Here is a 72,089-nt window from a genome sequence, read left to right as displayed (position 1 = left end):
AAAAATGGAGTAGCCTTCATAGTCAATAAAAGAGTAGGAAAAGCAATACTGGGATACAATCCTCAAAATGACAGAATGATCTCAGTTCGAATCCAAGGCAAACCATTCAATATCACAGTAGTCCAAATCTATGCCCCAACCACCGGTGCTGAAGAGGATGAAATTGACCGGTTCTATGAAGCCCTACAGCACCTTATAGAACTAACACCAGAAAATGATGTCCTTATCATCATGGGGGATTGGAATGCTAAAGTAGGAAGCCAAAAGATAACCAGAGTAAAAGGCAAGTTTGGCCTTGGAGTACAAAATGAAGCAGGGCACAGGCTGATAGAATTTTGTCAAGAGAATACGATGGTCATAGCAAACACTCTTTTCCAACAACCCAAGAGACGGCTCTACACATGGACATCACCAGACGGTCAACACAGAAATCAGATTGACTATATGCTCTGCAGCCAAAGATGGAGAAGCTCTATACATTCAGTAAAAACAAGACCAGGAGCTGACTGTGGCTCAGACAATGAGCTTCTCATTGCAAAGAGGTGACAAATAGATTTAAGGAATTAAATAGACAGAGTGCCTGAAGAACTATGGACAGAGGTTCGCAACATTGTACAACAGGTAGCAACCAAAACCATCCCAAAGAAAAAGAAATGCAAGAAAGCAAAATGGCTGTCTGAGGAAGCTTTGCAAATAGCTGAGGGAAGGAGGGAAGCGAAAGGCAAGGGAGAAAAAGAAAGATATGCCCAATTGAATGGAGAATTCCAGAGAATAGCTAGAAGAGATAAGAATGCCTTCTTAAATAAACAGTGCAAAGAAATAGAAGAAAACAATAGAATAGGGAGGACCAGAGATCTTTTCAAGAAAATTGGAGAGATGAAAGGAACGTGTCATGCAAAAATGGGTGTCATAAAAGACCAAAATGGCAGGGACCTAACAGAGGCAGAAGAGATTAAGAAGAGGTGGCAAAATTACATAGAACTATAGAAGAATGAGCTTAACGTCCCTGATAATCACAATGAGGTGGTCACTGACCTCTAGCCAGACATCCTAGAATGTGAAGTGGGCCTTAGAAAAGCTGAGCAACAACAAAGCTAGTGGAGGTGACAGTATTCCAGTTGAGCTATTCAAAATCTTAAAAGACGATGCAGTAAAAGTGCTACACTCAATTTGCCAGCAAATTTGGAAAACTCAACAGTGGACACAGGATTGGAAAAGATCAGTTTACATTCCAATTCCAAAGAAAGGCAGTGCCAAAGAATGTTCAAACTATTGCACCATTGCACTCATTTCACATGCTAGTAAAGTCATGCTTAAAATCCTACAAGCTAGACTCCAGCAGTATGTGAATCGAGAACTACCAGAAGTACAGGCAGGATTTCAAAGAGGCAGAGGAACTAGAGATTAAATTGCCAACATACGCTGGATCATGGAGAAAGCTAGAGAGTTCCAGAAAAACATCTACTTCTGCTTCATTGACTATGCTAAAGCCTTTGATTGTGTGGATCATAACAAACTGTGGCAAGTTCTTAAAGAGATGGGAGTACCAGAACATCTTATTTGTCTCTTGAGAAACCTATATGTGGGCCAAGAAGCAACAGTGAGAACTGGACACGGAACCACTGATTGGTTCAAAATTGGGAAAGGAGTCCGGCAAGGCTGTATACTGTCTCCCTGCCTATTTAACTTATATGCAGAACACATCATGAGAAAGGCAGGGCTAGATGAATCAAAAGTTGGAATTAAGATTGCCGGAAGAAATATCAACAACGTAAGATATGCAGATGACACCACTCTAATGGCAGAAAGTGAAGAAGAACTAAAGAGCCTCTTGTTGCGGGTGAAGAAGGAGAGTGCAAAACGTGGGTTGAAACTTAACATTAAGAAAACCAAGATCATGGCATCCGGCCCTCTCAATTCCTGGCAAATAGATGGGGAAGAAATGGAGGTAGTGACAGATTTTATTTTCCTGGGCTCCAAGATCACTGCAGATGGGGACTGTAGCCAAGAAATTAAAAGACGCTTGCTCCTCGGGAGGAAAGCCATGGCAAATCTAGACAGCACACTAAAAAGCAGAGACATCACCCTGTCAACAAAAGTGCGTATAGTCAAGGCTATGGTCTTCCCAGTTGCAATGTATGGCAGTGAAAGTTGGACCATAAAAAAGGCTGAGCGCCAAAGAATTGAGGCCTTTGAACTATGGTGCTGGAGAAGACTCCTGCGAGTCCCTTGGACTGCAAGGCGATCAAACCGGTCAGTCCTAGAGGAGATCAACCCTGACCGCTCTTTAGAAGGCCAGATCCTGAAGCTAAAACTCAAATACTTTGGCCACCTAATGAGAAGAAAGGACTCACTGGAGAAGAGCCTAATGCTGGGAAAGGTTGAGGGCAAGAGAAGAAGGGGACGACAGAAAATGAGGTGGCTGGATGGAGTCACTGAAGCAGTAGGTGTGAGCTTAAATGGATTCCAGAAGATGGTAGGGGACAGGAAGGCCTGGAGGAACATTGTCCATAGGGTCGCGATGGGTCGGACACGACTTCGCAGCTAACAACAACAACAATAATAAATAAACCTTCTTTGAATATCTGTTCAGCAGGGATAAAAATAGTAAAAATCACTTTAACTTTGTTTAAATGCTTAGGCACAGATTCTATTTCCTTAATAGCTTGTACATTGAACTGCTATCTCTTCAAGCAAAATATGAAAGTCATTTTAGCTAAAGTAGATGGGTGCTTTTTGGTATATTGTTTTTCTTGTGTTATTAACAAGAAATTACTTTGAGTCATAGTATAAAAGAAGCAAGGCCAAACTCATTTGTTTATTTCAGGATAGTGCTAAACTCAGACACTACAGCTACTGGGTCACAGTAATTAGTTACATTATAATTCACGATGGTTTTCAGGAAGCCACACGATATTTTAATATGCCTACATTATTTTCCTGTGGCTTTCTTGTGTCTTATCTGATTTACTATAGCTTTCCATGCTGTGTGTATATGGGCCAATTAAACAGTCATTAATCTGTCTGGAAACTGAATCAGGGTGCAGAAGTGTGTTCACTGTTCCAGTTTGTTCTCCAAGTTCCACAAGTGTTTAGATGGATATTTTTAGAAACAAAGGGCCTAACTGGGTCACCATGCACCTGCATTTTCTGTTTAAATGAAGTTGTTGGCAGCACTTTGCAGTATTGTTTAACATGGATGCAGTCATTTTCCTGTTTGTAAATGCAGTCAGATCTGCAAACAAGTATGGCCTGAAAACATGTTTCAACTGTGGTTTCACATTTTAAGTTATGTGACTTGCTTATTTGCTTTGTTTGCCGTTGAATATTAATAAATTTTCAAGAGACAGTTTAGCTTGTCAATCAAATCCTTGTCTTTCTCATCTCTATAAAAGGCAACGTAGTGTCAGCAGTCTGAGACTCAGTGTGGGTTTCATGGAGACATTTGCATCTGATTCTGACAATACTTCCACATTTTCCTCACAAACATAATTCCCCCAAATTTGTTTACAACAGACCATAATGCTGTAGCATTAATTAACACTTTGCCACCAGCACATAGTCAGAACAGTTCCCTAATTAGCACAGCTGAGAAAATAATGGGCAACATTTTGCAAACATTTGGCTTTGAAAATAAATTTAGATTCAGCTGCATCTGTGACACTTGTATGTTAGCTTTTTGAAGGCATAAGACAGACTTAGCAGTCCTGAGAGAAGAAGGAACATTGGAAATGTTTCTTGGTCTAAAAACAAGTTTTCTAGATATTCTGTTTGAACTGCTCTAAATGCAAGCAGTAGGTGCTAGATCAGGGACTGATGTAGTCTCTGGACTTCTAAACTGCAAAGCCACTTTGTTTGGAGCAGAACTTCTAAACCTCATGACTGCTCTTTGGAATAAGATGCTCCTGTAGCAAGTAGTGATTGTTAGAACATATTCTGCCTTAATTGTGATTTATTTCTCTCAAGGAAATCTGGGCTGTGTATTTCACTTGGGGAGCCAGGAATTTTTTTGGTAGGGAATCTTTAAGAGACTGGAATATCAACTTTTCATTTTAGAGCAGTTTCAGAAAAAATACCAAAATATTGTAATAAAATGAAATAAAATAAAATAAAGCTATTTTGCATCTAGCTTTAAGTAACCAGTTCAAATTACCAAGAGTTACTTCTGGCAGAATGGTGCCCATAGAAAGTACACTGCATGCCTCTGTATTTCTAATTAAAATTAGGACTATAGTTAATGTACTTTTTGTTTCTTGCTGTTTGTGAATCTCATCTCTCTGGAGGAAATTAAACATAGCAAATAATATATTAAAAGTGGACATTTATTTCATTTCCATTAGATTTGCGTTATTTGTATGAATAAAGGTAAAGGTTCCCCCACACATGCGTGCTAGTCGTTTCCAACTCTAGGGGCCGGTGCTCATCTCCGTTTCAAAGCCGAAGAGCCAGCGCTTGTCCAAGGACGTCTCCGTGGTCATGTGGCCGGCATGACTGGACGGCAAAGGCGCACGGAACGCTGTTACCTTCCCACCGTAGTGGTCCCTATTTTTCTACTTGCATTTTTACGTGCTTTCGAACTGCTAGGTTGGCAGAAGCTGGGACGAGTAACAGGCACTCACTCTGTTACGCGGCATTTGGGATTCGATCCGCCAAACTGCCGACCTTCTGATCGACAAGCTCAGCGTCCTAACCCACTGAGCCACCGCGTCCCTACTGCTTTCTTATGAATATGCATATATGATGTACACTTTGGAAACTGTATATGATATAGACCTTCAAGAATATATTGAATGCCGAAAGATCTTTATGGGCTGTACAGTACATACTATATGAATGCATGTGATTCATAAGCCTTCGTGTTTGTTGTAAAAAAGGACCTTTAATGAGAGAAAGGACATAGGTCTGTACTGGATTTTATGTTATGGATTCATTGCATCATTTACTCCCTCACTAAAAAATATTTTTTAGAATGTTTACTGATTTAAGATCAGTCTTTTTCATCTCAAAAGTCAGCAAACATTGCATATATGTGTGACTCAAACTGGTCTAACCTATTTGCTTTCAATGAGCTTTTAGATATGGCTTTGAATTTATGCCAGTATTATAGTCTTGACTCTGTTAGAGTAATTGGTGGAGATCTGTGAAATGTCATGCTTATTGGTCAGTGATTTGTATATAACAGCTTGAGTTTTCCAGACAAACTGTTCTGGGGACTCTATGTTCTGATACACCGATACCTCCTTTAACCATCCTTGACTATATCTGTAATAAACAATAAACATAAAACTGTCTTCTACTATGGTATTCTCCCCCCCTCCCCCCTCCAGTGGATTAGGATGCTCCAGAATTATGAGGAAACTCCTTTCTTATAAAAATAGAACAAAGCCTTTCTTGACAGCCCCCCTTAACTCCATTGCTAAAACACACACTTTTGCAGCAAGATCTGAGTAAATGGGTGTTTTATAAAGAATGCTTTAGAATTTCATTTCAAAGTGAATCTCTCAAATTAATCCACAAATATACTGTAGTTTTGGTTGGATTTCACCTTTTTTGAATTTTGTTATAAAACAAAATACACATTAGAACATGCATTTTATATAAAATACAATTCATAATCATGATTTGTGAAGGAAGAAAATCTGCAACTGTGTACTTTGTGATAAAATACAGTCCAACTTTTGATTGATATACATGTGAATATTTATGTAAATTCTTATTAAAATGTAAATATGTGATTATAAATACATGCAAAGTTTTCACAGTTATCCATCTATCCCATTTATAAAGCTAGACATTTTCTGACTGTCACTGAGTTGTCTTCCATTTCAAGCAGAGGCAAGACATAAAACCCAACAAACCCAGTTAAGTCTGTGAAAATTAGTCTCCTGGTCTAGTTCATTTTCAGGGATAACTCATTTATTAAATCAGCTTAATAATATTGAATATTGACATATTTGGCTTCAATAATATGTATCATGAAAAGGCCTTGGAGATATATTTTTCCCTAATTCCATGTTCTCAAAGAGTTGAGCACATGGAACATGCTGATTTATCAGTTGGAAAACTTACAATTGTCTCTACTGTTCCTTTTTCTTTCATGAAATATTAAGTTGAGCAAGGAAGCAATGTGTCTATATCTACAGAAACATGCTTGAGATAATATACAATCCATTTTTTAGTTTAGCTGATATGTTACTTAGCCAGGGTATATTATTATAAGGACCCTCTAGCTCTGGGAACAAAGTGTGTTGTAACTTTTAGATTAAGTATTCTAATGTAAATTTCATTATTGAGATTACTTCTGCAACCCTCCTTCCAAAAATATTGAGTGATGTCCCCAACCAACAAAAAGATGTCCACCCTATGTTCTATATATAAATATTTTTGTGAAGTCACAATGAGGAATTACACATGTAATAGGAGCGACTATTGAAAATACAAAATTCAAGCAGGAAATTAGAATTGGGAAGGAAAAGATCATTGACTATTTAGCACCACTAATATTGAATAAAGAAATATTGAATAAAGAAACTATGCAGACAGTGTGAGATCTCTGTCTGAACTTAGGTCTCTGCCCTCCTTTTTTCTCTCTTAATTTCTCTGTGGATCTTCTTTGCTTGCTGCTTTATAATATTTTGTCTTTCCACCCACATGTCCCTATGGAGTATGGTGATACATGAATAAATAAAACAAATATGCTTGCTATTGCAACATCACAACATGAACAGGCTGCACCTTATCAGTATTGCAGCATGAACTTTTCCACTTCACAGGAAAAGTCACTTTTCCTAAGGACAGAGAGAGTTCCTAAATGGTTTTGCCCCTTTCCATGATAGTGCCCTAGAAACATGACTTGAACCAGTGTTTATTTTATGCATCAACAATATAGGGAGGTGGTGAATGAGAGAGTCTACATACAGATTAATTATGGATTTGATTGTAAAATTTCTGCCTGTTTTCATGAAAAGAGGGAAGGCCTTTGTCCAGCTCATTTTCTTAAGGGATCTTTTCTCTCTACAAGATAATTTCCCATCTCCTTGTACCATAACATAGTTTACAGCAGGACTATCTGTCAGGGCCTGATGACATGATCTTGCTTGGTAGCAGAAGTCTTACAAGCAAGCACAAGCAACCCATAAACAATTCAAATCAGAGGCAGCCAACCTGAAGCTTATAAAAGGAAGTTGGAAATCCTACTCTGTGGTCTATCTTAATGTGTATTGTTTATTAAAGATAAAAGTGGTTGATGCTGGAAAGCATTGTAGAGGCAGCCCTCAGAATCTGGTAATAATAAATGTACAAAAGGCTGAGTTTTGAATAGAAAATCTGCTGCAGTCTGTGAGATGGATGCTGTGAATGAATAAAGCAACGACCCCATGGAATGGAATGTGTGGGCATCCAAAATGGGGAAATAGTTGCTCACTTTCTTAGTTTGAAGGAGAATGATTGTTCCCACCACTTAATATTGTTTAAGTTCTGAAAATTAGTTTAAGTTCAACCTGTTTCTCTTTGTCCTAAGGAACAACTGCCTTCAAACTAGATCAGCCATTTATGTATCACCTATGAAAAGGATAACATAGGTTTACAATAATGCCATGAATGTATATGAATAGGGGCACATAGGAGGAGTGGGTCTGCTGAAACTACTGCCAGGCAACTTTATCACCCATTTTCTCTTTCTTAAAGCTTTTCCCCCCCATAAATTGGGTTTTAATTATATACCCCTTCAAATTAAATAAGTGTCAAGGAAGCTTTGGTCTACTGGCCTGAAATAGCTAATGGTAATTCCCAATGCAAGCTGCCAGCTTCATCACCCTGTTCCCAGGATGCCACCTCCTGGTCTCAGATCCTGTACCAGATTGTCTCAGGGTCAGCACCACATTATTTTCACTAAGCTATATGGGCAGTGATTAGGGCTTGTCAGATGGTGATCCCTGAATACATTTTTTGCACAAAGAAAATTTGACCTCCCTTACAGGGAGAGAATGCAGAATTCAAAATTGACTGGGATCCCCACTCTCCTGTACAACCAAGGACTTGGTAGGGAAAGTACCATCTTTCCCCCATCTCTGCAAGCTCAGGATGGGGTAGCAAGAGATGGAAAGAACAAAAAATGTACCATTTAGGCTTGGCTTTTTAAACAGACTGTGCTTTACTTATACAAGCACCTGCTTCTCAAATTTTTTTGGGGGGGGGGAGGAAAATGACAGAAAAAATAGTGTGCAAAGTTTAAAAATACTCTAAAAATACAAAACCAAATGCAAAAATATTAATGCATTGTGGAAAATAGCAGTAGCACTTACACTTATATACCACCCCACAGTGCTTTACAACAGAGGTCCCCAACCCCCGGGCCATATGTCCCTTTGGAACTGGACCATAGACGCAGCAGGTGAGCATACATGTGTATGTGCAGCTCCACTTGGACAAGCTTAATTTGTGCTCACCTGCCACTCATGCTGAACCATCCCCTTCCCCCCACCCCCACCCGCCACCTATCTGCAAACTGCAAATGTTTGGGACCGCTGCTTTACAGCACTCTCTTGGTAGTTTACAATTTCAGCATATTGCCCCCAACAATCTGGATCCTCATTTTACTGACCTTGAGAGACGGAAGTCAACATTTAAAATATAACAAAATTCTGGCCACTTATCATCAATCAGCTGGAAACACAAACTGCCCAGCCTTTTCTAAAGGACAGTAGGGTCAGGGACAAACAAAACTTGATGAAACAGTATTCCAGAAGACAGGAGAGGTGACAGACAAGGCACACCTCTGGGATCCTCCGAAATGGCACTGTTTAGTCATTGGGATTCAGAGCATGCCCCAACCTGTGTCCAGGCAGAGGCAATTGGAGAAAAGTTACCCCATAAATAATCAGAACTTGAGCCACAAACTGTTTTAAAGATGATAGCCAGCACCTTGAACTAGAAGCCAAGTGCAGCTTGTAAATCAGATATACTATGTGGGTATACCAAGATGTACCCATAACTGCTCATGCAATTTCTTTTGGGGACCAGTTTCAATTTCTTCAGGGGCATCCATATGCAGAGTGCAGTATTAGTATTTCAAATAAAAGGTTACTAGGACATCAGTGACTGTGAGCAGGGACTATATCTCCATTACAGCTATCCATAGGTGATGGGTAGGGAGGATTTTCCAGGGAATGAAATTAATTTTTGTATCCCTTTGTGGAGATCTATAAAAAAGTTGGCAACGTTTATTTAAATGTATGCATTTATACTCTTCCTTTCTAATGAAGAAAATAGTCACAAAGAAGTATCTTCCACTTACAAATTTAGTTTTCTTCTTTCTGTAATCTGTCTAATCAGCAAAACCATGAATTATATGTTCACTTTTTTGTGCAAAAATCCTTAAATATCAGCAATAAACATAGATATTGTCTTTTCTTTGATTAAACAAAGTCAATTTAGCCATCTCAAGTAGTTCCATCATCTCCAACAACCATTCTTCCATTATGGATAATGCTGAATCTTTCCTTTTTTGTGCATATATTGTTTCTCCAATTTCCTATTGAACTAGAAAATCTCAAAAGAAAAAAATGTCTCAATTATATATTAATATTTAAAATCCTCTGAATCAGTCTGTGTATTTGAATCCAGCATTTTCTAGGTTTTTTTGCATGATCAATTGTCCACATTTTAACATAAATTTGAAGTGCCCTTATACATTCCAGACTGTTTCTTTGGTGACATATATCAATGGTACATGATTTTATAAAAATTCGCTGTAAGATCATAACATAGTGTAATTTTCAATCCTTTCAATCACATATTTCTCCATTGTTCAATCTGTATAACCAAAATTGTTATCTCAATTCATACATTCTTTAACTTGTTCTTCTTCTGTTTTAAATTTCAATAAAAGTTTATACATTTTAGCAATTACACATTCATAATCTGTACACAATTCTGTTTCAGTCTTACAATATTCAAAACCATACATTATTTTGTCTTCTTTAAGTCTTTCTAGTAATTGTAAACTATATTGACAACTATATCTTCCTGCCACCAATTCATAAATAGTGAAGGTGTTTTGGGGTATAACCTGGGTTTTTATCTATTTCATATTCTCAAAATAGCAAGTGTAACATAGTGATTTTTCAAATCCACTTTAAACTTAACCTTAACCACAAATACTCATGCCATCCAAATCTCAGGTCATGTTCTGATAACTCCAGGAGCTTCTATTTATCAGCAGCACCCATCCTTTCCTACAAACTAAGATACAAAATATGATTTCAAATCAGGTAAGCCTAGTCCTCCTCTTTCTTTTGTATCTTTTAACACCATATATTTAACTCATGTTTTTCCTTTGACATACAAATTTGGATATATCCTTCTGCCACTGTTTAAATGGTGCAGTTGTCAAAACAGGTATTATTAGAACAAAAACATCACTCCAGACAAAACACTCATTTTTATCACTGAAATTTTCCCCAGCAATGACAGTTGTAGTTTGTCCTTTCTTAACGTGTCTTTTTAAACTTCATTCCATGTCTTGATATAGTTCTTTTGAAATAACATACAGTTCATGTTTGTTATAGTGACACCAAAGATATTTTATCTCAGTCTTAAAACCTGTATTATTCATCAATTCTGTTTTATCTATCTATTCCTATAAAATATGATCTATATTTTTCTTAACATCTTCGCCTGCTTTTTATTAATCCTGAAGCCTGTTACTGCACCAAGTTCTTTTGATTTGCCCATTAATATTTTAATTCCCTTTAAAGAATCTTCCAGGACCAATACCAAATCATCTGCAAAAGCCCTTACCTTATATGTTTCTTTTTAAATCTTTACTCCCAAATTTTTCTTATCTTATCTTGTATCTTGCAAAATTATTTTCAGTCTATCAGCTGCAATTGTTGTGAACTTGTAGTCATTATTCAATAATATCAGCCTACAGTTTATTGTTAAATCTTGTCCCTCTTTAGGTATTAAATGTAAATCTATTGCTTCTTGTAGGCAATTTATATCTTGCTTTAGTTTTTTCAAATAATGGTTTTTTGTTGCCTTTTAAGAAGCATTTACTCCATTTATATTCCACATTAAGCATGTGTAATCTATAATCAAGCCAAAATTTTAGAAAAAATCAGTACCTGCAGCACCTAGTTCAGTAGCATCTCTTCCAGTTTCCTGCTGTAGCTGTTGGAATTTTTGTGCACTCTCCTCTGATTGTTCCACTTGAATTTCCTCCAATTTCTCTTTGATTTATTCTAGAAATTCCCTCTTCTTCTGGACAGAATTCAAACAAAACCTCTATTGTTTAAAAGTAAAAATCACACTTGTCCCATCAAAATAGGAACTTTTCTGTTGTAATCTGTCAATTAAAAAGGAATACCCTTTTCTCTTATGCAAAATTCTAATATGAATTTTTAAAGGAACAATTACATCTGTTATTATTAATCTTCAGTCTTGTATTAAGTGGTATTGTAAAATTTGATCCCTTATTTTCTTCCTGATAAAATGCACCCAAACACCCCTTGGAATATTTTTTATTCTTGAAAATCTTGTATTATTCTACATACATTATCAATTTCTGCCTCTGTATCCTCCTCCTCCCACTAAAAAAATACTAAAAAGTTAATCTTTTATAGAACCACATTATATAGTTCTTTTTCTAACTCCTTATCTATGTCTGCCGTATCCTCCAAAATTTCCATTTTGACATCAGTCTGTTTTACATTTTCTAACATTTGTTTTATAGTGTTTCCATTGTTTTAACTTCTTCTTCCATCTCCTTTTTCATCTTTACAAATCTTTCATTCACTGTTTTTTTTAAAAAACATGTCAAGTGATTCAGCTAACTTATTGGCCAGGTGATCAAACATTTTCTGAAGCAAATCTGTATAATTCCTCTCTCTGCAGTTTGCTCTAGTGATCCTCCCTTTGCCTCCATTTTTGAAGCTTTCTGGTAGTTGCCATTATGATATTACAATCCAAAACTGTAAGGGTCTCAAACAAGAGAAAAGGAAAAGGCAAGCTTCCTTTTCTGGGGATTACTTTTAACCCCTATATATGATTTCCATAGATGAGCATTCTATTTTGAGTTATTGAAGGCTCAGATTGATTATGTTCTCTAGCTTCTGATATTACGAACTATAGTGTATAAATCATGATTCAATAAGCTATTAATTTATTGAATTAATATGTTGAGAGAGTTTACATATTACACACCTGTTTGTAATATGTTTACAAACCAAAGTGGCTAGAAATAAACTGCTACTTAAGCAAGGAAATAAACCACAGACTTTTTAACAAAGGAATTTAATATATCACAGAGGAAAAAGTGCTGAGTTCATTAGTTTGTTGTTACTGGCATTAACGGAATATTCCACCAGCCAGCAAACAGGTGTGTTTTTCCTAATTCCTTTAATTCTCTGCAGTGGGATAGGGCTGAAAAAGGGAGAACTAGCTGCCTCCCCACTCTCCTCCCCCCATTCCTCTCCATCTTTTTCACTTCTGAATCAGAATGGCAATTGGAATTTTCACTCATAGAAACCTAATTAGAATCGCTAGTGCAGAACTTTTCAACTTTTTCACCCATTGTACCACTTTTAGGATATGGCAATATCTAAGTACCACCAGTCACCTAGCGAGGTGTCAAAAACTTGATGACCAAAAAAAAAAAGGAAAAAAGTGATAAAGTACAGGTAATCCTCAACTTACAACAGTTCACTTAGTGACTGTTCGAAGTTACAATGGCACTGAAAAAGTGACTTATGACTATTTTTCACACTTATGATTGTTGCAGCATCCCCAGGGTCTTGTGATTTACATTCAGATGCTTGGCAACTGATTCATATTTATGATGGTCACAGTGTCCCAGGGTCATGTGATCCCCTTGTGCGACCTTCTGACAAGCGAAGTCCATGGGGGAAGCCAGATTCATTTAACAACTGTGTTACTAATTTAACAACTGCAGTGATTTACTTAACAAATATGGCAAGAAAAGTCATAAAATGGGACAAAACTCGTTTATCAAATTTCTCACTTAGCAACATAAATTTTGGGCTAAATTGTGGTTGTAAGTTGAGGACTATCTGTACACCCACTCACCACACTTTTAATGGGAAACTTGTGCCTGTTTTCTGACATTAATCTTTGCACTGTCCTATCCCCTTCTCTCCTGGTTGACTCAAAGAAGCTGATAGGTGATTGCAGGGGCTTTGGAGGGGGGTGCGGCTTCTGCACTTGAATTGGGGGCAGGGGTGCATATCGGGGTGCTAGATGGCTATCCCCCAAAGATTCCCTAACTTTAAAATAGCTCTTGGGTGGCAACAGTTACCCAGCATGAGGGGCTCAGGAGAAAGAGATGCCAGCAATGCTAACTCCCAAAAGTGAGGGGCTCAGAGGCAGCTACAAGCAGGGGAGGCAGGGAAGGAGGGGGAGGGGCAACAAAAGGAAATCAAACCTGATTGACAGGGAGCATAGTAACCCTGCCCCTATTCCACGGAAGGCAGATCCCCATCATCCCTGGCCCAGCAGGGGTCTTCCTGCTCCACCGTTGCAGACAAAGGGAGGCTCCAACGAAAAGGAGAAGGAAGAGGGTTAAAGTAAGCTTAGCAACCGGAATGGGGATCCCCTCCCAAAAACGTGCTTCGTGGGGATTCCCCCCCAAAAAACAAATGTGCTTCATGGGTAACCTCCCAGCACGACAGAATGACCAAAACCTGCTGCAACCACCCAGCAGATGGGGGGGGGAAATAAAAACCAAACAGCCCCCCACTGCCAATTCTCAACAGAAATGCTCACAACAACAAAAACCTTGGACAGGGGGAAGAGCGCAGGCAGGTGGGCGTCTTGCTCGGCTGGTGGCTTGGGGGGAGGGAAAGGGGGCAGCTTCAACCCCCCCCCAAGCAAATGCTGTCATCTCATGAAAGCAGGATGAAAACTCCAAAAAACAACTAGGAAAAAAGGTTAAAACAGAAGACTGTCTCTTCTGAACAAGAAAAAAAAGATCACATCCACATCCAGCTCTTGGGGGTGGAGTGGGGGATTTTTATTTTTTGCCTTGTTTTGCTCTTTTAAAAAGATCGCCCACTCAACACCAGAAGCCGCTCGCCATCACCATTCGCCTGCTGCGCCCCCACAGACCCAAATCCCTTCTTTCCCTTCCTTTGAAACAAACAACACCTCCCCCCCCCCCCCAGAATCCTTCTTTTCCTCCCTTGTGAATTACAATGAAAGAAAGCCAAGTTTTTTTCTTTTGTGGTCTTTACATATTTAAAGTGCTAGAAGGAAGTGGGGAAGCAAACCATCATGAGACACTCTTCTGTTTTAACCTTTTTCCCTTGTCATTTTTTAGAGTTTTCATCCTGCTTTTGTGAGAGGGTAGTGTTTTTTTGGGGGGTGAAGCTGCCCCCTTCCCCCCCATCCACAGCCGAGCAAGACACCTGCCTGCCTGCCCGACTGCCATCTTCCTCCTGTCCGAGGTTTTCATTGTTGTGAACATTTCTGTTGCGGATTGGCAACGTGTGTGTGTGTGTGTGTGTGTGTGTGTGTGTTTGATTTTTATTTCCCCCCCCACCATCTGCTGGGGGGATGCAGCAGGTTTGGTCACTTCTGTCGTGCTGGGAGGTTACCCATGAAGTGCATTTATTTTTTTGGGGGGAATCCCCACTCTGGTTTCTAAGCTTGCTTAAATCCTCTTCCTCCACCTCCTCCTCACTGGGCCCCCCCTCTTTGTCTGCAACAGTGCAGCAGGAAGACCCCTGCCAGGCTGGGGGTGATGGGGATCTGCCCTCTGCAGAGTAGGGGCAGGGTTCCAGCTGATCAGTGCTTCTTGTGGGCTCAGCAGAAGCGCCAGGATCAGTGCCAAGCTCCAGTTGGAGCCTGGTGCTGATCTTGGGGCTTCTGCTGAGCCCGGACAGCCCTGAAGAAGCACTGATCAGCTGGAAAGTGGCGCTGATCCTGGCGCTTCCACTGAGCCCTGAAGAAGCACCAATCAGCTGGAAAGCGGCACTGATCCTGGCGCTTCTGCTGAGCCCTGACAGCCCTGAAGAAGCGCTGATCAGCTGGAGCCTGGCACTGATCCTGGCGCTTCTGCCGAGCCCTGACAGCCCTACAGCTCCAGCCATCTCTCGCGCAGGCTTGTGTGGTGCTGCCACCATTCAGCTCATTCCCCTCCCCCACTACTTCTGTAGCATGGTTGCGTACCACCTGCCAGGTGCCAATGTACCATCGGTGGTACATGTACCACCAGTTGAAAAGCCCTGCTCTAGTGTACAGAATATAATGATTTTAAAATGATCTGGATCTTCGACAGAGAAGCATTCTAGAAACCAAAAAATATTAGTATCAATAACTTCAGACAATATTCCCTGCATCTTCTTCCTTGGAAAAACAAAAGATTGCAACTGCTTGGGAAGAACAATGGAAAAGCCACTGCTGAGATTCCAACTGTAAGTCAGCATGTCTATGACTGGAAATTCCCCAGGTTGTAATCCCCGCATTTCTGTAGGGCACCTTCCTGGGAAAGGCTGGGATTTTCAGAATGTTGACTTTATACAGTAGCACCCTATTCTCTCTGAATTTGTGCTGTTATTTATCATAATCACAGCAAAGGTGTTGCTTTATAGTTCAGAATGTAAAAACTTTAGAGACACAAAGTGGCAGGCTGAGTGAGAGTACCAGTTTTGATTGTGAAGTGCTTTCAAATGCCCACTGGGAGTTGAGCTAATGGAAGACCAAAGCAGTAATAGGGCTCTGTCAAAAAGTGGTAGTTTTCTACTGTAGCCCTGAAAGACAACATCTCTAATAGGTCACAGCAGAGAGTGAACGTTTTCTTCTTCATCACTTGGTGGTTTTAAAGCACCAGCTGAAGTGTCTTTTGTAACTGGATGCTGAGCAAATGCTGTTTTTCTACAGTTGCCTAGAGACTATTATAAGACCCTTTGTACATGTCCAACTACTAGTGTTGCTACCAAACTGATTCCTATTCACAGTTCACATTAACACCCCAGAAAAGTTATACATACACATGATTGAGGCAATTCACAGTGGTGCAATTGTTATCTAGATAATTACTTTGCATTTAAATATAAGCCCATACTTCTCTAAGAATGTTGGATGCACTGAATTGTTGCGAACAGGATTAATTCCCATAATTTTCCCTTTTTCATGTTGAAAATTGAAATTTGCAAGAAACATTTTGAGAAATCGAGAGCGTCTATCCGAGACCTGTGAGGAGATTTAACTGCAACCATGGGTTTACAGGAGGTCTCTCACTTATAGAGATATTTCTGAAATGTTCATTTTTTTAAAAAAGCCAACAAGGTGACTCATTCAGGCTCAAAATTCTTCCTGAACAGATGCAGACTTATGTTCCAACTCAGAGCATCAGATACAGTATACTATTATCTGGGACACTACACATCCTCTTCACGACCTGTTTTCCTTGTTACCTTCTGGGAGCAGGCTTCATGTTATCCGCAGCAGAACATCCAGATTCAGCCATAGTTTCATTCCATACAGCATTAACCTTGTGAACTCTCAAGCTTCCTCCTTCCGTTATATATTCAAGATGGACAGTGTTTAATATTTATTTGTTATGTATATGTAGGGGTGTGGGTCTATACATATGTTGTACATAGTATTTTTTAGGTGTGTGTCATGTATGTGTTTACTTTGAGAGCAGGCAGCTAAATTTCATTTTTGATGTGTGCCATTGTTCCCACAGTAAAAAACGACAATAAAGGTTATCTCATCTCATCTCATCTCAGTGCTCCTAAGCAATATTCACACAGAGAATTGTTTCAGTCCATGTGTACTGAAAAACCTCTGAAACCACTCATCAACTGGAGCAATCAGTCCAGGCATAGAGAGTGACGCAGATTTCTCCAACCTATTACTGTCCAGATAACCTCCAGTCTGACTAGAGTTTATGAGAGATGTAATATCAACATGCAAAGCATTATTTTGGAAAGGATTGCTATAAATGTCTGAAATAAATGACAGCAAATTGACCTTCTATGGGTTCAAAAGCAAAGCAGACTTGCATTGGAAACTACCAGTGCTCTAGACTATTCTGAGAAATTAAATGAATTCCAAAGGAAAGCAATGGCAAAACACTTCCATTCTATAGGGATAGCAATCACATGGAAGTGTCCATGAAGTCACCAGGCATTAAGCTGAACCTGAATGAAACGTTCTATATTTTACAGATTTCTGAGACTGAAAGTTCTTATAGTAGTGTTATGAGTCAGAAGCTTTATTTCTCTGGGGCTGCCCATAAGGCTTTATTTCTCTGGAGCCATTGGAAAAGATGTATTTAGGATACCTGCAATCAGAATACACATTAGAGCAGGCATCTTCAAACTTGGCCCTTTTATGACTTGTGGACTTCAACTCCCAGAATTCCTCAGCCAGTGTGCTTGGCTGAGGAATTCTGGGAGTTGAAGTCCACAAGTCATAAAAGGGCCAAGTTTGAAGACCCCTGGATTAGAGTGTCCTGAAGATGATGCAAATAAATTACAGTTGTGACTTAGCATACACATATATATTGTGCAATGTGGAAGATGAAATTAGCAGCTTGGCCTCCTTCCCTTTTCACTGGAACTATATCACTATAATTATATCACAAGTGAGACCGGTAATGGCTGAATCCCCTCTCACCTAAATCTTCTGAGCTACTCATCCATCACAAAAGCAAGAGTTTAAACCTGTAATATTGCTTATTGTTAGAAAAGAGCAAGTACAAGCTTCATTTTAAGAATTGTACAGCGACTACTAAGTAGCTAAATGGCTATAGTGCTAAGCACATATTTTTGAATTATGTCATGGTTGTCAGAAATGCTGTAATCTATCAATGATATCATTATTAATGTATTTTACAATATATCTATACCACTCAAATACACATATTCTGGACCAGAGCATAATGTAAAAAGAACACTTAACACTAACCTACATTCAAACATTAAAAATCATAAATTGAAATGCCAGCAATGAGTAAGATACTGAACAATGTTGTATCTCTTATTAGAACATAATACAATTTCAGGATAATGATAATTTTTCTGCTTTTGTTTCCTAAAGGATTACTGGATCTCAAAATGTCAAAAAGGACACTTCTGAAGGACTGATTTTTATTATTGCATCAACTAGCCCAGGGGTAGGCAACCTCGGCTCTTTTATGACTCATGGACTTCAACTCATGGACTCAGGAATTCTGGGAGTTGAAGTCCATGAGTCATAAAAGAGCCGAGGTTGCCTACTCCTGAACTAGCCCCAATAAAGCACAATGTTATTGTAGTTAACAATAATTGTATTCCATTGTCTATTAATACTTTTGTTTGGAATCTAATTTTCCTGAAATATCAATTGTGCCAGATGAGAATGGAGCCATACCAGATAACAAAAATGTTTTTTGCTTGATTTGAGTACCCAGATGCCCGAATTATCTTATTTGCAAAGTTAACCAGAGATGCTGTGGGCTGCACTGTAGCTGGCATTATCTTGCTTCAAGGAAAAAGTGTGCTTACATTCTTAAGAAAAGAGCACATTTTCCTTCTGCTCCCAAAGCTTCTTCCTTAGGACTTTGCAATCAACTTGAGACAAGTAATTGATTCTTAACTGCAAGGAATATTTCACACTATTTTGAGGTAAAAGAGATATGACTGCCCTGCTCTAGTATCAGTAATGTAATAGCAGCACAAACATAATGTGTGAGTACAGTTACAGTAGGCACAGGGGAGTTTTTCTCTGACATTTTTGTAATTGTAGCAACTTTCCTGAATCCCATAAGATTCAACTGAATTCAGATCATAATTAGACTTAAGTAGAACATCCTTCTAGTGCAGCTAATTTCTTTTTATAAAGAAACTAAAATCTTTCAAACCTACTCAGAATCCATTTTCTTACAAGCATGAGTATATTAGTTACTTGCCTTAATTTTAGCTTTTTCTAATGTAAAAAAAGATAAGTCTCTGGTCCCTCCTCTTGCTCATTGTAGATTCTTGTCTGTCACCTTTTATTTCATAACTTCATTCTTGGAAGCCTAGGGTAGATCTGTTTTCTGAACTGTTTGGGTTATTTTGGTTTAGATTTAAGGATCTGTATGGTGTTTTTTTTAAATCCTCTTATTGATGACAACCACCAAGACATACCATTAAGGTATATGTCTGTTGTTGTTATACTTGGGAGACAGGTCAGTTCTTCCAGTCTCCACTTACATGTTAAGCTTGGATTTCTCCCTCTATTTCTAAGTTACATTCTCTCTAGCAAAGGTAATTTTTATATTTTCAAATCTTTCATAATGTATTGTTTTCCATAAGTTGCTCCTTTAGGCATATACATAGAATGAAGGCTACTGCTAAGCTTGTAAGCCGCCCTGAGTCTTCGGAGAAGGGCGGGATATAAATGGAATTAAAATAAATAATAAATAAATATCTGTACTCTGTGTTTTCTCTTCTAACATACTAGAAAAGTAACCTAGGTAGGAAATGAAAATTTCCAGTAAGTTTTTGAAGACCATGTGTGCTCTCTTTGGAGATTCTCAATCATCCAGCTCATTGTTGTCCCAAAGGTGCTTTTCAAAAGTCAACTGGACCTTCTTGGTTGTTTTTTTCCTTGAAAACCTTTCACTTCTCAACCAAAAAAACTTCTTCAGTTCGCTTCTTATTCAAGAAGAAGCTTCTTGGATGATAAGCAAAACATTTTCAAGAAGAAACACCCCCCCCCAAAGAAAGTTCAGTTGCCTTTTGAAAAGCACCTTTGGGACAACCAAATGTACTGTTCATCAGAAAAATGAGTCACCTTTCGTGTACGTATTCAAGGTAAAGCATATCCTTTATTTCAGAACCGATTATGAGCACTGAGTCATCATTGTGTTACAGGGATGAAGGCTGTAGGTCAGATATGCTCTTATCAAAACTTACACTATGAATGTGCACAGCTGAAGATGTGCCCCTTTGAGAGTCAAGTTTCATTTCTCCTGTTTCTGGCTGGAAACGGTATTTCTATATTTGTGATCTGTTATCTTTAACTGCTTGTAACAAATTACATAATCCTGCAGTGAAGAAAAGCTCTTAGCTTTTCTATATTGCTAAAATATAGTTTAATTAAGTGGCCTGCATTGTTGTAGTTTTGTATTCTTAAGTATATCAGCAAATGTAAATAGCACTTATATCTTCTTCCTGAAGTTGCAGCCCAAACCATGCCTGATGAGTAGTTAGTAAAAAGATTCTTTAATGCCTACATTCTGCTGCCTCTGTCTCATTTGCTATAACTTTTGGAATCTCCCCATCATTTCTGGTTTTGATATACAGAAATAATTATTTATAATCAACTTCACACCTACTCTTGCTTCACAGAGCTCAGAAATAGGTTCAGCAAATTTGTCTTAGACTTTACCTGGCATTTTCCTCCATATTTAACTTCAACTCTTCCATTCTGAGCTTACAATCAGCTTGTGCATTTGAATGACCTACCTCAGTATCTTTGTGTGTCTGTCTATCTATCTAATTTAAAAACTACCTATTTCCTTAATTTCATTTACAACAACTTTGTGGTATATATTACTGATTCTCTTCCGCCTAGTCAAGTCTATACAGGGTTAACCTGCATGTGTGAAAGCTGTCAACACTACAGGTATTATCTCTGTAATTCTGGCTAACATTTTAGTCTGGACTCTGTTTTTTCCTATAAAGGTTCCAAGGCAGAAGGAGAATGGTCAGCCAGGGCACTTCCTACCTATCTGAAAAAAATGAAGCCCAATGATTTCCTTTAAAAACTAATGCATGGTGTACAGCATAACAGGAACAGGAAAAGAATTATTCTCTGATCAGTGTCAAGAAAATTAGTATTTGTGCTAACCTGTTGGAAAGACCTTTTTGTTTTTTAGCAGTTTTAGAGAAACTGATTATTAGAAAATTAAAACAAAAGAATATTCTTCATTTGAAACAATGTCAGATCTCATTACTACAACACTACAAATCTCAATAGTACAAAATGCCACATATGAAAAAAGAAGTATAATACATTTTCCAAAGATAATGTAAAAATACTAGATAAAGACATGCTGATTTAAAAGTGAATGCAAACTGAATAATTTGTGAAACAAAATTTCAGATCTGGTCAAATTGACTGGACAAGATTAAGGCTAAGAAATATCAAGTGTGGTCATATAAAACTGCATGAAGATGGACCTAGGAATGTGTGAATCTGACCCATTACTTTCTGCTTACAAGGCAAATCTCGGCTTCAGATTTTTAATAAAATAACTAGAGAGTTATGAGAGTTAAAATTTTTGAGTTCCATTTAGACACATATGGGATGGTTTATTTCAGTGAATGTACAAAGTGGCTACAGTTCTTAACATTCTCTTTTTTCACAGCAGAAATGCCCCATGTGCTCACAACTATGTGCCGCTTTCCTGAAGAGCTTTCCAGTTCCCATAATGATGAATGGCCATATAATCAATTCAGGAAGTTTTGGAAAGCAGAAGCAGTCATGGTGGAATGTCCCATGCAGTGAATTGCTTTTGCCATTAAAATAAATGAAAAGCCAAGAATCTTAGCCACCTTTTAAATATTCAGAAATGAATCATGTTTCTCCCCCAACCCAGGATAAATGTTAAACAGACTTTATTGCTGTTAGTAATCATGTTGCCATGATTCTATGAGAATAGGAAACCCTATTCCAGTAAGATTTATATATAAGTTCAGTTACTCTATATCCCTCATAATATTTGATATAAAAAGACAGGGAATATTTGACCTTCCTTTAGAGAAATGGATGATTTGATGATATGCATGCACTGATTTTCTTTTGCCTATTACTCTCCCAAATTTTGAAAACTCTACTTAAAAGAGAAATTAATACTACTCCTTATATATACTGTAGATTTTCTTCTACAAAATACTTGTACCTAAACCTCCCTCCCCCAATTTTACCACACTTCACTATAACATAAATTTACATTACATTGCTGAGGTATTCTGTAACTATATATCTCTCATAGATTTTAAGAAAATAAGAGTATGTTTATCTACTAAAGTACCACTGAACAGTGAAAGCTGTTAAACATTTATGAGCATGGTAGTTGTTTTTGTAAAATCCCTCTGACTTTGTGCTTCAGAAATTTGGTAGCAAAATACCAAGTAGTTTCAGTTCAATTTTCCACTTTGGAAAAGGACAAAATATTAAGATATCTAAAAAAATATGGATGGTGAAGGTGGGTGAGGGGGGGTGGAGGCAATCAGGGCCAGTAATTCCAATTCTGTACCCTTCTGTCCTGCTTTTGCATCACCGCCACGTTGGCTGTAGCTATTAACTGCAAAACAGAACATCTAAAAAGCACAATCCCATCTTCCTGCCATTTAATATTTGATAAAATCAGCCTCCTTACCTGATGCCAGAGACACTGGCACTGCTGCTCTCAAAATTCCCTGTCAGTGTTGGGAATTCTGGGTGTTGTAGTCCCAATATATCTAAAGAATGTCAAGTTGGGGAATTAGATGAACTCATGCAATGCTGCTTTGCAATAATTGGCAGCCCTTATTCTTTCTAGGGATTATCTTTGGCAAACCAATTCTGGTAATGGGAAGTACTGGAGATGAAAACGGATGAATTATCATTTCTTCTTGTCTCTTTCCTTCTTCATTTGTCCTTGCCTGGGTATCTGCCAGGACAGGAACACATTGCTCTTGGCAGACGTCTGAGCCAAATATTTGAAGAAGTTTTTTTTTTAATTACACCTTTGGATGTTAGGTTAAGAGCTGCAGGTGGGCTACTCCTCCCTACACATATATATTAGGCAAACAGTGCTATGATTGTATTGGACTCCTGAAGATGTTTATAGATGTTGGTTTATAGATGTCAGAAAATTGAGTGATGGGATGGGAAGAAAGGAATTTGCACGTGGATGTCAACAAAAAAGGATCATGAAACAGGTTAAGAAAACTTCAGGAGAGCCACTACTAGGGAACAGGCAAAATTAGGAAGCAAAAAGAAGACAGGCATTTATTGTCCTAGTGGCTTCTGTAATTTGTGTGCTTAAATTTTTATTCAGTGTACTGAAAAATTGAGAATAATTGACAATTATAAAAATTGATGAGTTGGAAATATTTTTTTTCTTATTGTAAAGCCTGGATCTCACACTTAGCAAAGACGTATCTATACACTTCTATATGGACAGGGTCTTAATCTGAGCAGATGTGTACAAAATGATACAAGGATTGCTATTATTGTGGTTTTAAAATTATTTTTTTGCTCTTGAAAGAAATACTGCTCTGGTTTATATTCTTTAACATGATATGAATGTAAAAATTCAGCCAGTGATGGTCTAATATGTTACCACTCAAAATAATGGGAAAAAATCCCAAACACATGCAATAACACAATATGCCACAGATTATTTTACAGTCACCTGTAGTTCTTTTGACAGAATGAAAAATCAATTTCAAGTCTTTATCACATTAATTTATTATGTCATTACTGTACCCATTACAGGTAGTCCTCAACTTATAACAGTTCATTTAGTGACCATTCCAAGTTACAACAGCATTGAAAAAAGTGACTTATGACCATTTTTCACACTTATGATTGTTGCAGCATCCACATGGTCATGTGATTTACATTCAAATGTTTGACAACTGACTCATATTTATGATGGTTGCTGTGTCCTGGGGTCATGTGATCACCTTTTGCAACCTTCTGAAAAGCTAAGTCAATGGGGAAACCAGATTCGCTTAACTGTGTTACCAGTTTAAGAACTGTAGTGATTCACTTAACAAATGTGGTGAGAAAAATCGTAAAATGGGGCAAAACTTACAGAACAAATTTCTTACTTAGCAACATAAATTTTGGGCTCAATTATGGTCATAACTTGAGGACTACCTGTATAGAGATGGGAACTGTTTCCCAAAATATCATTCACAAATCAACAAAGTACTGGAAAATTTTCATGAGGAAAACACTGCATTTGTTGTTAATGAAATTTTTTAAAAAATAAAAAATGTTTGTGAAAAAGCCCACAAGATTCATTCTTTACTAAAATTTGATCAGAAGGTATTGCTGACCTATGACTGTCTTCAAATATTCCAGAGTTAAATTGTGGGATCCTTCATACTGTTGTAAAATTCTTGGAACAGATAAGTAGCGTTCTTGCATGAAAACAGCTAGCAAATAGGTTGCTATCCATTTTGGTACTTTTCTACATTCCTGCTTTGGGCACATATTTCAGAAACAACTCCTGGCCCATGGCTTCTTTCCAGCATGGGCTTCCTAAATGGGCTACCTGTCTATAAAACCAAACTACCCTTTCAGATACACAGGCAAGAAAGCCTCTGTCTCGATACATTCACCCGTGCAATCATCACCCATCGCCTTCCAGACTGTTCAACTTCAAATCCCATCCCATCACACACACCCCGCATTTTGCCTCCCCCGTTCACCACGCTTTGCGCTGCGGCACCAAAGACTGGAAGAGGAAGCCACGTCCACTGGCCCAGCCAGAGCCGGCTGCAGGAACAGTTACCCTCGGGGCCGCTTGCTGCTGTGGCAGACGTGCCTGCTCTTGGGGACAGGGACGGGGCAGCTTTTGCCCAGTATGGGGATGGAGGGAGCCGGGAGCCGCAGCACGACAAGCCCAAGCACCCGAAGCCCTCTTACCTGTGAGCAGCTAGTGGCCTTTGGGACTCGGAGATGCAAAGGCAGACCCGGCGGGTCCTCTGGCTCCCATCCCAAGGACAAGCCCCGCCGCTCCCGAAACTCTTCCTCCCCTCCATGCTGAGCTAATTTTATCGCCCCCCTCCTTCCCTCGCCGCCGGGGAGCCCCCTCCCGCCCGCTGCCACTGCAGCGTCAGAAAATAGCACATCGCCCACTCATCCCCAGGCTCCTTCCTCGCGAAAAAAAATATTTATATTATTCGGCCACGCAAAGGGTTTCCATGGCACTGATGACTTTCACACTGTTGCCTTGACAACCACTCCGAGGCCATCTTGGAGGGGGCTGAGAATACCCTTCCTAGAAAAATAAGGCGAGCGGCAGCAACGACGGCAAGACGCGAGGGGAGCCCCTAGCTGCGGCCCGGCGCGCTCTCCCCCTAGCGGTCGCCCGGCGCGCCTCCCGGCAGATTGATTATATTCCTTACCAGATCAGAGGCCGAGAGCGGCTATCCTGGCATTCACACACGGACAGGACCTTAGGTAAAACTTTCCCGTCTGGAAATTGACTGCCGTCTGCTTGACGTTGTACAAAGCTGAAACACTAGTCGAGTTCATACAAACCACTTAACTGAATTAATTTTTCTGGAAATACGGTTTGCTGGGCCATAAACGTACAGGTGTGCATTACTCAAGATATTAAGCCCCCAAAGCTTATCCCAACTTTGTATTCTGGGTGAGCAGCTAGATCTTTAGCTGACCCAGTTAAGTGCGTTGTGTGGACGCAGCTGCAGAGGTGTCAACTCCACCAGTTAGATAAGACCAGGAAATCAAGTCTGCAAGAGAACTAAAACTACTTTTATCGAGAAGGCTTTAATAATATTCTGGAAATTCTGGTTTTGCTATTCCTGCTTCCCCTTATAATAGTGAATTACAAAGGTGTCAGTTCTAGCTTTTACCACATAATTGTGTTCTCTTGTAGTGTTAAATTGTGCTTCACCCCTTGCTTTGGTAACATTGCTTATCTCCATCAAGGTAATCTTTTATACTCTTTTAAAGAGTTCAATAATATTTGTTTCCAATCTATATGCAACTTTATAATGGAATATGGTATATATCAACTCAAATTTGATTTGAGTTTAGTGAGCTGATGGTAAATGTGCATAGGATTGCAGGCTGCTTGAATTGTTTACTGTCTGCTTAACATACACTTTTCAAGGCAATGCTAGAATTTGTCCATCCCATCCTATCACACTTACCTTGTTTCCTTTTCTCTGGGTATTGTCTGAATGCAAATAATCCATGGTTGAGGACTACCTTCCACAAACAGCATGCATCCTGGCCCTAGTTAAATGTCTACCACAACTGAAATTGATTTACTTTGAGTGCTTTTGGGTCAGTGGCTCATCTTCTTTCTTCTGAATTACTCAAAAGTGAAGGTTCATTTCAAATTCTGTTGACCATAAAGACACGTCCATGCAGTTACTTTAATTATGGTTCAGAACTAGCTTGCCGTTGCCTTCTTTCAGGATTTTTTTTTTACTTTCTATCCTGGAATTCCCTAGTGGTTCCCAATCTACACACTAATCATGTTGATAATTATCAACTAAAACTATGTTCTCGATCAAGGGTTATTTGAACTTTAACTGTAATTTTTAGCCAATATCGGCAAAACTTATGAATTCTGGGAGATGAAGCCCAACACGTACAGAAGAACCCATATTTGGGATCTAATTCAAATATAACATGCATTATGTTTGAATGTTGGTGTTGGGGATCATCTTTAAAGCCCTTCATAGCAAAGGTTCAGGTTACTTGAGGGACTGTTTCACCCCATTGGGATTGGCCCATCTCATTTATGTAAAGAGGAGGCATGCTACAGGTCCTGTCAGCCTGATTATTCTGGCTGGTGGGGTCCAGGAGGGCCTTCTCTGCTGTTGCTTCTGCCCTTTGGAACATCTTGCCCCATGTGAGGTTGGCCCCAACCCTCCTATCCTTTCATAAGGGCCTAAAGACCTGGCTCTGCCAGTTGGCCTGGGGCTCCAATGCGGGAATAGCACAGTGGAATTGGTTGATCGAGTAACAAGAGATCCCACCTCCCCACATTCCACCTCTGTCCTCCCCACATGTCTTTAGATTTTAATGTTTGGTTTTAATTTATGTTTCATTTATATATATTATGACTGTAAGGTGGCCATAGTAACTTTATGGTAAGATGGGTGGCCAATAAATTTTATAAATAAATAATATAGCCCATGACCTGAATAAGGGGGCTGAGCCTTAATTTTGTTCCTCAAGGATAGGGTTGACAAATTTAGGCACTTCTTAAGAGGAAAAGGATACCATTGGTAGCTGGGAGGCCATATAAATAATTCAAATAATCTCTTTCCTCTGCCAACTTCCATTCTTCCTTAGCATAACAATCTGCCCCAAATATCTCTCCTGTCTGATCTCTTTCTTTCCCCCACCAAGAAGAATTGGACAGTATAGCTGACCATCCATGAATAAAGAGGAAATGAAAAACAAATGCATAATGTTTATAAACAAATGAGGAAAGCTTCTTCCTGACTGAACTCCTAGACAATGTGTGAGAACAAGAAGTGTTTTCCTTACAGTTGTTCCAATAATTATTATTTACATCCTCTGTTAAATGTGCAAAGAGCTTTATTACTGTTCATTCATCCCCAACAGAACATTCTTCTTCCCATTAGGCAGAAACTATGAGCATCAGAGCATGCAAACTATTTGAAAAACAAGTCTTCCTGGTTCAAACCTGACACTTCTGCCTCCACAATTTTGGAAGACATATTAGTTTTTAAAACTATGTAAGAGCCCTAGCCAGGGGAATAAGAAACTTGCTTAACTACAACTACTATTACTCTTCATCATTAGCCATGTTTACTGACGTTGCTGAATTGCAGTTCAACCATTACTGAGAGGATTCCATTGTTTTTTAAACTTTAATTCTTTCTAGATGTTACAGTACACTATTTCCATGTGTACTTCTGCATCTACATGGTAGGAAAGTGCGTCACCAATGTTTGTTTCCTTTGAGATGGGAGCTTTTCAGAAAAGAATTTTGGGAGTTCCTAAGTGGTGCAGTTTGCCCATGTCTGCTTCAGATTCCCCAAAATTTACACTCATCAGAAGGAACTGATAACCTGGACAGGAAAATAAGCTGCAATGCAAAATCACCAACATTAAAATAGAGCATATTGAGCAGCAGAGGTATGAAGAAAATACTGTAATCAGCATTTTAGCATATTTTAAAGATATTTATATATCATTCCATAATATAATATTTCTTAATGATTTTCAGAAATGAATCTATAATACTTGGGAAAAATGAATTTAAGCAAAGGAATGAGGGAAAAGGAAAAAATGAGGACAGGCAACAATCAGACACGGAAACTTCAAATAAACATAAAGTAAATCTAATGTGTTTCATATATTTTATCTGCTGGAGCACATGCAAAGTTCCATGAAGAGAAGCATGTCTGAGAGGCTCCTTCTTTGGGCTCCTTGGCAGGTGTTTTCAGAAAGATAAAAATGAGAAAAACAACTGAAACACTCCCTTTGTGGAGATCAACTACTGTTTGTTCAGCACAGATATGAGCTGTATTTGTTAGTGATTCACAGAAACTCTAATTATATGCCAGAAAAATAATAATAGCAGAACAGCAGCAGTTTAAAAACAGCTTCACTTCTCTAGGTTTATCTAGAAATAGAATTTAGGATACGTACAATGCATATTGAAGCCTTAATGCAAATCCTAAATCCTTTCAATAATTTTGACCTTATAAGAATATATAGGATTATCATTATCTCTAGACTGATCTAAGATTTCTCTAGAAGCAAAGGAATAATTTTGCAATATTATTGACATTGCCCTAAAATGAGAATATTTATGAATATTCTATAACAGCAGTTCATTTCATGTCAAGACAGTAAGGAAAGCTGGAGAACTTAGACAACAAATTATTGTCACTGATGTCGTTATCTAGTTTGGATAATGAAATATCTGCAAGAAAACAACCAAGCTTGGAGAGCACAAAGGACTCCTCAGATTATCAATAATCACATATCCTTGTCTTCTTCCCTTGTTGTTGTTGTTCAGTCATTAGATTCTGTCCCACTCTATGTGACCACAGCATGCCAGGATCCCATCTTCCACTGTCTCTGAGAGTTTGCCAAAATTCATGTTCACTGTGTGGATGACACTATCTAACCAACTCATCCGCAGCCGTTCCTTTCTCCTGTCGCCTTTTATCTTTCCGAACATTCAGAGTCTTTTCCAATGAGTCCTCTCTTCTCATTAGGTGGCCAAAATATTTTAGCTTCAGTTTCAGTATCTGTCCTCCCAAAGAACAGTCAGGGTTTGATTTGATCACCTTGCAGTCTAAGGGACTCTCAACAGTCTTCTCCAGCACCACAATTTGAAAGCATCAATTCTTTAGTGTTCAGCCTTCCTTTTCAATTTTCTTCCATTAAATAGATGCTATGCCAGGGAAACCACTCAATGAAAGTTGATTTCTAATTGGACTTGTAACTAAAATAGCATCTATATGACCATTCTCAATCAATTTCCAGAATATATCACTTAGGTGAGATGGGCAGGGTAGAAAAAATAATTAAATAGCATGTAATTATTTGTTTTTCTGTGTCACTAATAAAATGATTTTTGTTAGCAGGCAGTAATATCTTCCTGGGTTAAACAAATGTTATCTCAAAATCCACAGTAGTTTCTGGAAATGCACATTCAATCACTATTTTCCTTTTATCAATAATAGAGCCAGTTTAAAATGTCAGGGAGTTTAGGCTACCACTTATCATGTGACTTTTCTTCCTACTTCTTCCAACACCAGCTATTGACACATTTTGTTTTCCGGCTAACCATTTATGTTTCATAAGGAGGTTTTTTACATCTATAAATGTGCAGAACCTCACCTGGTAAATTGTTAATAATTTCACAAATATATCTGATTATATCTACATAATCTCTCTCCCCAAGTTGTTAAATTGCTTTTAGTTCTTCCTGTAAAAGTTAAAAATGAAAAGTTGTATGTTATCATAGGTGGATCCATGCATGTATATTCATAAGCTTTTTTTGTGGCTTGTTGCTAGCTGCGAAGTCGTGTCCTACCCATCGCGACCCTATGGACAACGTTCCTCCAGGCCTTCCTTTCCTCTACCATCTTCTGGAGTCCATTTAAGATCACACCTACTGCTTCATTGACTCCATCCAGCCACCTTAAAAATGCTTTATTAAACAAGTTGTGCACAAGTGTACATTCTGGAATTGTTTTGTTCAGATCAAGTATGCTATAGTCAACTTTTCTAACCACGATGAAATAAATACTAAAAAATGTAAAAAATGTAAAGAAGAATTAGACCAGATTAACCAAAACTCCTCATCCTTGCACCTTTGATTAAAAAACAGTAACTGAAAAAATTGGAGAAACATAATGCATCAACAATCCACTATAACAGATCTAAATTTATTTTTCCATTTTATGGTAATTTTGGCAGCCTTCCTCTCAGTACACAAAATGTGTTCTTGATTCCTTAATTAATTCCAAAGCAAAAGCTTCTCTCTTGCTCCATTCACTCACACGTTCCTTGCAAAAGCTTCTCTCTTGCTCTCATTCACACACACTGTTGTGTAGCCAGTTCTTTGCAGGCATTGAGGTTCAAACAGCCACAGGCTTTATTGAAGGTCAGAACATAACAGAAGCAACATAGGAGCTGCTACGCAGCTATTTATACGGTTGGCCTGTAGGCGGCGATCAATATGTTTAAAGCAGTGGTTTCCTACCCAAAGACCTAATTAGCCGGCTGGAGACAACCAGTCTGGGCCGGCTAACAACCGTTACAAGCATACACATGAACTAATAAGCACTTAGCAATTGAACTTAAGCAATTAGCAAGCATTACAACATAAGCAACACTTACAGCATGTAAAAGGCCAATGCATTACACCCCTTCCCCCTGGATGGTACATTCATTTGGTTACAAAATCTTGTAGGTATCTGGGGGGTCTTTGGGCTCGTTCAGAACATCGGGGGGGGGGGGTTGCCGGAATCTCCCGGTCTACCAGTTCACCTGCCATGCTAGGTAGACCCAGGCTCAGTGGTTCAGTGGAGTCAAAACAACTCAAGTCCCTTTGGCTGGCCTGTCCCGGTCGGCCCAACCCAAAGTCTAACGGTGCCGTGAAGTCGGCAGGGCTGCTGCTGGGCGTGGGATGACTGTCCGGCCCCTGTGGTCCGGTTGGGGGAAGCGCTTTTACAACCCTGCCCCCGTTCTGTTTTGCACGAAATGTCTCAGAGTGTACGAACTGCTCTGCTGGAGTGTGAGGTTGTGGACTCCAGGTCTGCTCCCCTAGGGAGTCCTGAGCCAACGACTGCTCTGTTAGTCGCTGGCACAACTGATCAACATGTTGGCAAATGACTCGCCCATCTTCCAGGACCACCTAGTAGGAGAGTGGTCCTGATACTTTAACAACTTCTGCTGGCACCCCCAACTGCCCTTGCCCATAGTTCCGGGACCACATCTGGTCCCCCACCTGTAAATTCCTCGGTGCCTTTGGACGTGCCGTGTTGGAGGCTACTCTATTGGGGTGCAGTCTGTCCAGTTTTGTTATTAGTCTCTTGCCCCAGTGCAGCTCTGGGGGGCTCTTGCCTGTAGCTATACAAGGCATTGTATGCTGGCATAACAAGAAGTCGGCCAGCCTGTGGTGCCAGTCCCCTGCAGTAATGCGTTTAAGGGTTCATTGTGCAAACCATCCGTTCTGCTTGCCCGTTCGATGACGGGTGAAAAGGAGCCGACGTGGCGTGTCTAATGAGATTGGCCTTGAGGAAGGCCTGGAATTCTGATGCGGTGAACTGGGCTCCTTTGTCGGAGACTATGATGTCCGAAAGCCCATGCGTTGCAAACAGTGACCGCAACACCTTGATGGTCCTTCTAGTAGTCATATTGGGAATTGGAACCACCTCCAACCATTTAGAGTGGCTATTGACCACTATTAAAAACAACTGTCCCTGAAAGGGCCCGGCAAAATCTACGTGGATTCTTGACCACGGTGTGTGCGTTTCCTCCCATCTGTGGACAGAGGCTTGTGGCATCTCCGGTCTGGACTGTTGACACATGTAACACCCGTGTACTTGGGCCTCGATAGCTTTATCTAGCCCTGGCCACCAGAGGTAGCTCCTCGCCAGTGCCTTCATCCGGACGATGTCTGGATGGCCTTCATGCAGAGACTGGAGAACCCTGGGCCTGAGTGAACTGGGGACTATGGCCCTGCTGCCCCAAAGGATGCACCCCTTGTGAGCTGAAAGCTCATTTTTCTGACTGGAAAAACTCTGAAACTCGGGGCCCCTGCTATTTTCCAGCCATCCTGTGTGAATCCAAGCCAACACGCAACTTAGGATTTTGTCGGCTGCCATTTCTGCAGTGACATCTCCCACATGTAGGGGAAACTCTGGCAAGTCTTGTATTGCTAAAATGCGTGCAGCTGGAGCCAGATTGGGCTCCACATGCAGCAAGGGCAATCTGCTAAGGCCGTCCGCGTGGCCCATTTCTTTGCCGAGTTTGTGAACCAGCCTGTAGTCGTAGGCCGAAAGAAAGATAGACCACCTCAACATTCATGGCGACAGAATTTGAGGTGTCTGCTTGTCTGTTGTGAACAAGCCTCGCAAGGGCTTGTGGTCAGTAAAGACTGTGAACTGCCTCCCATATAAATAGTCATGGAACTTCTTAACCCCAGCCACGATGGCCAAGGCCTCTTTGTCAATTTGTGCGTAATTGTGCTCTGCTGAGGACAAGGTCCTCGAGTAATAAGCGATGGGTGACTGTCTCCCATCCGCCAAGTGACTCAGCACAGCTCCAACCCTGTATGGGGATGCATCCCACGTAATGCAAACTGGCAGCTTTTCGCTAAAGTGCATGAGCACCAAGTTTGAGGACAACAACGCCTTGACTGCCTGGAAACTCCTTTCGTGGAGCTTGGTCTACTGCCATGGAGTATTTTGTCTAAGAGCTGGTGTAGTGGCTCTGCCACTGTGCCCTTGTTAGGGAGGAATGAATGATAAAAATTCAGAAGGCCCAAGAAGGCTTGAAGCTCTCCCTTGGACCTAGGGCTTGGTGCCAGCTGAATCGCTTTCAGCTTTGACTCTGCCAGATGGATGCCCTTGGCATCAATTCGAAACCCAAGGAATTCTGTGGATGGAACCCCAATCTTGCATTTGTCTCTCAATCTTAAGTCCCATGGTGCAGAGCTGCTGAAGGACGGTTCTAAGCTGCTCAGCCAGAACTTCTGTGGACTCCCTGGTGATGAGTACATCATCGAAGTAGGGGCAGACCCCCAGAATACCCTTGAGCATGCGCTCCATGATCCTCTGAAAAATCCCTGGGGCTACACTCACCCTGAATTGAAGGCGCTTGACCTTGAAGGCCCCCCTGTGCGTAACAATCATTTAAGCGGCTGCCATGGCCTCGTCCACCAGCAGCTGTTGGTAAGCCTGTGCCAAATCTAATTTAGTGAACACACGGACTTCTTGCAACGACACCAGAATATGGCTGACGACTGGGACAGGGTATGCATGCTGCTGTAGTGCCCGGTTAATGGTACACTTGTAGTCAGCACCTCTCCGTTGGCCTTGAGTGGTGTTACAATGGGGGTCTCCCATTCCCCACTGTCCACGGCCTGCAAAACCCCTTGACGAACAAGATTGTCCAGCTCTGCATCGATTTTATGCTTTAACGCAAACGGCACATGGAGGGCTTAACCTGAATTGGCACGACCTGGGGATCAAGTTTAAAAGCTATTGGAGGGCCCTTGTACTCTCCCAAACTTGGGCTGAAAACATCTGCAAATTCCTTGCAGACCAAAGACAAATCTGTCGTTTGAGTCTGGTGAATGCCGGTTACTTGGATGCCCAATGCATCAAACCAATCGAGCCCTATGAGGCTCGTACACTGGCCATCTACCACAATAACATCTAGTGGGCCTAAAAGCCCCTTGAATTTCACTGCGAGGGTGGCCTCGCCCTTGACTGCCACCCTGGAATTCTGGAAATCAGTAAGTAAGATATTAGATGGTCGTAGCTTGACTCATCTGTTGCTACGGCTGCAAACGTGCCGAAAAGTTCTGATGGAGATGATGAACACAATGGAGCCTGTGTCCAGTTCCATTTTACATGGAACGCCTTGAAGTTTGACCTGCAGTCACAACTTCTGTTTAAGAGGTCAGTGGGTACCTGTGCGAAAAATGCTCCGGCGGCTGGAGCAGAACCCTACTCAATATCGAAGGTGGCTGAGCCGCACATGCAGAGGAGGGTTGCGGCCTTCAGCCCATCTTCGCTGACTTGATTTGCACGCAGGTAGTTCTCTACGCAGGAAATGTAGGACGACCATCTCTCCGAGTGCGTCACATCAAACTCTTCGAGCTTTCCAACCTTCGCCATGGTGAGAAGTCTTCATAGCTCGTGTCTTGCGTTACCTCGTGCTGTTGGCTTCTATGTGGGCCCTGGGACGGATCCTCAGGGCAGGGTGGTCTCCAGCATGGCTTGTTGGGCAGACCGAGGGGTGGGGAAACACTGTTCCCTACCAGGCTCTGTGCTGGTCTCACCCCCTATTGACTTCAGGCTCTTACAATGAAGCAGCACATCCCACCTTCATCGCCAGTGTTGTGTAGCCAGTTCTTTGCAGGCATTGAGCGAGATGGGAGGTTCAAACAGCAACAGGCTTTATTGAAGGTCAGAACATAACAGAAGCAAATAGGAGCTGCTGCGCAGCTATTTATATGGTTGGCTGGTAGGTGGTGACCAATATGTTTAAAGCAGTGGTTTCCCGCCCAAAGACCTACATAGCCGGCTGGAGACAACCAGTCTGGGCCAGCTAGCAACCGTTACAAGCATACACGTGAACTAAGCACTTAGCGATTGAACTTAAGCAATTAGCAAGCATTACAACATAAGCAACACTTACAGCATATAAAAAGCCAATACATTACACACACGCTCACAAAAGCTTCTGTCTTGCTCCATTCACTCACATGTTGCTTGCAAAAGCTTCTGTCTTGCTCCATTCATTCACAGGTGGCTCGCAAAAGCTTCCTGCTCCATTCACTCACACGTTGCTCGCAACAGCTTCTCTCTCACTCCATTCACTCACATGTTGCTCACAAAAGCTTTTCTCTTGCTCTCACACACATGTTGCTCGCAAAAGTTTCTTGCTCCATTCATTCACATATTGCTTGCAAAAGCCCCTCGCTCGCTCACTCTTTCACTCACCCTTAACTCATGAAGGCTGCTCACCTGCTCTCTCCTCACCACTTTGCTAACAAAAGCATCTTCTCTTTTCCGTTTCTCCGTGTGTGTGTTTTTTCTCTCCTGCGAAAACCTGCTCCTTTTATAGCTCCTCCTCTCTCTGCCCTCCTTCTTCTTCTCTCTTTTGGGTATGCCAGAAGCTCCAACCAGCATGCAGCTGCGTGTGCAGATCCTGGAACTTCTGCCGAGCCCTGCAGCTCCAGCTGATCTCCAGGTCTGTGTGGCGCCGCTTTAGCTGGTTCCCTTTAGCTACACTTGGCTAGTGGTCGCGTACCACCTGCCTTACCACCAGTGGTATGCGTACCACTAGTTGAAAAGCTCTGCTTTAGATATCCAGATATGGACATAGGAACATCTTTTACATTCTTGTGACTGAAACTACAAATATAAGGGAACTACAAATATAAGGAAGAAAGAGACCCCCTGTTTCCAAAGATACTGAGTCACAGCTGGATCCCAGAACACCTATTTTTCTTTTTTCAAGTTGGCTGAAGCAACTAAATATTTATGTTCAACAAGTTTATTTTTAAATGGGGAATCATCCCAGAAAACGTCTGCTTTTTGTGTTCATGGGAGCTGCTGCTAATGGGCAGGCTAGAACCAAATTGTAAGAGGACCTCCGTAATTCAATTCCAAGAGAACCTCTAAAAATGCCTCTGCTTTAGAGCCAATGGACACATCTAGAATATTTTAAAGCACGATCTGGGCACTTTTACAAAAAGGATTATTTGTGAGACAAAACCACTCACATAATATAGTTTTATTGAAGGCAAACTGGCAAGGAAGCTCCAGTTCCTCCATTGGCTGTAAGTTTGCTCCCTACCATTTTGCACCACAAGAGGCTTTGAGCTGCCTAAAGATCCATAAAGGCTTTAGGGAGACTGTAAACACTGTAATATTTAATCTAATCTGGAGAGGAGATGTATTAATACATGGCTGGAATAATTATATCAATTATATATAATTTCAATGAAGTACAAAAACAAATAATATCAAACCAAAATTGCTGCACCCAGTCCACATATGCCATTTAGAAGCTGTGTTGTCCCTTGGTCTATACAGAATTGCATACTTCTGCTTTAGAATTTTGTCTCTTATTTACTATTTAGCACAAATAAACTTCTAAAAACTTAATGAATACAATGACTTGAATCTTACAACTTTTAAAAAAACTAGTGACACTTCAGTAACTTGTGTTATTTTCATGCTTCAGTAAACAACTCAATATTATGGCACCATCATGTGGTAATTTATTATTTACATTATTTACAGGTGAAACTTGAAAAATTAGAATATTGTGCAAAAGTTCATTTATTTCAGTAATGCAACTTAAAAGGGGAAACTAATATATGAGATAGACTCATTACATGCAAAGCAAGATAGTTCAAGCCGTGATTTGTCATAATTGTGATGATTATGGCTTACAGCTCATGAAAACCCCAAATCCACAATCTCAGAAAATTAGACTATTACATGCAATCAATAAAACAAGGAGTGTACATAGAACAATATCGGACCTCTGAAAAGTATAAGCATGCATATGTACTTAGCACTTGGTTTGGGCCCCTTTTGCAGCAATTACTGCCTCAATGCGGCATGGCATGGAAGCTATCAGCCTGTGGCACTGCTGAGGTGGTTGGAAGACCAGGATGCTTCAATAGCGGCCTTCAGCTCTTCTGCATTGTTCGCTCTCATGTCTCTCATCTTTTTCTTGGCAATGCCCCATAGATTCTCTATGGGGTTCAGGTCAGGCGAGTTTGCTGGCCAATCAAGCACAGTAATCCCACGGTCATTGAACCAGGTTTTGGTGCTTTTGGCAGTGTGGGCAGGTGCCAAGTCCTGATGGAAAATGAAGTCAGCATCCCCATAAAGCTCGTCTGCGGAAGGAAGCATGAAGTGCGCCAAAATCTCCTGGTAGACGGCTGTGTTGACCCTGGACTTACAGTAATGAAGCACAGTGGACCAACACCAGCAGATGACATGGCTCCCCAAATCAACACAGACTGTGGAAACTTCACACTGGACTTCAAGCATCTTGCAGTGTGTGCCTCTCCATTCTTCCTCCAGACTCTGGGTCCTTGGTTTCCAAATGAGATGCAAGAGTTGCTCTCATCAGAAAAGAGGACTTTGGACCACTGAGCAACAGACCAGGTCTGTTTTTCTTTAGACCAGGTAAGACGCTTCTGACGTTGTTTGTTGTTCAGGAGTGGCTTGACAAGAGGAATACGAAATTTGAAGCCCATGTCCAGGATCCGTCTCTGTGTGGTAGCTCTTAATGCACTGACTCCAGCCTCAGTCCACTCCTTGTGAAAGTCCCCAACACTTTTGAATGGCCTTTTCCTGACAATCCTCTCCAGGCTGCGGTCATCCCTGCTGCTTGTGCACCTTTTTCTTCCACACTTTTCCCTTCTACATAACTTTCTATTAATGTGCTTTGATACAGCACTTTGGGAACATCCAACTTCTTTTGCAATTACCTTTTGAGGCTTTCCCTGCTTATGGAGGGTGTCAATGATGGCTTTCTGCACAACTGTCAGGTCAGCAGTCTTCCCCATGATTGTGGGGAAAAGACTGACTGAGAGACCATTTAAAGGCTCAGGAACCCTTTGCAGGTGTTATGGTTTAATTAGCTGATTAGAGTGGGACACTTTGAGCCTAGAATACTGCACCTTTTCACAATATTCTAATTTACTGAGATTGTGCATTTGGGGTTTTCATGAGCTGTACGCCATAATCATCACAATTATGACAAATCACGGCTTGAACTATCTTGCTTTGCATGTAATGAGTCTATCTCATATATTAGTTTCCCCTTTTAAGTTGCATTACTGAAATAAATGAACTTTTGCACGATATTCTAATTTTTCGAGTTTCACCTGTATATTATTTAAACTTATCTCAATTCAGGAACAGGTATAATGATGGAAGTGAATATGCTGACTTGGAACCATGGTACTACTAATATATTGCTGCAGAGGTGAGTTTCATTGTAGTTAGTGAGTCTCATCTTCTGAATATGTGAACAGATTTCAATTTTGGAAAACATTTTAGGTTCATTTTGCAATTTAGGTTCATTTTGCAATTTACAATATGTTACATTACTGAAGAGAGTAAACATTGTTCAAGGAAAATACTTAATGCTCTTTTCAGAACCTAGGTATTGATTTGCCATCCTTATAAGGAAACCCTTCCCATTTTTTATAAGAAAAGATTCACTTAGAGAAAGCAGTATACTAGTTAACACATTTCAAGTAAAATTTGCACACTAATTTAAAATGTAACAAAATAGTAAACATTTCTCTAGCCCCGCCTGCCCCCCCCCCAACTACAGCACATGCTAAAATTGTGTTAAATTATGTTTGATCTCCCTGTCCTGGATCAACCAAGTGTTTAAGATAAGATCCAGATTTATTGCTTTCTTTTTTTATATTGTGTTGGGTGTACCTTAATGGTATACAATCCAGAGTCATTGCCCACAAATTTGACTTATGAACAAATAATAAAAAATAAACTGGAGAAATAGTAATTTCAGTTAAAATTATTGGGAAGAAGCATCAACATTGTTGGTTACTTTCCAACAATGTTAATGCACTGATATATTTTGATAGCTGGAAGTGAGGAATATAGTTCAGGAGCCAGTTTGTTTAAGAAGCCCCACGGGAAAACAAAGCATCAATTTTAACCCATTAATTTTGTTACTTATTATATTCCAACATTCTTCTAAGAGATTTAGGCAACAAGGCATACTGTGTAGAACTCTACATTTTCTTCTTACAACAATCCTGCGAGATAGACTAGGCTGGAATCAGATTCCAATCATAGTGAACTTTCCAAATGAGAGTGAGTTTAAACCTGAATTACTTTAATTACACCACCCCACCTTGTCATGTTTTTTCCAAAATGGCAATCTGGACTGATCATGGTTTTTTAAATTTGGTTTTTATCGGCTTAAATTGTCCTTTATTTCTTTATTTATTGTGTAATTCTTTTTTAATCTTTGTATTCTATGTTTTTTAATTTTTTATTGTTGTGAGCTGCCCTGAGTCCTTAGGGAGAAGGGCGGCATATAAATTTAATAAATAATAATAATAATAATAATCTGGTTTGTGAATACAGTACTCAATAGCCACAAGTGAATTGCTCTGCTGAAAGCAAACAACAGTTGAGCTTGGAGAGCCAGCCACATTTCCTTCATGTTGGATGAAGTTTTGTGTTTAACACACTGCAGCAGAGTTGTACATTATGAACAGTGGGAGAAACTTACCTGGAATCATTCACCATAATGGTGTAATTTACTTTACTGCGGTTTGTTGAACAAACCTGGTTAACATACACTTTGTTATAAACTATGGCTTACAAACCATAACGGCTAAATTTATTAATTACGCTAAAAATAAAGCCAGTGTTTTAATAGTTCAACAGGGTTGTGAAGTCCTACTTGGCTTAATTTACTACATACACGAGTTAGTATGTTTTGCAAATCCGCCCTCGAACGAGCGACATTTCAGCCCAGATCGAATCAGAAAGAACCCAGAGAGAACTTGGCGGCAAACGTCTATTTTCCTTTTTGCTTTCTCCTTAATCACAGTATGGAAACTTCGGCTAGGGCAGGGGTAGGCAACCTCGGCTCTTTTATGACTCATGGACTTCAACTCCCAGAATTCCTGAGTCAGCATAGCTGACTCAGGAATTCTGGGAGTTGAAGTCCATGAGTCATAAAAGTGCCGAGGTTGCCTACCCCTGGGCTAGGGCTCTTCTTTATTCCAACCCTCCGCCCCCCCCCCGCCCCATTCATAAAGTTGGAGCTTTCAACTCTTGGCATCAATATCCCTAAGAACATATTAGCTGGTACTCTGTGCCGAGCTCTCGGGTCTTTTGTTTTTCAATATTTTAAACCAGGGGTCTTCAAACTTGGCCCTTTTATGACTTGTGGACTTCAACTCCCAGAATTCCTCAGCCAGCAAAGCTGGCTGAGGAATTCTGGGAGTTGAAGTCCACAAGTCATAAAAGGGCCAAGTTTGAAGACCCCTGGTTTAAACAATATAAAAGAAAATAAGGAAATAAGAATTTATAACATCAAAGCAACCGAAGCATTCAGATCTGCCGGCTGTTAGGATAAATACGAAGCCGCCCACCTTCTTCGGGAGCGCGCACCTTCTGGGGCCGCCTCTTCGGGAGCTGCTTAGTCCCGCCCACGGCGTGCTCCCGTCAAAAACAGCGCGCGTGCACGGCAATGGGCGGGCCGGACGCGTATCTCCCGGGGTTGTTTTCCGGTCTTGGAAAGTAAGGGTGAGGGAGCCGAAGAGGCTCGGGCGAGAGGTGGCGGCTTCCTTGCTTGTTTTAGTCGCCATGGGTTTCTTGCGGCGCTTGTTTCTGCTTTGCCTCCCCTTGTTCCTCTCGACTCTGAATACCATGGTCCTGGGCACTTTGGCGACCGCTGGGCAAGGAAGTAAGAAGAGACCCCGGACCTGCCGTGGGACAAGGGCGGTGGAGGCGGCCGGGGGATTGTTTGCCAATGTTGTCGGAGCAGTTGCGAGGCTCTTGTGCAGTTTGTGCAGCCGCTTCGGCTTCTCTTCAGCTTTGATTCTGAGCTTAAAAAGCAAAGAGAGCACCGGGCATACTTTGGAGAATGGGGGCGGAGAGGGGAATACGGCGCCAGTCTTGTGGGCTGTTTGCTATGATATGGGTGTCTGGATAAGAAAGCAGGCGAAAAAGAAACCTGTAACTCAGGGGTCTTCAAACTTGGCCCTTTTATGACTTGTGGACTTCAACTCCCAGAATTCCTCAGCCAGCTTTGCAAAGCTGGCTGAGGAATTCTGGGAGTTGAAGTCCACAAGTCATAAAAGGGCCAAGTTTGAAGACCCCTGCTGTAACTCAAGGGTGGACAACCACCACCTCTGGCTCTGCAAGAGGTTGAACTAACGCTCTGAGCTTGACTCATAATTTGAAATTAATGGGAGATGCATTTTGTCAGCACCTGTAAAATTAGATATTTCTACTCCAGAGTACTGATGTTTAATCTGTTACTTAGCTATTGAATTGATTTAAACGTTTTTATTGTATTCCAACATTCTTTCCCTTTTCCAATTTTTGAAATTCAAAAAACTATGAAAGTGCCCCATAACACAACAGTATTAAAACGTAATACCCATTTTTCCATTGTATATAGGAGATGCAAAGTATGTTGTTTCAAAACATTTATACCGATTAATATTTCAACTGTAATTAAAACTGAATATATAGTTCCCGGAACTCACTGGAGCTTTCTTTTGAGTATAGGGTAAATAGGACTGCAATCTGAGATGGCTTTAATTTGATGATAACTCTAGACCAGAGGTCCCCAATCCTCTGGCCATGGCCTGTTAGGATCCGGGCTGCACAACTGGAGGTGAATGGTGGGCAAGCAAGTGAAACCAAAACCATCCCCCCTCCTGGTCGTTGGAAAAATTGTTTTCCACAAAACCAGTCCTTGTTGCCAAAAAGGTTGCAGACCACTGTTCTAGGCAATCCAAAAAGGGAATTGTGAATGTATGTGTCTTCGTATGCCTTTGAGTTAGTGTTGCTTCCTGGTGACTGCCTGTACAAGTTTCTGTAGTTTCTTTGGAAAGTGTTTGCGAAAGTGGGTTGCCATTGCCAGTTTCCTAGCTCTGAGAAAGAGTGATTAGCCCAAAGTCATCCAGCTGAGTCCATGCCTCAGATGGGGCTAGAACACTTTCTGGATTCTAGCCTGGTGCCTATACAAAACTGCCTTTCAAAATGGGATATAGCACTGATATAATAATTTACATCTAATCCTATTGGTCTGCATTCCTTGGACACAAATTCTGGGCATTTGAGTTTAACATTTAATTTGCATAAAATAGGATGGTGATGTAACCCTGTCGGTATTACTTTTAAATGAAATGTCTGACCCCATAGTATATGCAACCACCAGAAAGCCTAAAGCATTATGTGAAAGCCTTGATTCTAAAACTATTTTCTTATATTTGAATAAAGTACATGTAACATGTTAAGAATTGTATAAGACTATGTGAGAGCCAGTTTGTTGTAAGTTATGGCTAGAAACCAGGAGACCACGAGTTCTAGTGTTGCCTTAGGCACAAAACCAGCTGATGATCTTGGGCTAGTCATTTTCTCTGAGCCCTAGGAAGGAGGCAGGGAAAACCACTCTGATCTTTGCCAAGAAAACTAGGGGGACTTCTCCAGAAAGTCTCTGAGAATCGAACATAATTAAATGGAAAAAAGACTGCTTAGGTCTTTGATCTTAAAGTTGATGCTACATGTGAATATATAAGTCAGTTGGGAGGCTGCATAGTAGAATTAGAAGCATAATGTATCTCCTATTTACTTGCTTCATGTATCCAATAGATCAGGGGTGTCAAATTCGCAACATCATGTGTCATGTTGTGACATAATGTGACTTTTTTCCCAATGCCGGCAATGGGGTGGGCACAGTTTTGGCATGACGCATTCGGCCCATGGGCCAGCAGTTTGACACCCCTGCAATAGAACATAGTTGGTGCTCAGTGTATCATTCACACACACAATTGATAGGTCTTTATCATTGATAGAACCTGTAGGTGATAGGTTTAGGTACTGCTTTTGTAGAAGAGAGGCTTAACAGCTACCTTTAAGGTATAAAAACAATGTGTTGGATGTTGACTTACTGTTTTCTCTCCAAACAAGAAGTAAGCTATTATTACAGACAAATAGCTATGATTCTGGACATTTAGTCTCAAAGGATCCAGCTTTATATCTGATTGCAAAACAAAACAAAATCAGGAGGAAAGCTGGGAAAATGAAGAGATTAACTTAATTATTAATTAACTTATTTTCACAGTGGGGTGCCAGAAGTACACAAATAAAACTTGTGAAGAATGCCTGAAAAATGTCACAGTAAGTAACACAATTAGTAAACATCTGTTCTCTAAATAAAATCCTGATCTAACTTGCTTCATGCAGTGATTTCAAGGGCAGCCTAATCTAGAGCCATTCAGATAATTCTGATTTATATAACAAGTTCCTGTGTTATAAACTACCAAAACTAGTGTCATAAAAATTATTTCTGCATGTGATATAGGATATATGTACATATTTACTCAGCTTCCTGATTAGGATATCATATGACTGTGTAGATAGTGGGCTTTTGAAATAGAACCAGGTGGCTATATCTATATATTTTATTTAAGACTGGGAATGGTAACAGTAGAAAAAAGAGAATTCTTTATGTATTTTATTTTGTTTAAAAATGTGATGTTAAATTTCAAGAAAATACTGCAATTTCCTTTCTTGTACTGCTATAATGCTCTGAAAAACATTCACAACCTATTTCAAACTGTTGCTAAATTCTTTTTAGAAACAGTTTGAATCGTATAATTATAGAACCTAAGCTAATGCTAAAGAGTGAGGAAGGAAGATTTCCTCTTGAAAGTTAGATATTAATTATACAGAAATGGTATATTACTAATGAATGCAATTCAGATTCATACATCAGATTCTTCAGTATGATGCCTAGGGATATCAATGTGCTTGCAGATATCTTCCTTGGTGCTAGATGAGTTCCCCATTCCATCTGACTTTATATCGTTGCTAATACTTATAACAACAATAGGATGAAAAGCTCCAGCTTTCATTATCATAATTTCCAAGAATGCCTTGAGGTTACAGATAATTTAATAGTTTGAGTCATAAGATGGTGAAATGCTGCTCAGCCATAAAATGTCTACTCCATTTATCTGTTTGCACAATGGTTTGGCTATTGTAAAAAAACAACAACACACAACCCAAGTTTGTCATGCAAAAGAAAGCTAAGTACATCTGTCTTATTTCTGGTTTAGGTTTATGCTTTCTACTTAAAAAGGATTTCTAAAAGGAAAATCAAAATGGTGCAAAAGTAATCTTACTGAGTAATTAGCCTAACTACATTTATATGTATATAAATGTATATTTATGTGTATTCTAATTTGGAAATTGGACCCATTGGACTTTATTGGGTACTGAACGTTTCAATTCTTGAGCTGTTAAATTACTAGTGGGCCCCGAAAGGTCTCCTGCTTTGCTCTGCAGAATATGCAGCTGCACTGGTGAAGCTACCTTCTTTTTAGATGAACAGAGTAAGAACGTATGCATTTGAGAAGCTACCTTGTTCTTGCTGCCGCTTTGTGATAATCATCTGAAAGGGAGAATGAATTATAGCATCTATTCTTCACAACCTTGTTGTGTACATTCCAGGAGAAGAAATGTTTGACATGGCACAGGATACTCAGGTCTGAATTTTGGTTCCCATCTGGTTGGAGTTCATAGAAGTTGTAGTCTAAAATTAAATATTAGTATTCTGTTGCATGATTTGTCTAGATTAATGTTTTGGGAAGGTTTCGTTCTTCTAAGCCTGCTGTTTGTCTGTACTAAATCTCATAATTGTTTTTAGGCTGATATTCTGGAAGTCCATTTCTACCCATTTGTGTGAAAGACAAAGTTAAAAATAGGAAAATGAGAGAATGAGTAATCATAAACAACATTTTGTCTTAGATAGGTTGGAAGGGTGGCAAAAAAGAAGAATAAAATGCAAGACATCAGCATGGGAAAGAGTCAGATGCATGACATGACAGAGCTCACTTTTTAATCAACTAATCTGTCAGTTAAGCCTGTCTGTACGTTTGCAAGTTAAAGTTCTTAAATGAAGCATTTCTAAAGCCCTTGATGCCAGATTAGGACAAAAGTGTTATTCAGTTCTGGAACTTAATTGGACTTGCTGTACCCCATGGGCACAAAATACTTGTACTGATTAACAGAAATCCTGCTTATCCGAAGAGTTTGTATCAAACTGTTTAAATGCTATTCATAAGTTTTTACCTGTTTGTTTCTCTGTTCTTTACTCTGCAAATGTTCTTGTTTATAAATTTTAGTATCTTTTTCATAATACTAGTGCATAATGTTTTTCAGAGACCACTTGTATGCTCCTTTTTTCTTTAAAATTCTGATTTGGATTTTTTTCTTTAATTCTCTTGGCATATTATGTGCTAAATTCAGCATTTTGATAAGCATTGCTAAATTGGTTTAATGAATAGCCTCCTGTTTTCTTCATGGGCAACCAAATGTTTCTAAAAGTAAAGGACAGAAACTGTGCTAGTCATTCTTGCTAATGACCTGTGGCAGGACCTGGATGAGGACCATGACCCTATACCAGGGGTAGGCAACCTCGGCTCTTTTATGACTCATGGACTTCAACTCCCAGAATTCCTGAGCTAGCATGGGAGTTGGGAGTTGAAGTCCATGAGTCATAAAAGAGCCGAGGTTGCCTACCCCTGCCCTATACTGTTAGATTTCTTGGCAGTCTTTAATAGCCTCAAAAATATCATCCTTCTGGATGCCTGGACTGAAAGGGATGGGAATTTGGAACACTGTTTAATGGTGGCTCTGCTCTTTCCTGAATGGACGTTCTCAGTTAGATGGTGAGAATGAAAGGTTGAGCCATTGTGCATCATCATCATCATCATCATCATTATCATCATCATCATCATCATCATCATTATTATTATTATTATTATTATTATTATTATTATTATTATTATTATTTAAATTTATATGCCGCCCTTCTCCCTAAGGACTCAGGGCGGCTCACAACAATAAAAAATTAAAAAACATAGAATACAGAGATTAAAAAAGAATTACACAATAAATAAAGAAATAAAGGACAATTTAAGCTGATAAAAACCAAATTTAAAAAACCATGATCAGTCCAGGCCCGCTTGTTGGAACAACCATGTCTTCAGGTCGTGGCAGAAGGATCGAAGGTCATTTCATTCAGTATGAAATGCCACAATGCTTGATTCTTTTATTTCATTGAGCCCTTTGGTCCGGCTAGTGGACCACTGATGACTGTTCTTATCTAATAAAGATCGCTCATCCTTTGTCACAGTTTGGATAATTTATTGTTACTTATGCCATCTAGAAACTCCAGTTATAGCAAAGATAGCAATCTACCTACATGCATTGATAACTTGTTGTTGCCATATAAAATTAGTTCCATGATTACCAGTTAATTTTCCAGTGTAATTCAAGGTGCTGGTGATAGTCCATACGATTCTACATAGCTTGAATCCTGAGCATCTCCCAGAGTACTTACCTGAAATAAAATCTTCTCAAGGCATGCCAGCAGAGAGTATGTACTAAGGGTTCCCAATCACACATGGCAGGACTTAGAAGTGACCATTTTCTGCTGAAGCTCCCCTATTATAGAATGTCTTGCCACCAGAAATGGGCCTTTGGCTCTCATTCTTAATACATAGGAAGCTGGTTAAAAACTTTTTTTAAAAAAAGAGAATATCTGAGCTAAATGCCATATTATGGTGATGACAGTTGTGATTCATTATTATTGTATTGATAAAAAATTTATTGTACTATTTTCATTATTCTTTGACTTGCATGCTGCTTCAAGGCATGTGACATAAGCAATACCCCCTCAAAAGTTTGTAATGCATAATAAGGTACAGATTCACTTATTGACTTCTGCAATCTCTTAGCTTGCGTTATTTAATCACATTTTTTTCTTGCAGTGTTTATGGTGCAGCAGCAGCAAAAAATGCATCGAGTATCCTGTTCGGAATATCCTCCCTCCACGTTCTCTTTGTGAGCTAAGCTTTGCACGCTGGGGCGTATGTTGGGGTAAATTCACTCTAGAAATTTTCTTTTAGTTGTCATTAGCATGCTACATTTCAGACAATATCGTTCCTCCCGCAAATATTTCATATTACTATAAACTCTTGTAGGATTAACTTTTTAACAAGCTTACAGTTACTTTGCAACACGTACAGTTCAAATTACCGTGGCTTTCAAGATGATAGGAAGAGAACCTCTTTTAGTATCAGCCATCAGTATCTCCCAGTTGTGTCATATAAATATTTAATAGATTAAAAATTGATCAGTTGCTAATCAGTATAAATATTAAGCCTGTGCTGATTGCACAAAGAGTTGCAAACAAAGTCAGTTTGGTGTAGTGATAAAAGTACAGGTCTAGAAACCAGGAGACTGAGTTCTTTTCCTGCCTAAGGCATGAAAGGTACCTGGATGACTTTGGACCATTCACACACACTCATCTCACAGGATTGCTATTATGGAGAAAATAGGAGGAGGAAAGATTGTTAGATATGTTCGCCACCTTGAGTTATTTATAAAGTAATAAAGGCAGAATAAAAATCTAATAAATAGACAGGGTATAACTGTATTGTAGAAGGTATAACAATACAGGTATAACTGTATTGTAGAAGGGACGCGGTGGCTCAGTGGGTTAGGACGCTGAGCTTGTCGATCAGAAGGTCGGCAGTTTGGCGGGTCGAATCCCGAGTGCCACGTAACAGAGTGAGCGCCTGTTACTCGTCCCAGCTTCTGCCAACCTAGCAGTTCGAAAGCACGTAAAAATGCAAGTAGAAAAATAGGGACCACTACGGTGGGAAGGTAACAGCGTTCCGTGCGCCTTTGGCGTCTAGTCATGCCAGCCACATGACCACGGATACGTCCTCGGACAAGCGCTGGCTCTTTGGCTTTGAAACGGAGATGAGCACCGGCCCCTAGAGTCGGAAACGACTAGCATGCATGTGCGGGGGAACCTTTACCTTTACCTTTAACTGTAGTGTATCATTCTCTGCTTGATTGCAGCATTTGGTAACTAGAAAATATACAGCTTCTAATTTTTAAAATTTGTATTCATGACTATGAGAGTTAAAATTTTTTGGAGTGGTAATCTCAGTGGCAGGTAATCCCCCCATTTTAACTCTTACAGTCATGAATATGAACTTTCAAATTTCATATTCATGACTACGAATGTTAAAGTATTGGTGGGAGGAAATCAGCCACCACTGAAACTAAATATATTCAATTTTTTTTTTACTGCAGGGGGCTTTAATTTGCTCCTTCGTAACTCATTTGTATGAAACTGCTCTAATGTATATAGGTTCCTTATGATATAAGCTTTCAATCTTTGCTTGGAATAATTTATCTTTTTAAATAAACAATTAGGGCTCTAAATTGATTAAATGAATACTTCTTTGACAATTAGGGCGCTAACTTTTTTTTATTTAAATATTTCAGTGAATTTTGAAGCACTGATCATTGCCATGTCTGTAGTGGGAGGAATAATCCTTATCACACTTTTCATCTGTTGCTGTTACTGCTGCAGGAAAAAAAAGAACAGAAAGCAAGTATCAAATGATTTTTGGTGAATTTTATATTAGAATAGCAATCTATTTTAATATAGTTTTTATTAAATACATTTTTAAAAGAATAAAAATACAAATTTTGAAAGAGGAGTAATAAGTAAAAAAAGACATGAAAAATAGCAATAGCACTTAGATTTATACCTGCTTCATACTACTTTACAACACTCTCTAAACATTTACAGAATCAGCACATTGCCCCTAACAATCTGAGTCCTCATTTTACTAAATCTGGAAGGATGGAAGGCTGAATCAACCTTGAGCCGGTCATGATTGAACTCCTGGCAGTAGGCAGAGTCAGTCTGCAATACTGCATTCCAACCATTGTGCCACCATGGCTCCTCCTTAAATTACAAAGAAGTAGATAAAAATTATAATCTTCTCTCTGTCTCTGTCTCTGTCTCTGTCTCTGTCTCTGTCTCTCTCTCTCTCTCTCTCTCTCTCTCTCTAAGGCTATCATCTAAAATTGCTTTTTTTCCTTGTCTCTTTTGGGAGAGCTTCTTTTGTTATATAAAATGTCCCCTCATAAAAGCTGTACTTGCACCCCTAATCATCTTTATGTCTGTACCTTTAGTAAGATTATTAAAAATTATTTTGTTTTTTATTCATTTCTGAAACAATGTTTCATTTAACCTCCCTCTGAAAGGATCAATTTTCTTTTTAAGTGCTAAAGGCACTGGGTTGTGTCTGAAAAAGTCCTTTGGCAGTATCTCCACTTTGTAAACACTAGTAGCTAAATTCTTAGATATCTAACATTTCAATTCTTGAAAAAAAAATCTACAGGTAGTCCTCAACTTACGACCACAATTGAACCCAAAATTTATGTTGCTAAGTGAAACATTTGTTAAGTAACTATTACCCCATTTTACGACCTTTCTTGCCACAGTTTTATAAATGAATCACTGCAGTTGCTAAGTTAGTCACACGATTGTTAAGTGAATCTGGCTTCCCCATTAACTTTGCTTGTCAGAAGGTTGCAAAAGCTGATCACATGACCCCAGGACACACATGACCCCAGGACATTCGAACGGTCATAAATATGAACTAGTTGCCAAGCATCTGAATTTTGATCATGTGACCATAGGGATGCTGCAAAGGTCGTAAGTATGAAAAATGGTCATGTCACTTTTTTCAGCACTGTTGTAACTTCAGTCACTAAATGAACTGTTGTAAGTTGAGGATTACTTGCACTGTATATCTTTGGGGGAAAAAGTATATTCTTTTGCACCACCATTTTTGTATCTCCATGCATCCATAAGTTCTAAATTGTCCATTATATTTTTTTTTAAAAAAACCTCTTGGTAATTTACCTTGGGTCATTTTAATATCTTTCTCAAAAATTCAGTCTTTTTGTGGACACATTACTCCATTCCAATCTCCCATTATAAACCAGCTTTCATATAGTAAGTCTATTGGTTTATCCATAAGACCTTTTGTAAAATGCTATTTTAGCCTGATTTGGAGCATAAATTCCCATTATTGGAGTCTTGGTCCCATGCAAATAGCTTCAACCCCACATATTTACCATAATTATCAGTCATTATTCTGGTTGTAATTAGGGGTTTATATATAAACTATTTCTCTTTTTGGCTCCTGGTGAAATAAATTCTTTACTCATGTTTTTGCAACTCAAATATTTTGTATCCTTTTTTCTTATATGCATTTCTCTGAACAAATTACAGAATAACAAATTTGGAAGGGAGTTCCTTCTAGTTCAACCCCCTGCTTAAGTAGGAGATCATACCATTTCAGACAAATGACTGTCCAATCTCTTCTTAAAAACCTCCAGTGATGCAGTACCCACAACTTTTGAAGGCAAGCGGTTTCACTGATTAATTGTTCTAACTATCAAGAAATGTCTCCTTATTTCTAGGTTGCTTTTCTCCTTAATTAGTTTCCATCTATTGCTTCTAATTCTACCTTCAGGGGCTTTGGAGAATAGGTTGACCTCCTCTTCTTTGTGGCAGCCCCCTAGATATTGATAGACACTGCTATCAGGTCACACTAATCTGTCTTTTCATTAAACTTATCCAATTTCTGCAACCGTATTTTATATGTCATAAAATGTTCATACATTTTAGTTCCAGTCGCTTTATCATCTTTGTTGTTTTCGCCTGCACTCTTTCTAGAGTCTCATTTTTATATTGCGGTGACCAAAATTGGATATAATATTCCAAGTGTGGTCTTACCAAGGCATTATAAAGTGGTACTAACGCTTCACGTGATCTTGAATTTATGCCTTACATCTTGTTTCAATTTTTTTTATAATGAAATAATTTTCTTCCTTTTTGAGGAGCATTTGCTCCATATATACTCCACATTAGGCATTTAAAGAGAGCCAGTTTGGTTTAATGGTGAAGGCACCAGGCTAGAAACCAGGAGGCTGTGAGTTCTAATCCTGCCTTTGGCATAAAAACCAGCTGGTTGACTGGGCTATCATTCTCTCTCAATCCACAATATTAGGCTCAGTCAATCAAACTGTCATAATTAACGGATCAACATTCTGTTGATCTGAAAAAAGCAGATCTTGCACTTCCAGGAAAAACATTAGGAAGAAAAAAATAGGAATTTAAAATCCACATATGCCAGAAACTTAGAAATATCAATACCTGTAGCACCTAACATGCTGATCTTCTCCTTATTTTCTTGTGGCTGTTGTCTGGGCTCCTATCACTTCCATTTACGTTTTTTCCATTTCCCTTTGAATTTTAATTCTAGGAATTCTTTTGGACTGAATTCATTTAAATCTGTGTTCAAAAGAGAAGATCACTTTTTCCAACTTATCCCAGCGAAGTGGTATATTTACTGTTTGAACTTGTCAGTAAAAATAAAATACTCTATTGTTCAGTAATCTGATTCTGATTGGGATTTGTTTAAGTATAGTCATAATCTGCATTATTAATCTATCTGGAAGTAAAAAGTGGCTGTAAAATGTGATCACTAGTCTTCCTCCTAACAAAGTGCACACTAATATCTCTTGGTACATTTCTTATTTTTGCAAATTGCATGTTGATTCTATACACTTTGGAGTAATTCCTTTTTTATGCCTCTATATCATTTGCATCCCATTCAGAAAAAATTCTTAACGGCTGAACATCTGACTGATCTCCAATGTCTTCTCCAAATCCTGTGGAACTGCTCTAAATCTCAAGCAAAATTATTTTTATCTCATTCCTATAATGCTGAATTGTCTTAAGTTCTTTTCCTTCTCTCTTTATTCTGTTTTTGTTTCTAAAATTAAATTTTAGTTTCTAAAATTTTCACTTTATCGTTAATGTAACTTTTCTCATAGGTTTTCCTATTGATTCTTCAATTTTTTTGATAACTTCTTCCTTCATCTCTTCTTTACAAACCTTTCTCCCATTTCTTCCACTTTAAAAATAACTAGCTCTTTTTAAACATATTTTACAGATTCAGGTATCTGCTTTTCCACCTGATCAATCATCTTTTGTAATATTTCTGGAGTAATCTCTATTTTGTATCAGTTGCTCCAACAATCTTTCCCAAGGCTTGCAACTTTTTTGGTGGTTGCAAAAATTAAAAGTGTATCAATTATGAAGATGAAAATAAAATGGCAAGCTACACACACACACACACACACACACCCTTTGCCTTTTCTATACCCTTAAGGTTTTAGGTCAGTCTATTTGTCTATATTTTTAAATGACACAGTTGATCTCACATTACACTTATCACCATGTTTTGTAAATTCCACTGCCTTTTATCTTTGATGTTCAACAATCTTCATTTCCACAAAGATCTGGAAACCTGGTCTATTTATTTAATCAATTCCAAATAGCACCAAAAGCACTTTCATCAGAATATTAATCTTTTTACATTTGTACCATTCCCTTTGTCCATTTATGTCTTTCTAAATCAAAATCTCTTTGTTTTGTTTTAAACTCTTCAAAATATTGTTTTCCTTTTTGCTTTATTTCCTGTAATTTGGAAGGAATGCTGACTCCTGTTTTCTCTGTCCTGCTGATTTCAGAGACTTTTCCAACTGTAAATTTATTGTATCTGAAAGTGATTAAGAAAGTGTTTCCAAAGAATTGCCTGCCAGACATCACCACCATTCATCCCCCCCCCAGTGCCATTTCTGTTCCTTCAGAGACATCTGTCTAGCCATGGAATCTCACCCAGATGCCATCATGGCAGTCTATTTTTGCTTAATTTTTTAATGGTTTGATGAGTTCATAATATGGAATAATGACACACTGCAGTCTGTTTTCAATAATCTTATTTTAAACAGGGCCGATAAAGAGGATGAAAAGGATGCCAGGGAAAGAGAGCAAAGGAGGGTTCGGCAGGAAGAAAGGTGCGTTCCTTCTAGTTTATGGATGCCAGTCAGGCTTGCTTTTTCTAGTCTTTGGTCATTCCATGCCAATCAAGAAATAAGGCTTGCTTCACAATTGGATGTTTTCTTGAAATTTTGCACAGATACAATAAATAGGAATGTGCACAAAAAAGGAAATGTTTTTGCTTTCTGAATGAAGCAAACTTACTGTGATTGAATGTTTGTCCAAACTGTTTCCCATTTGACCAAAGCAAAACATGTAACAGTTTCTGATAAGACAAAATCCAGAGTGGTTGTATGAATTGGAAAAGGCAAGGCTGCTCCCCTCCTCTACTTCTGCACTCCTCCTGTGCCTCAACCTGCCTGCCAATTTTCCCAGCACCTTTCTTCCCTATAGCTGCAGCTTCATTTGAATCCAGACATGATTCACTTACTCATCTTTACCCTTCCTACCTTCCCAGCCATTGCTGATGTCCCTGCCTTTATCCCACCGTTTATCATTCTGGAAGATATTTGTGTAGAACACCAGGCACAGATGTTTCAATCCAGCCATACAAGAGGAAAATAGAAATGTACTCATGCAGCAACTCTCAAAGTAGTCAACTCGTCACATGCAGAGAAATGTTGATCAATTCATCTAATAGATCTTGAGCTCATGCCACTGACTTATGCTCTGGACTTTTTAAAATACTGCAAAAAAAAAAGCAAGTGGGACACATAACCTTAATTTAGGTCCCAGAAGAATTTTTAATAATAGTGTAATAAATAAGATCTCACTGTAGGAGTCCAAGATGTCCAAGATGAATTATCTGAAAATTCCATATTAGATTAACTGCATATGTGTGTGGTAATATATCTGCAAATCTGCCAGAATAATCAGTGCAAATCCTATATCTTTTTACACCTAGATAGTAATAAATGAAGTTTGGAAATGTAGAGTTTTTTTTAAAAAAAGCAAAATTCTTGCATAAAGGATTCTACATTAGCCAAAGTATTTGTGGACTTTAAAAAGAGATCTGTAAGCTGGGTATAAAGCACCTCCTTTTCCAAACACATCTTTTAGGGGAAATTACCTTAATATAGATAAGTCTCACTTCCATTTTTTTAATGATTTGGACACAAATGTAATTTTTTTATTTAGCATTAGGGATGTACAGAATGTAAAATGCTTAGAACAAGCAATATGGAATGGTCTATATTTGGACTGAAATTGTGGAAGTAGTTTTGTGTTGATCAGACTAAATGAGACTTTTATTAAATCTCTGCATTATATGCATTCACCCAATAATTTTCATTACATTATTTTGATGCTTGGCTGGAACATTTTTTTCCTCTGTTACTAGCGTGTGGAGAGGTTTTCTGGTAATTGTCAAGAATATCTTATAATTCTAACCAATTATATTTTTATTTATTTATTTTTGTTATTTCCCAGATAAATGGTAATTTATTTGGACTTCCTTCTCTTCTTTCCATAAAATAACATGCTTGATCTTTCATACAGGAGAGCAGAGATGAAATCTAGACATGATGAAATCCGGAAAAAATATGGTAATGTGTACTATATTTTACATCTTTTTAAAGTAAAGCCTTTGTTACAAAGCCATTTTTTGTAATAAAATACAGGGGTGAGATAAACTATCTTATATCATGATCTTTTTGTTACAAAGAATGTTGTTTATTATATTGGTGGTCTCTGATTATAAAGCCCCAAAATAGTTTTCAGGACTATATTCTTCCTTTCATGATTGATGCTTCTTTTTCTTTTTTTATTGAAAAGTTTTATAAAAATTACAATATTATCCCCCCCAACCCACCCTTGACCCCCCCTCCCCCCACTTCCCAGAGCTGATTACAGGGTTACAAATATATAATAATCATAGTTTAACTTCAGGGACTGTAATTTAATCATAGTTTTAACTGATTTTAATTTTGTATGTTATGTATTTTAATTTTCCCTGTAAACCACCCTGAGTCCTACGGGAATAGGGCGGTATATAAATTTAAATAATAAATAAATAAATAAATAAATATAAATAACCAAATACATAATACGCTTTAACTCCCTATAACATAAATACAAGCAAACAAAAAATATCCAAATTATTAAACAATACTAATACTAAATATAATAACAATCTAAAATTTACTCGTAAGCTAAATTGAATTTCTTAGTCCCATTTTTATCCTGGATATAATCTATCCATCTTCTCCAAACCGAAATGTACCTTTCTTGTGAATGATCCTTCAAGTAAGCAGAAATCTTAGCCATTTCTGCTAAGTTTGACACTTTAAGCATCCATTCTTCTATGGAAGGCAAGCAATCCTTCTTCCAATATTGCCCTACCAATACCCTTGCAGCAGTTATCAAATTCAACATTAAATTAATTTCTTTAGTATCACAATCTGTAATAACACCCAATAAAAATAACTGTGGAGTGAACTTTATCTTTCTCTTAAAAATCTTTTGAATGTTCCACCAAATTTTAATCCAAAAAGCTTTTATATTTCTACAAGTCCACCAGATATGAAAATAAGTAGCATCTAAGCTACCACATCTCCAGCATTTAGACTGTAAATTAGGATACATACAAGACAACTTTTTAGGGTCCAAATGCCACCTATAAAACATTTTATAAAAATTTTCTCTTAAATTTTGGGCCTGAGTAAATTTTACATTTCTAACCCAAATTACCTCCCATATATCCAATGGAATCGATTCATGAATATTTTGGGCCCACTTTACCATACAATCTTTAACTAGTTCCATTTCCGAGTCCAATTCTATTAAAGCATTATAAATTCTCTTTATATGTGCTCGGTTTTGGTCTTTGATCTGTTTTACCAAATTTTCATCCGTTAATGTACCGGTAATGCCAACCTTCTGATCTAACTTCCACCTAGCTTGCAATTGAGTATACTGGAACCAGGACTGTACAATATTTTCTTGTTTTAACTCACCTAACGACTTTAATTGCCAATCACTCCCTACCAATCTAAGTAATTCCTTATAAGAAGTCATATCCAAATTTACACCCATGGATACACTATCGCATGTCCAGGAATTCCCCAGATTGGTGTTTTATAATTTAACTTATAATAATACTTTTTCCAGACACGCAATAGAGCACTTCTTAAAATATGAGATTTAAAAGCCTTATCAACTTTTTTATCATAAATTAAATATGCATGCCACCCATAAAGTAAATCCCATCCCTCAAGATAAAGTATACTTTTGTTTGTTAAATTAAGCCAATCACTAACCAGTGTTAAAACCACCGCATCATAGTATAATTTCAAATTTGGCACCTTAAGTCCTCCTCTTTCCTGTGCGTCTTGTAAAATCTTAAGTTTAACTCTTGGTTTTTTTCCCCACCCAGATAAATTTATTAATACCCTTCTGCCAATCATCCAAATTAACATCTTTTTTCAAAATAGGTATCATTTGAAACAAAAAAAGAAACTTTGGTAAAACATTCATTTTAACAGCTGCAATTTTCCACAACAAAGATAATTGTAATTTCTTCCAATTATTTAAATCCTTTTGTACTTTAAACCATAACATCTCATAATTATTCTTATATAATTTCGCATTAGAAGCTGTGATATATACTCCCAAATATTTAACCTTTTTCACTATTTCAAAACCTGTCAATTTTACTAACATTTCCTTTTCATTCATGGTCATATTTTTAGCTAATATATTAGTCTTATTGTTATTTACCTTAAACCCAGAGACTTTCCCATATTGAATTATAATTTCCATCAAATCTATAACCGATTGAATCGGTTGTGATAGTGTAACAACCAAGTCATCTGCAAATGTCCTTAGCGTGACTGATACTTCTTGACTCCTGCCTCTAAAGTTGAATTTGAAAAGGGGTGGAGGAAAACAATTGCATGAATGGTGAATACAGACTGGTTTCAGTATTTGTGTTTCAGTAATTGTGATATGGACTTTGAAGTGTTGTTTAGTGTCTTATCTAAAGAATGTAGAACATATTTCATATACGTATTAGCCAATATTCAGAAATAAAATACATGGTAGTTTCTCTGCAACTGAAAATGCATGTATTTGAGAAAGCAATTTTACGCAGTAGATATAGATAGCTTAACTGTAATAAATTATAACAATTATTGAAATAATTGAAGTTGCTAATTTGAAGGTGTTGACTAATTTCTTTTTTCTTACTGTACCATATCACATCTGCAATCTGAATGTTAAATATTGACTATTGTAGGCTCAGGGATAGTACAGATTCAAGCAAAACGCAGTCCCATTTTCATTGGAAAATGTTCTTTATTGCAATAATAAAAAGATATACCACAAGCTTATACTTTACATGAAATTTCGGTAGTTTTATTTTTTTCTATCTTATTCTTACTTTTTTATGTAATACCTACAAGTTACTATGGCCTTATTTTATCTTGATATTCTTATTTTTAATCTATGTTATAATTTTGTTTTACATGTTAGTCTGTTTTCTGTTTTGAATTCCTGTATTTCTGTAACCTGTTTTGCTTTTTAATCTGTGTCTTTCTACTTATAATTAATATTTTAATAACTTTAGATCTGTCTTCTCTGTCCTACTTTAATCTTTAAGGCCATTTCTGCTATAAGTTCTTCATACTTTATTCCTTTCCCTGCAAAACCACTTGTTTGTTGATTCCAGCGAACGCACTGCTGTCTTCTCTTCTGGCCTCATGTGCTAGCAGCTGGCAAAGATCTACTGCTGGCTAGAGACCAGGATATTGTACAGCTGCCTCTTATTCCATGATCTGTCCCCAGTCCTTAGTGCTACCTCCCCACTCAATGTATGTGGCATCTTTTTTTTCTGCTCCTTGGTTGCTGCCTCAGTGCAGTAATCTTTCACTGTCCTTGCATGCCTGTATCTGCATTCCTAATTATTTCTGGCTACTATGCTATGTTTAAGGTTCTTTAAACTCTGTTTCTGGCAGTTGTATCACATTGTGGTCTTCATTTTTAGTAATTGGCAACTAATTCTGTTTCCTCTTTTCGGTCATCAGAATGGACCAGATAGGAATGTGTTATCCTTCTCTGTAGCTAGAAATCAGGAATTAAAATTTCTTCTTGTCCTTTGGAGGAAACCTCTCTCTTTAGCTTCTGTTCCACTTCCTTTTAAACTACCATTAATATTTGTAATGTTCTAAAAATGTATTCTTTTTCTTTTAGGTTTGTTTAAAGAGGAAAATCCATATGCCAAATTTGAAAATAACTAAGTCTTCTTTTGAAATACCCCAAATATCATCTGGAAGTGCTGTCTATATAACATACAGCTGTGAAAAAAGATATGTACATTATATGCTTTAATTGCAAATAGAAAAATGATCTTAAGGCAAGATGGAGCTGACCATAAGTACAGTGACTGATAAAGACTGAGATTAACGAACAAACCAACATACCTCTAAAACTCTGGAGGCTGTAATATATTCATGTTATTTTTTTCTAGTTATTAAGCAGATGCTTGTGCTACTATAATATTTTGCTTCTTGTGCATTATTCAATTGCCAGCCAAGTCCTAAGCCAAATTTATTGATGAATAGGAACAGGATGGTGCACATACTGTATCCTTTTCTTCTGTGATCAACAGTTTAAGACATTCTAATATTAATAGTAGAAATAAGACAAGGTTTTAAAGATCTTTGTATATACTTAGAAATTTCCTATACAAAAAATATCATACACTTTAATAGATTCTCTGGCAAAAGTAACTAAATTATTCCAGAAAGAAATTGCTCTCAAAATACATTTGTCATGGAATTCTAAGGGTCTGCACTTTTATAAATTGATTCTATATTTCTTTGCAAAATATGTATAGTCCTTTGTTTTGTGCCTTAAAAAAATCTACCAGAGAAGTCGTTAAACTGAATGTTAATAAGAGCGTAATGTTGCTTTAAATTTTATACTGGCATTCATTTAGCCATATGCATTTAAACTGTAAAGGTTCAGTTGCATTCAGTCTTCTTGAATTACTTTAATATTGTAATACAAATTTGCCAAACCCTTTAATGTATGTGTATCATATTCTATCCTTATGTATCCAAATGGTAACCTATTGTATAATGTCTGAAAGAGTGTCCTTTATAACTACAATGTAAATTTATGTACTTTTAAGTCTTATTGATAAAATCTTTTGGCTTAATGCAATAGTCTGTTTTCGGGCAATTCTACATTTGGTGTCTTATGCACTGGAGGGTAAACATTTTTATTTTTTTCTGAAGGCATATCAAGACTAAGAAAAATTGATTTTGTAATATTTAATGTTAATTGGAAGAGTGAAATAATTATCTTGAATTTATTTTGAATAACTTTTAAAAAAAGAAAGGGTACTTATAATTTACATATTTTTCCCTGAGTATTTTTACTTGAACTCTTTACCTATGTGAGAAATGAATGAAAGAAAATAAAACACCAGCGAAGAATTTGGTGAAGAATATGGAACATTAGCTTTAATTTTTCATATGAAGAAGTTAAATAAAATGTTCATGCCCTGAAATATTTAGTATTCTGTAGTCCTATGAATATTGTGTTGTCCATTGCACAGTAACTACAATTCCTTTGAAATGCTTTCTTATATTTACTCTTCAGATGACTGTTTTATAAAAGTCCAAGTGAAGCTTCTCTAGAACTTTCCCTGCTTAAATATATATATTTACAAAAGATAGAACACTGTATTACAAAAACTTTTATGCAATTCGTTTGCCACATTAAGTTTAATAGTAAAAAATGTAAAATATTTGGCTAACTGAATGAAAGAAATTAAGATTTTAAAATCTCTTCTAATAACCTTCAGAACTCTCTTGAGCTTAAAATGAGAACTTGCATTTGAATGCAGTATTAGACACTGCCTAAGAACATTCTCATGAACTTACCTAATAGAAGTTAACACTGAAATTCCTCTTAAGATATATATTAATCTTGATGCAAAATTCATCTTAATATACTGGAATTATTAATCAGTTCATTAATGTTAAGGATTTCAAAGGATGTTTGACAACATTATCTGGATTTTGGTGATCATAAACACTAGCCTTAGTTCTCTTTGGAGATCATAAAGATCAGTCTTGGCATTTGCTAACAAAGGTAATCAGTGCCCTCTTGTGTAATTCTAGGTTACTGTTCTCTTTTTTGATCCTACATATCCTTCTACAAAACTGTATTCTTCCCTAAATTGTACCCTGATTGTGCTTCCATTTGGACTAGAAATGTCATATTTTCTGTAGAAGACATCTGGGTGGGTTGGCTACTGTTGGAACTCCACAGCTTATGTAAAGATTGTAAAAAAATTATTTTAAGCAAGTACATTTTTAAACTTATTTTTAATGGTATTCCAGATCACCTAGCTGTAGCAAAATGTGCATTAAATACTTGAGATATGAAAAACACTGTAGAAACACCTTTTATAAAGATATTTCTATCAGAATTCTAGATTGATAAGATATAAAAAGTATAACATGATATATATGTGCAGGTGCTTGGAAATAATAGCCACTAAAAGTATTAAATCAGTGACTTAGAATTAATTTCTTGCTGTTTCTTTACCACTATAAAATAAAGATTTTAGTGACTGACTTAATGAAACTTGGATGCCTTCTAAAGAAACACAAGGAACATGCCTTTACACATTTTTCTTCTGTGAATATGCTTGCCATTGTGCTTAAATTAGGAAATAACTTCCTTAAAATCAAACTTAGTACCATATTTGCAAAGAATACTACAAACAATTATATACTGGCAATGAACAATAGAAAGTAGAAGGGGTAATTGTAAAATTTAAATGCATATTTTTTTTAAAAAATATTGCAGTTAAATTAAGAAAATGGCCAGTCTTTACCTTCTCTGGTTTATTTTCTGTGAATGCATGCGTCCTTATACAGATTCATTACTTCTCACATTTTCAGAAAAGGAAATTTCTGCATATTTTGAGGGGCAATTTAATATAGACTAGTTCCTTTAGCTCATGCCTTCTGCCAATTTATCCAGAGAACTGTATTAAATTGTACCTCATCCCATTTGCAATCTATGAAGATAAATCTGCAAGTTCAAGTTCCATAGGGAAATAATTTTATTGCTTCAAGTAGGATTGTCTTATTGCTCATCTTATTTCCTGCTTTTTAAAGATATGTAGGAAAAGCTTTAACCTTCAAAGAACAAAAGACTTAAAAGTAATACTGAAGAGGTCATGCGTGTAGTGCCACAGGTGGCTGAATTCACACATGGTAAGCCATAAACCATTGTTTTTTTTAACTAGTGCCACCCTTCATGTAACACTCAAAACAAAATCCTGCATATTGAGTCTAGGTTCATAATTAGTGTATCATGAGACTACAATCTATATGGCTTAGAGCAGAGATGGGGAACCTTGGCCCTTTTATGACTTGTGGACTTCAACTCCCAGAATTCCTGACTCATTCATGCTCAGGAATTCTGGGAGTTGAAGTCCATAAGTTATAAAAGGGCTAAGGTTCCCCACCCCAGCTTGTGATGCATGAATTCATCATAGGCTAAAATTGTGGAGGTTGCATTTCATAATAGACATTCATATATTTAATAATGTGTGTATATGTGGGCATACGGATAGGATTTTTCTAAGAACAATGCATTAGACCTTCAATTCTGACATTTTTTCAGACAAATATTTTTAAACAAGTTACCAATCCACAGTCCCTGTAAATACAAAAAAAGATGGATGTAGCGGTAGTGTCATTGTTCACATTTTCTAATGACTGACTTTCCATTTCATGGGGAGATTGAAATTTAAATAACCTATTCCTATTAAACTGAGGAGCCTATAATTCTAAACCACAGTTTGAAGGTAGACTTACAAATGTAACCTTTTTCATCCAGTGAGTGTTATAAGATACGTGTTGAATAGTTTTCAAACTAGCTCCTCTTTTTCTTTTGCTACAACTGAACACTACAGTTCAAATCCCCTTTAGGTTAATAAGCCAATATTATGGCCCCACCCAGTTACCCAGCATTTTTTTTAAAAAATAGGGGAAATGGCTCCGCCTTTTCCTCCTCCCGCGCTCTAAATGACCACGCCCCCACCTCGTACATTCTCTAGGAACCACAGAGCTCCCACTTCAGCCGATCGTGACGCTCCTTCGGCGCCATCACCTCCTCCACCCCACAGAGCGCGCTCCCGACGAGCAAAGCATCGCTCGGGAGCGCGCGTCGAGAACGTGCACGTACCACGTGACCCGCTCAGAGCCAACAGGAAGCAGAAAATCACTGGGCGCGAAGCGCGTTCTCGCGAGCAGTTGCTGCAGGCGGGAGAGGCGAGCAAGGAGGGAACGGGCTCAGAGCAGAGCGCGTGCAGACTCGCTCCCCGAGAGGTCTCTGCCTGACGCGTCGCCATGTCCGAGGAGAAACCTAAGGTAAGTGGGCTCGTTCTCTCGCTCCGCACAATCGCCTTCTTCCTTAGATGTCTGTCTTGCCTCCCAATGGAGGCCAGGCCTCTCGGAGTCTGCAGGCGGGCTATCGCCCCATAGCGGCTCTTCGGCTTCTGTGCTCCCGCGGTCGCGCTCGGCGCCTTTGGAGAGTGGGCTCCTCCGGAAAGGAAAACCCAGCTCGCTCCCCGTCTTGGGCCTGAGGATGAGTGTTCCCCGCCCCGGTTGTGAGCGAGAAACCGGACCCGCCTCACCCGGAAGGAGGGCACTGCGAAGGGGCGGCTCGCCTACGCTCTTTCTCCGAGCTGCTCCCGCAGGAATTGAAAGGGTATTTAGGCCGCAGCCGCGTGTTTTTCTTACACCTCGGACACTTTCGGTACCTGGGCAACCCAGTAGTAGTAAATGGGCCCGTTCTTAGTCTTCTATAACATATGCCTTCAACAGAGTACCTGTTCGGTGAGCTGCCCAAAGGACATCTGTGGTGGGGTGCCTGCCTTCGCTTGGGTTTGGCGACCGAGCAACCCTATTCCCGATCTCCTCTCGCTGTCGAGGGTTAAATAGCGCGGGATCACCACGTGTTTGGGAGTCTCAGCTTAAGTAAGGGCCAACCCCGACTTCCTTTCCTCTCTCCCTCCCTCCCTCCCTCCTTTTGTCTTTCTGCGTGCAATTAGTGGAGGTGGATCAGAGTCCTTACCAAGGTTTCAAAAGGCATTTTACTCCCCAGTTGCTCTAGAAGAAATTCATTTCGTCAGGAAATCGTTTTCCAAAATTGTTCCATGCTTTGGATTATAAACCATATAATCGTAGATATATGATAGGATATCGTTAACTGAAGAACCGAATGAGTATAATTTTATATATATATATATATATATATATATATATATATATATATATATATAGAGAGAGAGAGAGAGAGAGAGAGAGAGAGAGAGAGAGAGAGAGAGAGAGAGAGAGAGAGAGAGAGAGAGAGAGAGAGAGAGCGCTCTTGGTTGCAGTCTTCTGGGTGCTGATTGGGAAGTAAAACTCATGAAACTTAAAAGAGCTACAAATACAAATTTAATTGGAGATACTTTCTATTTAGTTCTGTGGCATTTATTTCCAATACAGTATGCATCAGATGTGTCATCAAGCCAATGTTGACTCTTAGCAACCACATAGCTAGAACTTCTCCATCTGTCCCTAACCTGGTCATTTAGGTCTTCTTTTCTTGTAAAACCATTCCATAGCCTTACAATAAAATAATTTGACTGGGTAGAAATGTAGAAAACTTACTAAGGTGTAGTGTCTGGAGTTCACTTTTTTCCAAGCATTTGTTTATATATCATATACAATAGCTTTACCTAAAGGCTCCCAGAGTATAAAAAGATACAGCAAAGCAATATTAAATAAAAATTAGAATCTTAAAGACAAACCACATTAAATATAAAGTAACATAAGTAAAGTAATAATAGTGCATCATGAACGCCTGTGGAGATTCTCAGTCATCCAGGTCATAGTTGTCTCAAAGTTGGTTTTTCAAAAGGCAACTGGATTGTTTTTTTCCTTGAGGAAGAAGAAAATGTTTCCCTGCTCATCCAAGAAGTACCTATCCTTCCATCTTCCTGCAATTAGAACTGATGAAGATTCTTGGATGAGAAGTGAAACATTTCTTCAAGGAAAAAACAGTACAGTTGCCTTTTGAAAAAGTACCTTTCAGAGTGCATCATAAAGTTTGAGCACCATAAGGGAGCACATGTTGGTAATTACTTTCTCTAAATACCAAATTGAAAAGTGTCATATATTTGGAGGATTCTCTGACATTTAACTTCACAAACAATGATATATTTATATTCTGTTTGCAGGAAGGAGTAAAAACAGAAAATGACCATATCAATTTAAAAGTTGCTGGTCAAGATGGATCGGTCGTCCAGTTTAAAATAAAACGCCACACGCCATTAAGTAAACTAATGAAAGCTTATTGTGAGAGACAGGTAATTAAATTAACATTAATACCTAACATTTATGCTGAGTATATTTCTGTCTGCCCAAGTTCTTGTCTTCACAGCGAGATCTGATGCTGAAATGTTTCTCAAGTGCTAATGCAGTGGTGATATAAAACATTTAACTGCAGTGGTGGCATAAAACAACATTTTACTAATGATTATAATATAGCAAATACGCTACATAAAATTAGATTACCTGCAACAGGTTTTCTCTTTTAAATTGTACCTATTTATGCTGTATTTGTTTAATGTATTTTACTTTTCTCCTATTAGGGAAGAAAAAAGAGCTAAGTATATCTGTATTGTAGGACCTGTTTTCATTTTTATGATATTTATTTTTCATTTTATATTGTCACTGACAAGGAATAACTGGATTTAGATGATCCCAACTTACTGTTACCTTGTCCAGTATTTATTACCTTACTTGTTTGTATATATTTATTTAGGGGCAGATCTCACACATAGCTGTCTTTATGCCAAGGAAATTATATTTGTAATGGGGTGGTTTAGATTAGTAAAATAGACATGTATTAAACATACATGCATGAGGGCAGCTTTGTTCCTGACTTAATTTATCAAATGCATATACGTGACTAACCAGTTGTTACTCTTTATAAAATGGGAGATTTGGTTTATTTATCACATTTGGGAACCATCCATCTCGAACACAAAGGGACTCTGTTTGCTATCTTTATGCTATATCCACTTTGACATAACTTAAGATTTATTTTATGCAGATTTAGCAATGCAAGGATTGTGTGTGTGTAATATATGTATTTTTTTTAGGGTTTGTCAATGAGACAGATTAGATTCAGATTTGATGGGCAACCAATTAATGAAACAGATACACCTGCACAGGTAAGAGTCTCATTTCATATGATAAAGTGATTCTGGGCAGTGTACAACAATGCTGGAAGCAGTTAATAAATAAAATTAAAAAGTATAAAAGCAAACTAGAAGAATAATAGACAAAGGGGATGTGAAAAAATAATAGAGCCACCTCCCCATTTCACCCGTTCTCTGGGTTCCCAGGCCTGCTGGCATAACTGGATCTTGAACCTCTGAAAACTCAACAGCGATGAGGCCAGCCTAACCATGAAGATTTCACAGTGCAGGTGGCACAGCAGAAAAGGCCCACTGTTTAGAGCTTGCCAAATGACTCCAGATGAAGTGGACAGGATCATGGGGAAATTAAGTGCCGCCACGTGTTTATTGGACCCCTGTCCCTCGTGGCTGGTGTATGCGTCTCGAGAGGTTACACGAGGCTGGATCCTAGCAGTTATCAATGCCTCACTGACTGAAGGGTACTTCCCTGCCGCCCTGAAAGAGGCGGTAGTAAGGCCCCTCCTTAAGAAACCTGCATTGGATCCAGCTATTTTAAACAACTTTCGTCCTGTCTCCAACCTTCGCTTTCTCGCGAAAGTCGTTGAGAGCGTGGTGGCACGGCAACTCCCTTTGGTCCTGGAGGAAACTGAGTATCTGGATCCGTACCAATCGGGTTTCAGGCCCGGATATAGCACGGAGACGGCATTGGTCGTGCTGGTGAATGATCTCTGGCAGGCCCGAGATAGGGGTTACTCCTCTATCCTGGTCTTATTAGATCTCTCAGCGGCTTTTGATACCATCGACCATGGTATCTTGCTGCGTCGTCTTGAGGGGTTGGGAGTGGGAGGCACCGTTCTACGATGGTTCTCCTCCTACCTCTCGGGTCGTTCGCAGACGGTGTTGGCAGGAGGGCAGAGGTCAACCCCAAGGCCCCTTAGTTGTGGGGTGCCTCAGGGATCGGTGCTCTCGCCCCTCCTGTTCAACATCTATATGAAGCCGCTGGGTGAAATCATTCGTGGTTTTGGGGTGAGGTATCACCAATATGCGGATGATACCCAGTTGTTCATCTCCACCCCAAACCAACCCAGTGATGCCCTCGATGTGATGTCCCATTGCCTGGAAGCGGTACAGATTTGGATGGGAAAGAACAGGCTCTGGCTCAACCCGGCCAAAACTGAGTGGCTTTACGTATCGACATCTCGTTTAGTCCAAGAGGTTCCATCTTTGATTATAGGAGGAGAGATATTACCTCCCGTTGATAGAGCACGCAACCTGGGCGTCCTGGATTCACGACTCAGTTTTGAAGATCATATTGGGAGTCGTGGCTAGGGGGGCATTTGCCCAGATTCGCCTGGTACACCAGTTGCGCCCCTTTCTAGACCGAGATACCCTACGTACAGTCACCCACGCACTCGTTACCTCCCATATAGACTACTGTAATGCTCTCTACATGGGGCTGCCCTTGAAGACCACCCGGAGGCTTCAACTGGTGCAGAGTGCAGCTGCACGGGTAGTGATGGGAGCACCCCGATACTCCCATATTACACCCCTCCTGCGTGAGCTGCATTGGCTACCGGTTGCCCTCCGGGTGAGATTTAAGGTGCTGGTTCTTACCTTTAAAGCCCTACATGGCTTAGGCCCGGGATACTTGCAGGACCATCTGCTGCTGGGAACGAATTCCCATCGCCCAGTACGCTCACACAGAGAAGGCCGCCTCAGGGTACCGTCGGCTAGACAATGTCGGCTTGCGACCCCCAGGGGAAGAGCCTTCTCTGCGGGAGCACCAGCCCTGTGGAGCCAGCTCCCCCCTGAGCTTCGGATGGCCCAAGATCTCCAGTCCTTTTGCCGCGGCCTCAAAACACTCCTTTTCCACCTGGCTGACCTAGACTGACAGGGATTTTAATTATATTTACAATTCTAACTCTATTCTTTAATTTATTTTAATTTATTTCAAATTTCTATTTTTAATTTACTGTACAGAGACCTTTACATTTTGTTGTTGTTAGCCGCCCTGAGTCCCTCGGGAGATAGGGCGGGATATAAATCCCATTAATAAATAAATAAATAATAAATGTAAATTCCCTAGACAACAGAACACATAACATGCTCTGTCTACTAGATCTGATAGTATGGGCAGATGAAATTGGGAAAAGGCTGTCCCTCAAACAACTCAACTTAATGCCATGAAAGGTGTGATGTGTATCTACTAAAAACACATAATTGCTTGCCCCTCTGCATTTTGTGCCAACTGAAATTTGTGGATACTTTTCAAGGGCAGCCCCATGTAGAGTGCATTGCACTAGTTAATCTAGTTTACCAGGGCATGGATAATCATGAGTAGGTCCCCTGGTATAGGAATGGGTGCAAATGGCATACAGTATGGACTTGTGCAAAGGTCCTCCAAGTTACAACTGCCACTTGCTCTTTGAGCAAGAGTTATGAGTTATGGGCACTTTATAGCTCACTGGCCACATCTGGCACATTGCAGCAGAGGCCATGGCAGCAGCCCTATTGTTTGACCCTCCACAATCCAGTATGACATGTGGCCTCTTGGGAAAATGAATTGCCCACTCCTGATCTAAGGACCTCCAGATTGCTCCCAAGGTCTGTTTGAGTCAGTGTGACCCCATCTAGTATCAAAGATAGTAAGGTCTCAGATCCAGAGGGGCTCAAAACCTGAAGCCACTGAATTTTGCCAGGGCTTACCTGAAGATTGTTCCCCTTCCAGCTTCTGAGATAGGATGTCCACAGCATCACTAAATTCAACAATGGTGAACAATTGAGCATAATCCACATATTAATGATACCTCATTCCATGAGGCACCTTCCATGAGAGAAATAGATGTTCTCTTCATTTCTGAATCATAAAGTACCAGACTGAATCAGTAATAAAAACAATGAGGACTTCCCTATCCAACTCTGATAAAATGGGGAAATGAAAGAGGACAGGCATATGATACTAGTAATGAAATAACTGTAGGGCATAATCCTTCACTGAGTATAATAAAGTTGGTTGGTGTAAATATGAATGGTATTAACTGGGTCTTCCATATCATACACCTAATAATAATTACAAATGATAAACATTTTAAAATTGTTAATACCAGATACAATACAATCCTTTCCTTTTTTTATTTGTACATATATGTTCTTGTTTGTAGGAAATATTTTTTCATGGTGGGAGCTTCCTCACCTATAAAATTAGAATTAATTATATTTCACTTTGAATATACTTTTTGGAGAATTGAGAAAATGCTACAAGTACATGCTACTTAGTAAGGCTACAATTTTATATTGTTGATATTTGGTAATACATTCTTTTAAAATATAATTTCCAAGTCTGTACATATGTGGCTGGGTGGGAGCATGAATTAAACATATCAACATATTTGCCTTCACTTGTAAACATATCTAAAAGTTTTAAACTATTAGAAGTTGTTTTTAATTCCAGGTAAAAATGAAAATATTATTTTACATGATTTAAAAAACAAGCTGAACTTAAACTTTAAGAGTAGTTTTGAAATGGATGAAATATGTTCATTTAGTCATGGATCAAAAATAATTTGAATATGAATATTCTCTTTTTAGTGTTGTAAATTTAAATTTTTATTTCAATCATTAGCCAGTAATTGCTTGTGGACACATTTAACCAATCTTTTGCCAAGTACCTATGGCATAAAACAATAGTTTTCAACCTTTTCTTCACCATGGACCCCCTTTACCTTTTGTGGCCACGGACCTCCAAGATTTAAATAATTCTTCAAGCCTTAGTGAACCCCCTGTGATGACATCATGGTCCCCTAGCAATCCATGGATCACAGGTTGAGAAACACTGGCATAAAGTATTTGGGAAAGAAAGGGGATAGCATGAACATCTACTAAGTTTTGAATAAGCATCAGTGAATAACTTGACTATAAGGGAATATAATTGAAAATAAGTTTTTAATACTGTTAATATTTCAATTATATTCATTCCCCAAGTTCTTATAGAAGATATGGAGCAGCTATATTAAGACTTTGTTTAATGTATGCTTTAAGAGACATATTAGCGTACACTGAAAAACCACAACTGGAAAAACATAGGGTATACATATTTATGAAATATTTCTTACTATTGTTTTTATTTTACATAATATTTAAAATGAATAAGTGAAGTATTAATATATATATATATTTATAGTTCCTGTACATGAAAGTTATACAGTATAACTTTTTTTCTCTAGAGATTTTCCACTTCTAATTATGAGGTTCTCTAAGTCAGCAGAAAAGGTGTGATGTTTACTTAAATGGATATATAAACTTAGGCAACAATTCCTCCTCCCCCTCCCTAAAATGTAATGCTTTTTGATTTTTAAGAAAAAACAGCAAGGACCTTTGTACTAATTTTGAAGATCTGTTTTTACTTTACATCCAGTGAGCATGTTAGCAAAGATTATGCAGGAATCAGAATTGTATATATAACCGTTAAGTAAGTATGACCTGAAAATATGAAGGCTATGAATTTGTTTCCTAATTTGTGAAAATGTATTTCAGTATGAAACCATAATATCTGGGAAATTTCTACAGCATTTAACTGGCCATCTTCCTTATAGAGCTATTGCAAAAAAATTCTAATAAGTTAGAAAAATCAAATTACCATAACATTTTTTAACATTTGTCATCTGTGTTTTAACAGTTGGAAATGGAAGATGAAGATACTATTGATGTGTTTCAACAGCAAACTGGTGGCATATGCTAAAAGTCCTTTTCATTTCGAAAGAGGAATACAAAATGTCACCCACTTCATCATCTGTCCTTGGATTTGCTATTAAATAGTAAACAAATGAACATGCCAATCATACAGGAATCTTCTCATGTTCTGAGGACACTTATCCAAATCCTTTTCCTGTCCCTGATATTCTGCGTGTGCAAGTTGAAGCTGTATCTATGGAAAATAACTTCATAAAAATGGGCCCAGTAAAAATTAAATTTTCAAATAAGTAATTACTGGCTGTTTACTGTCATCTTGTTCTTCTAAAATGGTGACCTAAATACCAACCTACTGTACAATGAACATATTTAGTGTTGCCTTTAGTTGTTTTTGTTTTATCGCTTAATTATGACAGTGTAAATATTGAAATACTTTTTCTTTGTGATAGGATTTTTTTCTCAAAAGATGTTTGGGACAGAAGAAAAGAATTTTATCATAAACAATTATTACTCTAAAACTGTTAACGGGGGATATATGAAAAGCAATACTTGCAGAATGCTGATTATAGTGGCAGTTAAAGGTAATGCAAATGTACATGTGCTTTTTCATAATAAAATAGTATAGAATCAATTTTTAAAGTAATAGGAAGTTATTGAGTTTGTCAGCAATTACACTATTTGCATACATAATATTCCACATTTACTATAAAGTTCACATAACCAGGGTAGAGTACCAGAGTATTTAATAATTTTTAAACTAATTGATCAGGATGTTTTAAGAAGCTCTCCTGTGCAATTCTTGTTAATTGTGGAACTCCTTGTGCAATTTTCACACAAAGCATTTGGTCAATTATTTATTGGACAATAAATGCTATATTTTGTTAAAAGCTGACCTTATAGGCTCATTGCTTTATAGCCTGGTCTGGGATTCAAACAGCTGTGTATTGTATTTTGCCTATGCATTAGGATCTTATGCTTCTTTTGTTGCAACCACTACTTGGGAAATCCAATGGAGCAGAATGCAATACAAGAATTTATCTTCTGATGAGTAAATTTATTTTTAAAAACAAGGAATTCCAATATTAGTGGCTATTAAATGTGCAAGTGTATCATTGGGAAAATATTGAATGCAAAGGACCTTTTTCAAAATATTTCACATTTAAATGACTTAGTAATTACATGTGATTTGGATGCACCTAAATTAAATTAAAACTATTTTGTTTACTTTTTGTAAGCTTTTTCATTGCTGCTTGGGAAAGTACATTTCTGCCTTTTATATATCTATATTTAACAGAGTACTGATTTGCAAGAAACCCTTTTGAGAAGACTGCCTATCTTTACTTATTCCCTATAATTGTAAATGGTCCAGGAAGGGATATTCGTTTAAAATTGTTAATTGTTTATTAAATTGTACAATACTTGTCCTTTATTACTGTACACAGTAAACCTAATTTGGTACTCTGTCTCTTGGCTTATGTTTAATGCTGCTGAATTTCATATGACTATATTCAAAGCTGTATCACTGAAATGCTGACAATTTATTCATATGCGCATCTTTATTAAAATTCTTTTATTGAGTGGATTTAATATTTAGGGTATTGTATCTAGTAAAGACACAATTTCAGTAACTGGTCCATCTTGAAGGTTCTATACTTGTTACTTTGTAGCAGATGCTGATGTGTTACTTCCTTGTTCTAGCTTTGTCTAAATTTGTATTTAAAATGTTTACTATAAAAGCAGAGAAAATCTTGATAAGTCAATTAAAAGAGCAAGACCATGTTTTACATTCATTTTTCCAAAAATGGTTGCCCACTAAGTATACTGACTTTCTTCCTTACATTCTTAAATTTTAAGTGTCCAGGTCAGTCTACATATTTTTTTAATTTCATTCATATCTGATGCCAATAATTTATGGTCTGTTCCAAAATTTGCATTTGGAAGTGTCCTTGGGTAACTAAATTGCATATCTCAAATTTTCTATTTTGTATTAGATAATTTATTTGATTCCATCTGGTGATGTCCAAATAGACTGATTTACTTTTCTCTAAAATGCAGGTTGACTTCACTGAAGCCAATTCATTTAATCTAACAATAACCTGGTACTGTAGAGAACATGACTAGATCAAAACATTTTTATGGTTGAGAGATTCAAATTTGGGTTTCCTCATTAACTGCTATTTAATGTAACTTAATCTATATTAGTTGAAGCAGATATTAGCAATAGCAATTTTGCAATTCTTTGCAAAAGAAACTAACCTATTTCATGTGTTCGTTGGTTCATGCTACTAATGAAAGCATTCTCTCAATCTAATGACTCAAGAAAACAGGTTAACCAGCTCTTTAAAGTAAATGTCTTCTTCCCCATGATGCGCAGTCATGAAATATGAGAAATAGCATTGAAATGCTTGTTCCCACCTAGAATTAAAATCCTCAAAGCACTAGAAATATGCCATGGTTTGTGGTATTTTTTTTATTTTGCACGCAAATTGAAGGTGTTTTCCTTGTAATTGACAAAATCTGAGTTACGAAAATATAATTGGCACCTATAAAACTTTGGCAATCTGCAATACAGTCAATGGGCAAGAAAGTATGTAGCTCAGGATTGAATTGTGCGGTCCTTTGTGTTCTCTGATTCGCTTGTAGATCTTTCGTTACCCAATTAGAGGGTGCCCAACACATAGGGTATGAGCGAGCAGTCATTATTGTTGAC

General features: G+C 38.4%; 2 protein-coding genes across 2 annotated transcripts; both read left to right on the top strand.

Moving 5' to 3' along the window:
* Window positions 1-40,237: 40,237 nt before the first annotated feature.
* Window positions 40,238-59,993, top strand: PTTG1IP (PTTG1 interacting protein). Its single transcript, XM_081329811.1, has 7 exons — window positions 40,238-40,410; window positions 42,802-42,857; window positions 46,517-46,625; window positions 48,048-48,153; window positions 52,425-52,490; window positions 53,971-54,017; window positions 57,661-59,993. The coding sequence occupies exons 1-7, from the start codon at window positions 40,311-40,313 to the stop codon at window positions 57,705-57,707; spliced, it is 531 nt and encodes a 176-aa protein (XP_081185937.1). The 5' UTR covers window positions 40,238-40,310; the 3' UTR covers window positions 57,708-59,993.
* Window positions 59,994-61,685: 1,692 nt separating this feature from the next.
* SUMO3 (small ubiquitin like modifier 3) lies at window positions 61,686-71,149 on the top strand. Its single transcript, XM_081329812.1, has 4 exons — window positions 61,686-61,868; window positions 63,725-63,853; window positions 64,652-64,723; window positions 69,366-71,149. The coding sequence occupies exons 1-4, from the start codon at window positions 61,848-61,850 to the stop codon at window positions 69,426-69,428; spliced, it is 285 nt and encodes a 94-aa protein (XP_081185938.1). The 5' UTR covers window positions 61,686-61,847; the 3' UTR covers window positions 69,429-71,149.
* The last annotated feature ends 940 nt before the right edge of the window (window positions 71,150-72,089 follow it).

This window comes from Vipera berus (genome assembly GCF_964194415.1).
Source record: "Vipera berus genome assembly, chromosome: 5".
Lineage (NCBI taxonomy): Eukaryota > Metazoa > Chordata > Lepidosauria > Squamata > Viperidae > Vipera > Vipera berus.
Note: the sequence above shows the minus strand (reverse complement) of the source record. Positions and strands in the feature narration are given on the sequence as shown.

Bases quoted from the DNA above. Each gene is read 5' to 3' on its own strand.
- PTTG1IP (XM_081329811.1), top strand. From the start codon at position 40,311: ATGGGTTTCTTGCGGCGCTTGTTTCTGCTTTGCCTCCCCTTGTTCCTC. The intron at 42,858-46,516 runs GTAAGTAACACA...TTTTTCTTGCAG, and splicing joins AATGCCTGAAAAATGTCACA to TGTTTATGGTGCAGCAGCAG. The intron at 46,626-48,047 runs GTAAATTCACTC...TAAATATTTCAG, and splicing joins ACGCTGGGGCGTATGTTGGG to TGAATTTTGAAGCACTGATC.
- SUMO3 (XM_081329812.1), top strand. From the start codon at position 61,848: ATGTCCGAGGAGAAACCTAAG. The intron at 63,854-64,651 runs GTAATTAAATTA...TATTTTTTTTAG, and splicing joins AAGCTTATTGTGAGAGACAG to GGTTTGTCAATGAGACAGAT. The intron at 64,724-69,365 runs GTAAGAGTCTCA...GTGTTTTAACAG, and splicing joins AAACAGATACACCTGCACAG to TTGGAAATGGAAGATGAAGA.